Raw genomic sequence first — 72089 nt, forward strand, 5'->3', positions numbered from 1 at the left:
CGCAACGTCTGAATGGGGCAGGACGTATCCACAACGTCTGCCCCAGCGTACTGGAAGCAGGCATTGTGTCCGTCCCCCCTCCTCGATGAGTGTGTTGCACCCAGAGAACAGCGGGACAAGCCACGGTGGAGAAATTTACTCTTTTAGAAAAGCAAATTTTTGCTCGAACACCTCCGGAACTGCCGAGACGCCCAGGGGAGAGTCACTGCAGGAAGGGACCGTCCGCTGTCCACGTCGTAGATTCCAGCAGAATACCAGCGAAGATCTGGAGCTGCTCATCAGATGCGTAGGCTCTGAAGAACAAAAGGTGAATGAATGAGCACGCCGGCTTCCCTCTTATCCCCGGACATCCGGGGAGGAGCCCGGCATGCAAATTTCATTCGCCAATTTTCATTGGCCTTTTCTAAATACTCAGAAGATGATAGGTTCTCAAGACAAACCCCATTCTGTCGGTTCGACACAACGTCTAGAGACCGACAGAAAGGGAACTATAGTTACTTCAGTAAAAACATCATTCATTTTCCAAACGCCTTTAAATGATACAGCAGCAGATCAGAAGTTAACACGCACGTGTAGCTCAAGGTGTATGTGATGCTTATTTAACGTTTAGCCGTTATGCCGATCATTTTCGTGACAATGTTTCTACGATCTTTGACTCATCGTAACCCACAGATGATTACACCACACTTTAACATGTGCCTTTTCGTCTTTTATTGTTCTATTTGCCTTTTTAGAGCACTATCAATGGTGTAGCAGCGCCTACGTTTACATTAGTTTAGCGGGGAAGATCCCAGAGTTGCCAGATTTGAGTTTAAAAAAATCTGCCAAATGGTCATTCAAAGCTTGCCGGAAAACCGCGAGCTTAGAAAAACTGAAATACTTCGCAACAGTAAAAGGTCCTGGCAGATCGCAAGCCAGATAAATTGCGCACACAGGAAAACCCGCTGCATAGAAACCATTTTCTACTTTTGGACCTTTTTATAAATGTAGTGGAGTAAAAAGTATGATATTTGTCTGTCAAATGTAGTGAAGTTAAAGTACAAGTCTCAGAAAAAATAATACTCAAGTAAAGTACAGATACTCAAAAAGTGTACTTAAGTACAGTACTCAGGTAAATTTAATTGGTTACTGTCCACCTCTGGTGATAACCATACAGTTTTGGGGTTTTCTAGTGAACCTGAGAAGAATCTATCAAATGATTTCAGTGGTGTCAGTGTTGTCACTCAGTTGACATGCAAGCATCTGCACTTAACCCTCTTTAAAGGCTTTTTATTCAATTATAATCTGTGGCCGTGCCCTAACAGTGATCTGAGACTCCTGTGTTGTTGGATTTAATTTTGAGTGTGTGTGCGTGAATGCAATGCCGGGGTGCAGCCTTCACAAACAATGCTCCGTATGGAGACCCAATGGAGGGCAGGCAAGAAAACACAGATAACCAGAGTATGACATGCTCAGTGATTCACACAGAGTTACTGTGAGCACCACATCAAGTTATTTAGGCCTGGCATGAATCCATACACAGAACCTACTAATAATCCATGGTCTGATTTTCATTGAGGCTCATTAAAAAGACTCACTCACACACAGTTCTTTAAGCCCTGTGGGCGGCCGCCCTGGCACCTATCCACCTGTGCATCTGTGTGTAAGGCCAAAAGCTTCAGCCACGGAGGGGGGCAAGTTGTACGACAGCTGCCCCCCTCTGCCAGGCCAGCAACAGTCATGGCATCATTCCTTTCTCCCTTTCATTCTCTGCTCCTCCACGTGGCACATTCACTCCAAACATACTTTTCTTTTTCTTCCACACAGACGTCACAAGTTGTCACCACGGAAACAGCGGCATTGTGCTCGAGCCCTATTCAGATCAGTTTGTTCTTCGTTCTCTCTCTTTTCTTCTCTTTCTGATCACGCAGAACAAAATGCCAAGTTGTGTGTTACACACCCGACAGCTGGGCGACATCTTGGGCAGGCAGCCTATGCCCTGAATACACACTGATCTCTTACTGAAAATCCTGTAGGAATATTGAATACTCACTGTATTCATTCAGCATTTGGGTATTGGCATCCCACAATTCACTCAATTTAGGAAAACATACAATGCTTTGTATAATAATTGTATTATATTAGTTTTAGTACACATGTCATGGCTAAACTATGGCTACTACCTTGGATGATGTAAGCATTGCTGGTTTAACGCGGGTCCAGAATAACTTTGTTTCAGTTCTTTATAGGGTTGCAAACTTTCCATGGGAATTAACAGGAAAATATGGGAATTAACGGGAATATATGGGAATTAATGGGAATAAACAGGGAATTTACAAAATTGCAGGTTACACTATAACAGGGGAATTTAAATGTAGTTGAATAAAAATCTTGCAGATTAATCTTGGTTAAAACAACCAGATTTAAGGCATTTTCAGTTGAATTTCTAGTCTACCCTGCACAATTATCAATCACATCCCCACAGCACACTGCTTAAGCCAATTGCACATAGAATCCGAAATTTGCGTCAGAAATTTTCGCACATTAAAGAATAAATATGACCTCACAGTGTGTAAACCACATTTAGACACTGCCTCCGATATTTTAGTCTGTTATAAAATAATTCGGACTGGGTTCAATTTTCTGCGTTTTTCGCATCCGTAGCAAGGATTTTGAAAGGTGTTTTGACAATTCAGAGACACCGTACAAATGAGAGCCAAATACGAAAAAACGCATACGAACATTTCGTACTGTATGTGCAAAAACCTTTACTGCAGGGCTATTAAGACCGCAACCCCTACATGCGCTGTGCATTCTTTTGTATCCACAAATATTACACAAATGTATGTTTAAAACCATGTGCTGTAAGCTATTGTGCAAATTATATAATTGTAAAAACAAATACACTGACTGAGCAGATATTAAGGTGAGATAATAAAAAACAGTCTAAAAAAGATGGGTGGGAAATCCCCATCTTCCAGACTCTGACTACCACAGGAATATTGAAACCACAGTTCTACATTTGAGTTCGAAGATTACATCCATTCGAATAAGTTTTGATATTAATTGGTTAAATATATTTAACTATGGTTTTAAAGTTTAGCAAATACCAAAATGTGTTTATTAGCTAGCCAGAAAATCAGATATGTTAAATGTAAGCCAGCTCTATTTCATTGACAATTTATGAGGCTAGCTAACACAAGCTGTGATGCTCTTTCTTCTACTTTCTGCTAGTCAGTTTTCTGTCATCATACAGAAGTAGGCTTGTCATGGCTCTGCTTCATTTAGTCATGTTTTTCTTGGTCCTGTAGCAGAGCCATGACAAAGTCTTTGGTTATGTGTGGAGAGAAACATATTATTGTCCTTTTGACAATAATATGCGTTCTCTCCAGTGTCTTGTCATTGGCCCCGCCCCTCTCATCTCATGTATTGCCTTCCTTCTGTGTCTAATGTTTCCCACCTGCCCTGTGTAATTATCCCTCGTTTGTCTCTCCCTATATATACCCTCATGTTTCTTTGTCTTGTTGCTCTTGGATTGTACTACGTCTGTTCTGTGTATGAGTGCTTCGTGGTCCTGCCTGTATCATTTAATCTAGTAAATTTAGTCAGTGTATCTTTGTCTAGTGTTGTCTTAGTTTAGTTTATTTAGTGAGTGTTCCTGTTTAGTTTGTATTATTATATTCCCCTGTCATTGTGTTTTGAACCACCGAACCCAGCAGGCATGGAGTCGGACGAGGCGTACAGGAGCCGCCAGGCTCACGTCCTGTTCGGCTTCCGCCAGAGGGGGACCCCTGTGAAGGACTTCGCCATGGACTTCCTGTCTACCGCGTGCTACTCGGGGTTCACCGTGGCAGAGTTGAAGGTAATCTTCAACAGCTGCCTCGATGAACCCTTCGAGCCAGCTGAGATGCGCCGGTTGAGACACCTGGGCTTCGCGGACCAGGTCGAACTCGTGATGAATCGTGAGGAGCCCAGGGGAATGTCCATGGCGGAGCCTCTCACAGGGCTGGCGGCTATCCCCGAGGACGGTCCCTTGAGGATCGGGGTTGTGGGCGTCGCCACACCGTCCTCTCCACCGCCAGCTAGCCTCGGCGGGAAGCGGGGGAGACGTGAGTCCTGGGGCTCCACGTCTGAGGAGTCCCAGCCTGAGCCAGCCGCACCCTTTGCCTCTTACCTTCAGCCGACCTCCAGGTGGGTGGCTCGGCTGAAGAGAAAGAGGCAGTGGCGGGCAGCGCGGACTTCCCTCCCTGCCGGTGCAGCAGCCGGTGTCCAGTCCGGTAATCCAGTCGGCGTCCAGCCCGGTGTCCAGTCTTGTGTCCAGCCGTGTGTCCAGCCCTGCGTCCAGTCCGGTGCAGCCGGCGTCCAGTCCGGTGCAGCCGGCGTTCCGTCGGGTGCAGCCGGCGTCCCAGCCGGTGATCCAGCCGGCGTCCCAGCCGGTGATCCAGCCGGCCTTCCAGCCGGCGTCCAGCCCTGTCCAGCTGATGTCCAGCCCTGTCCAGCCGGCCTTCCAGCCGGCGTCCAGCCCTGTCCAGCCGGCCTTCCACGCCGGCGTCAAGCCCTGTCCAGCCGGCCTTCCACGCCGGCGTCAAGCCCTGTCCACCCGGCCTTCCACGCCGGCGTCAAGCCCTGTCCAGCCGGCCTTCCACGCCGGCGTCAAGCCCTGTCCAGCCGGCCTTCCAGTTGGCGTCAAGCCCTGTCCAGCCGGCCTTCCAGTCGGCGTCAAGCCCTGTCCAGCCGGCCTTCCAGCCGGCGTCCAGCCCTGTCCAGCCGGCCTTCCAGCCGGCGTCCAGCCCTGTCCAGCCGGCCTTCCAGCCGGCGTCCAGCCCTGTCCAGCCGGCCTTCCAGCCAGTACCCAGTCCGACAGCCAAGCCAGACCCGGGGAGACCCCCAGGGTCAAAGACTGTCCCCCCCAGGACTCCGCGCCCTCGAGCGCAGCCGGGGACTAAGACTGTTCCCCCTTCTCCCCTCCCCCATGGACTGCCTCCCATGAGCCAGTGTTTGGCCCTCCCCCCTCCCTTGTTTGTTGTTTTTATTGTCCCACCCAAATCCTGTTGTTGTCTTGTCATGTCTGCCCTTGATTTTGTTTTCTTTGTTTTGCCTTGTCCTGTCTGTCTCCCAGTCTGTCTTGTCTCGTCCTTCTACCCCTTGGTGAGCACCTGGAGGTGCTCATTAAAGGGGGGGCTTCTGTCATGGCTCTGCTTCATTTAGTCATGTTTTTCTTGGTCCTGTAGCAGAGCCATGACAAAGTCTTTGGTTATGTGTGGAGAGAAACATATTATTGTCCTTTTGACAATAATATGCGTTCTCTCCAGTGTCTTGTCATTGGCCCCGCCCCTCTCGTCTCATGTATTGCCTTCCTCCCGTGTCTAATTTTTCCCACCTGCCTTGTGCAATTATCCCTCGTTTGTCTCTCCCTATATATACCCTCATGTTTCTTTGTCTTGTTGCTCTTGGATTCTACTACGTCTGTTCTGTGTATGAGTGCTTCGTGTTCCTGCCTGTATCAATTAATCTAGTAAGTTTAGTCAGTGTATCTTTGTCTAGTGTTGTCTTAGTTTAGTTTATTTAATTTAATTTTTAATTTAATTTTAATTCAATTATTTGTGAAGTATGGTGACCCATACCCGAAATGTGACTCTGCATTTAACCCATCCAGAGAGTAGTGAACACACGTACACCCGAAGCAGTGGGCAGCTATCACTGCAGCGTCCGGGTGAGTGAGTGTTCCTGTTTAGTTTGCATTATTATATTCCCCTGTCGTTGTGTTTTACCCCCTCGTGGGTTTTTGTTTTGTCTTTTGTTTATTTAATAAATTAAGGTCTTGCCTGTTAACCCCTTACTGCCTGCCTGCATTTGCGTTCTCTTCTCCACGCACGTTCGTGACAAGGCTACTGGTCAGAGGTTTGGACACATTACTGTTCTAAATGATTTTGAAAGAAGACTCTTATTCATAAAGCCTGCTTTTATTTGATAAAAAAATACAGAACAAAACAGTAATATTGTAAAACATAATAGTTTTCCGTTTTAATACTTAATGTATTTCTGTGATGCAAAGGTGAATTTTCCATACCCATTACGCCATTCTTCCGTGACACGTGATGCTGATTTCATCAATTTTGTGCATCTTAATATTTTTTGTAATGTGTGATATTTTTGTTATTTTTATATTTGTTATTACAATTTGTAATAATTCTTTAAAACTACACAAACAATTAAACAAAACACAACCACCAGAATATTTATAACCGATAAAATGTTAAACATATGTCTTTAAGACTTAATTATATATGTATATATGTAAGGTGTTAAAAGTATGAATAATAAATAAATAAAAACTGAAACCGGAAGTGGTTCTGGACCAGTATTTACATCTTGTAAAGTGGTCTTTAGGCGATTGACACAGAGGCAAATTTGTGCTTATGATGGTTTTACTAAAAAATATTGCGGTTAAAATATACTGTATATGGTTACTGTATTAAAACTATGGTTAATTTTTATACAAGACAGAGTACATGTGCACATTTGGGACACAAATTTGATTAAGGTTTGTTGTTTCAATTTTTCTGCAGGAGATTAGTTATGATGCGTAATACTTTAAGAAATAATTAAACTAATAGATTTCCTAAAAATTATCATGATAAACTTTTAATAATCGTTTTCAGTTTTAAAATAATATAACGTCGCAGGATCGATGTGCCGAATTGGTTCTGTCGTATTTCATACTTAGCCATTTGTTTAATTTGTTTTCATAATACCTCTTTTTTGTTACTTGTTCATGATTTAAACTTAAAGTATACGTATGTATCTTATAAATGATAAATGTTACCTGATAATATTCTATTGAGGACTCTATGGACGAACAGATGCTGGCTGCTGTCTTGAACTGCTCAGTGCACGTGTATTAACCGATATTTACCCCCCTCTAGTGTTCAGACTCAAACATGACATCTCTCTCTCGACCTCTACATTTGACCATGAAGCAGAAAAACACGTATTTTCGTGTGTGGGAAGCAAGAACACATAAACCTGATTTTGTGGAGCACTTTTATAGACTTATAAGTGTACTAGTAACTGTATTACTGAATATTTTTGCAAGGAGGAAGAAAGTTTTGTATTTTATTGTTGTGCCACTGGATGGCAGTGTATTCAAACCATCTCGTATTGCCAGCAAGTTTATCTAAAATGCTTGTTTTATATGATTGAAACATACATAGCATATAACATATTTCTCATGTATTCGCATATATATATATATATATATATANGAGTTGGAATAATATTTAAAAAAAAAAATATATATATATATATATATATATATACAGAATGTGTCTGAAAACTGAGATCCACCTACATTGTAGGATTTTTTAAATAAACAAACAAACAAAATAAAGAAGCATATTTAAAAATGTTTAAATGCAAAAAGGCTTCAATAAAGGCTTAGGTTTAGGGTTGTGGTTAGAGGTGGGGATAGCCTAAAATACCACAAGGTCAGTATAAAAACTATATAAAAGTCTATGGCAAATGCCCACAATGAAACTAAAACTAATGTCTATATGTGTGTGTTGTAAGTTTGCCCAGGACTTCTGTGCCATGCTTAATGAAGCCACAAAGCCAGTATTCTGTTGCTATGGCAACACTGAGGCCAAAGTGTTTTGTGGAGCCATGGATGGAGAGGCGCACACTCCAGTACCCAAAAGACAGACAGTCTACCATTTCCAAACATGATAATGATGATGATGCAATATTGGTCGTCAATGTTACAAATCAACATCAAAAAGTAGGAAATTCTGGATCACATGGCATTGGAGGTCAGAAACACATATACGTATGTGTTACGTGTAAATATTTTTCATGTCTGTTGTTGATGTGTGTGCACATGGAACCTCTATACAGATTTTCAACAGCCCTTAGAGAACACTTGGGAGTGATGTCAGTCTTGTGATTTAACCCTTAAGCTTATGACAGGAGATGTAGAGCAGTGTATCCCTGTTCCTTTAGGCACACCTGCACTATATATTATTTAGCTGAAGTACTTGCAGGTACATTGGTTGAATCAGGTGTATCACATCCAAATGTAAATGAGGGAAATGGCGATCGACATACTTGTCTTCCATCAATTTTCAAAAGGACACAACCACACAAATGAATATATTGTCATGATGGCTTTTATTTTCGCACACAGATCAGTGTCTTGTTTTCACTATAGTACCCGTGTTTTCTCATTGCAACAGGTGCACTGACTTTAAATTTCGCAGGAATATTCCAGTCCACTTGTCTTTTCATCAGATATAATGTTCCTAATTCCTGTTCCTAAAGCTGGTCTTTTATCTTTCATCACTGAACACTATGACACTTTATTATAGTCTTATTAAAATAGAAGTATGCATTTATTATGCATGTACTGTGTATTTATGTCTTGCAGGTTTCTGTTTAAGTTCACCGTTCTTGTATACATTTGGAAGACACTTTTATCCAAAGCAACTTTCATGGTATTTAAGGTAGGGACACCATCAGTGGATGTGATGATATTTAGGTATTGACAATTTTGGTTTATATGATTCATAACCATGGTTACTGAGAATGTTTTAATACTACACATATGTTAATATTGTTAAAAAGTCCAGTGCTGGTCTCTGATTGACAGGTGGCTGTAACAGAATCAATATGACAGATGGATGGTGAGTGACTTAGACAGCTTTATTCACACACAACAATCAGGTAAGTGAACTTGGCAATGACAGTTGAATGACTGGTAAGAAAGGAAATGCTGTCCTTGTATTTTGCAGGAGATCGTGGACGCAGGGCTGAGGATTCGTGAGTGGGGAGTGATGACGTGGAAGCAGGTTCGTGGAATTTGTGGCGACAACTCACTGACAAGGAGACTTCAATGCAGGACTTAGTTATAATGGTTTCAGGTTGGTTTGGCATTAATAGTCCGTATCACAAGCGAGACCAGACAAAGACTGAGGGAAAGTGACGGTGGTGATGACAGTCAGGTGCAGGTGATCAGAACTCAGATCAGAACTGTTGGTCTGGTGGTGAAGGTGTGGTGAGAGGTGTTTGGTTACAAGCATTCTTCCAAATATCTTTCTCTGTGTTCATCAGAACAAATAAATTTATACAGATTTGGAGCAACTCAAGGGTGGGTAAATGAAGAGAGTTTTCATTTTGGGGTGAACTATTCCTTTAAAAGCCATAATGGTTACATACTCTCTCACTCTCTGAGAATGTAATAAACAAAATTATGAACAAAATTAACGATTATTTTGACTAATAACATTATTTCTTTAGCGATACATTGTTATCATTAATTCTTTTGGCCACAATAATCGTATAGCAAAAATCTGATACTGTGGCATCTCTAATTCAAGGTATTATGTGAATCAAACCCATGTCATTTAAAAGCACCATCTACCAAATGAGCTACAGTAAAGTTTTTTATGCTGCTCTATAAAATGAATCGACGCAAAACTTGTTTACTTTTTTTTACATTACACGTAAAAAATACATAGTATTACTGCATTTGAAATATATTTAGTCATTTATACCTTTCTCACTCAAATGTTTATCTCTAGAAATGGTTTCAGAGGCAACAACATAAACAAATGTTATGTGGACCAAACTTACCTTCCAGTAGACCACCGCAAAGAATCAATTAGAGTAGTAATGTTGAGTAGTTTTAATTGAACTTAAAACGATTAATATACAATAAAACATGAATATAACTTTAAATTTATATAATTTAAATATAAAATAAATTGTTACAAGTTAACTTCAGGCCAGGCGTGTGCGTCCGATGAAATCATCTATACTATACAATTTATACAAGCAAGTATTACATATTCAATAAAATCTCCATATGTCATAATTTGTGTTTGAGTGGTGATGTTGGCTGGTCTACAATTTATTCCAGTGATGTGCACAGCGTGTGTGTTGGTCTCATGTGGAGTAGAATTGCGCAATGTTCACTCAAGTGTATCTGGGTGATTTTGGTTGATTTGGGCTATTTTCCTCTTCTACACATCTTCAATCATTCCAGCCGTCCTATAAACCCACCCTCTCTCTCTCTTCTCTCTGCCATTCTGTCCAAAAATAGGACCCTAAGTGCATGACGTTAATGTAGGAAATTTTTCTTCTTTCGTCTCTTGTTCTCTTAGGCCATTTTTTCACTTTCCCCCCTCTTCCTCTCCTTATTCTTTCAGTCTTTCTCTATTTATATCACTACCTTTATCCCTGTGGTTTTCAGATCCATAATGGAGTATTATTGATCCGGATATCGTATAAAAAAAATTATCATGTGGAGGGTCGCTGTCATCGCAGCTTTGTAAGCATGTAGGGCAGTCGTGGTCTAATGGTTAGAGAGTCAGACTCGTGACCAGAAGGTTGCCGGTTCGATCCTCAGGGCCGGCGGGTAACGACTGAGGTGCCCTTGAGCAAGGCACCTTACCCCTACTTGCTCCCCGGGCGCTGCAGTGATAGCTGCCCACTGCTCCGGGTCTACGTGTGTTCACTACTCTCTGGATGGGTTAAATGCAGAGTCACATTTCGGGTATGGGTCACCATACTTGACAAATAATTGAATTATATATATTATATATATAAAATGGGGTAACCCTGACAACAGTACCCACGGTATCTCCCATCGCCCAAAAATTCAGAATGGGATTTCGAAAACAATGTAATTGTTTTATTTTGTTACACATCACTTTATTTGAATTGAAAGTATTTTTGTGAGTGTGTGTGTGTGTTTGTAATCACACTGTATTGTACTTTCCTCCAAAGCAGAAAAGCATGATTGGGTAATGAATGGATGCTTTTGGCTGAGTCACATCCTCAGCAAGACTTGTGCGTGTGGATGCGCCGTGACATCTGCTTGGCACATCACATATCCCACGTATTCCTCTTCAATGTAAGATGCACTTCACATTGATCGGGCGTATGGGGCGGTCTTTAAAGGTTAATGATATGGAATGGGTGAGAAGATTTTCATCAGATTCCCTCTCCAACTCTGCCCTCATTTAGTACGTCAGTGGACTTCACCTCATGTAGCTTGCAGAGCATGTGAGCGGAGCTGAGCGGTGAGAATTTCCGCTCCCTGCTCACATTCACATCCCCCGCTCCACCGCTCAGTCACACCAGACCGCTCCGTAGTGATGGGAAGTTTGGATCATTTTACTAACTCGGACCTTTGAGTCTCGTTCAGCAAAATGAACGAATCTTTTTTCAAGTCATATCGTTCATTTCGTTCATTTTAGCAAAATATTAATTAAAATGTTACATGTTACTTTCCTAACACATCTACTACTTATGCAAACGTTGATCACATTACAAACAATACAACGCTATAAGAAACAGAAAAGATTAATTCATTGTTTACCTGGGTCTTTAGTCTATGATTAGCTCACCACACCTCTTATCTGAAGTCCTCGGGTTTGACTCCTTCGTTCATCACGTGACAGCGTCGTAAACTAAACCAATGCAGTCAGAGCCGGAAAGAGAATTGATTAGTTCACCTCTCGAGTCTTCGGGTTTGACTCCTTCGTTCACGACGTGACAGCTTCGTAAGCTAAACCAATGCAGTCAGAGCCGGAAAGAGAATTGATTTGTTCACCTCTCGAGTCTTCGGGTTTGACTCCTTCGTTCATGACGTGACAGCGTCGTAAGCTAAACCAATTCAGTCAGAACCGGAAAGAGAATTGATTAGTTCACCTCTCGAGTCTTCGGGTTCGACTCGTTTGTACATCACATGACAGCCCCCTACGCTTTACCAATGCCATCTGAGCCGGAAAGAGAATTGATTAATTCACCTCTCGAGTCTTCGGGTTCGAGCGTTCGTTCTTTTGTCACAGGACCCATTGAATGTTGTGCAATGCGCATGCGCGACTGGACGAATCACTCCCCGAGACGACTCGTTCTTCCCGAGTCACATTAAAGATTCGTTCAAAATTAACTAATCGTTCAAGAACTACCCATCACTAACTCAAAGTCGCACCTGACCACTCCGCTCAATTCCGCTCACCTACAATTTCATCCCGCTCCGGTGAAATTGCTCCATGCTCGCTCAAATTAAAAATTCCTCTGCATGCTCACCTGCCGTTTTCAACCTAAGCCTTACACCCGTTTCATACCGCACACGTAAGCAGAGCGTAGACAGAGCCTCAGCAGCGCATAGGGAGAGCATTAGCAGCGCGTGTTCATTGTCCTTTCATACCGGCAGCGTATGCACCACACTGCCTGGGTAACTGTTACCACAGTACAACAATGCAATTTCACATTACGTTATTTACATACATAAATGAGCAAAATATCTTCCAGAACTTCATCAAAGCGCTTTTAAGTAGATTGCATAACTATGATTTGTTATATCTGCCTGTTTCATGCTCTTTTAGATCTGTGTAGTACAAGTTATAAATAAAAACCCATCGTGCTTTGAAGGATACGAAGTCACTTAAGGGTTAACTCACCATAGGAGAGAGTGACTGACTTGTGATGCGATCGCTTTTCTCTCACACATACGCAATATAAGCATATAACACGATGTCTATGTAGTTTTATCTGTTTTTTTCAGAAGGTTATGATGACAGTGGGTTTCAGACAGTACACTGACAGCTTAATGCGATCGTTTCCCACTCCTTCATTTGCAATATAAGCATAACATCTAAGATATACTTGTATTATAAATCCTTTAAATGGGCTGTTGTGGTTTTGGCCAAAAATCTCCTGGCAAAAGTCTTTTTGAAACTCATGGCGACTGTTAAAAACACATTAGACACCACTTACGTGCTTTAAAGGTAAAAGTGTTACTTTTTCCAGTCAATCCATGTGGATTTTGTCCGTAAAGAATGCACTGTCGCTTTAATTGAGCGTTAGCAGCGCAGCAAAAATAGACTCGGCGCCGAAATGATCGCTGCACTGCTGCTTACGCGCCGCTTCTGCTCCGCGAGCACGCGCTGCTTACGCGTGCGGTATGAATGCTCTCATCTGTTAACATGTGCGCCGAAAAAAATACGCGCTGCTCTCGCTGTGCTCAACCACGCAGTGTGAACTAGGGGTTACCCTGGATTTCCACTTTACGCGTGTGCGGCACGTTACGGCTCCGACGCGGCTACCTGAACTGATCGCGGTCATTCTAGTCTATGCTTCAGCTGCGATCGGTGCCTCGATCCTCTTCAGGGGAAGCTGGAATTCAAAATACGTGTTCAGCGCTTCACGTGAACCTATATGTGCATCATCATGTCAAAATACGTGCCTGCTGCAGACGCGTCGAAAAGGTTTATGATAAAAGAGACGCTCGCGTTCAGAAGACACTGCGTTAACACTTAACTCTGATTACACATGAGACTAAGCAAGTATCTAGCAAACGCGAGCGTCTCTTTTATTAAAAACCCTTTCGACGCGTCTGCAGCAAGCACGTATGTTGACATGACGCGCCACACACATGACAGGGCTAAATACATGTTTTGCTGAGCTTCGCATTACTGCTTCCTCTGAAGAGGAGTCACGGATCACCACTGCTATGCTTGTGTTTACACCAGACATCTCTCCTTCACAACGAACGATTTTTGAAGTGTAGGCTGACAGTTTTGTTAATTGTTGAAGGCACAGGTGAATTCTGGGTGGATTTGTGCATGCCCCAGACTCGTGGTGTGAGCGGCATCGGAGCGGAACCGGAGCGAGACAGAGCGATCACTCCGGCCTTTGGATGAAAACCCGCTCCGACTATATTTCGCGCGCTCCGCTCACATGCTCTGGTTGCTTGAGCACATGTTGTGTGTTTCAGTGTTTGGCAAGCCCCCCTTGCTAGACAGATAGAGTGGATTTAGTAGTGATATAAGTAGATGAAATGTACGTTGGATGTGTGAACAGAAATTAAAATGAATGTTTTACTGTATGTCACTCTTTTTCTGCATTTTACTGACGCAGTATAACCAACAAAAGTAAAGGTGCTTTAAAGGTTCTTCACAGCGATATAGAAGAACCATTTTTGGTTCCACAAAGAACCTTTCAGTCAAAGGTTCTTTACAGAACCATCTCTTTCTTACCTTTTTTAACCAAAAGAACCTTTTTTCACCACAAAGAACCTTTTGTGAAACAAAAAGGTTCTTCGGATGTTAAAGGTTCTTTATGAAACCTTTTAGACATAAAAGGTTCTTCTATGGCATCGTGAAGCACCTTTACTTTTAAGACTATGTAGCAATAAATAATAAAATAGTTGTGTCTGAAATACATAAACCTATTAGAGTTCTCTATTCCCTCAGAAAATGAGGTATTGATGCATTATGGTACTTTTTTATTCTGTTTCCAATAAAAAAGTATTTTATACTGTATTGCATTATTTGAGAATTGTAAGATTTATTTATTTATGAGCAATGTAATTTATTTTTCATTTTATTTAATGTTATTTATTTACATTTACATTTAGTCATTTAACAGACGCTTTTATCCAAAGAGGTAAACAATAGAAGCAATTGGAACGACATAAGGACATTCATTTATGTATGTATTTGATTTATTTATTTTCTTTATGAGCAATGTGATTTATTTGTATTTATTTAAAATTTTTAATAAAACATATCGTCATGACATTCACCCATTTAGAAATGACGTGATAGCTTCATTTGTCCCAGTATTTTTGTAGGCCATCCATCTTTGCTAGAAATTCATAATATTTATTAATGTTAATTTGTATTTGGCCAAATTGTCAGTAATACTGTATTTCTTATATCACCACCACACATACACACTGTTGTGTGGGCACACCTGTGTGTTGTTGGCCACCTGAGGGGCTTTGATACACGCTGGTCTTTAATCTCCACGCTGGGCTCTTGTGCCTTTGAAGTGTTAATCTGAGGCACCTTCCCTTCCTCCTCACAACACAAACACATCCGTGGTCAGGACAGCCCTTAACCAACTGCCTTGTGTGCAAACATAAAAACAGACATATAAACAGCTGGGTAGATTACTTATGAATTGTAATCAGTCATATGATGTAAAATTAGTATTGAAGATGCCTTGCCACTTATAAATCATATTGTAATTCATAAAAATTGATGTAAAATTACATTTATTTAAAGGTACAGTGCGGGATGTTTTGTATGATCTATTAACAGAAATTCAATATAACATACAAAACTGTTTCTTTAGATGTGTATAAAAACCTTACGTAATGAAAAGTTATGTTTTTATTACCTTAGAATAAACCAGTTGTATCTACATAGGGAGCGGGCCTATCTACATGGAATTTGTTATGTTGCGCAGCCATGTTTTGTACAGTAAACTCTAACTGACAAACAGCTCTACAGAGCGCGTTTCGTATATGTTGGTCTTCTTTGTGTGTTTTTTTAGACGCAGCGTGCGTCATCACTGAGTTGAAGACGCACAAAGTAGTAAGTAGTAGTACGGAGAGAAGGAGGAGTAGTCGTCTTCTAGCTGAAGCAATTGATTGTTCGGTCTTAGAAGTTTTGATGAAATGGAGGACCATGCGTATTGTGCACAAGAGCGTGAATCTCCGTCGTCAAAGAAGCGCAAACGTGATGCTGCCACGAATTAGAGACAAACGGCGGGAGAAATCCAGGATAAACATTGGTGTATCTATTACAAGATGGAAGGCACTGTTGAAAGACAAATGTTTTCAAGGCGACGCCGAAGTTTTCCTGTTTTCTGCTAGACTGGTAAGATAATTCAACATTTTCAATGTTTCCACTTTTTCAATGTTTACCAAAGAACTGTTTTGTTGAAACGGTAACGTTATAATGTTTATTATAACGGAAACGTTATAATGTCCCTGCGGTACGTACTCCGGTTGTTCCTGACTTTACAAAGGGGGAGACAAACGTCTACTAACTTACACCTAACTGCTTATGTCGCTGTCAGATCAAACGCTTTGAACAGCATTGCTATTTACGATTAGCTAACTTTAGTTACTTCACTACTCTCAGCGTGTACTAGATAGCACACAAGAAATATATCTAATTATAGAATTGTAACAGTAACTTTCGCAATAGAATACATGTTAAATGATTAATTACGTTAATATATTGCCTTACCTTTGTGTTAAGTCTTCCTTTAAGACGTAATGTTGGTGGTTAACGTGAGCAAGTTTTAACGCGTGTGGTAAAAGAAAGGGTCCATAAACTTGAGAATAAAAGCAGAGAATTCCTTTATTTAAGTTACCCGTTTACACGGTCAAAAACTGTAAGCTTCCTCCACCAACCTCACACCTGAGGCCAATGATTGTTTGGCCTTCATATACAGGTCACCCCACGCCACCTAGTGGTAAGTAGCAAAATGGCTCCTACACTTTGCAAAGAAACATCGTTGCTTGTATCACTGCTATCCGCTGTCTCAGTAGACATCTTTTTTTTACTGTTGCGGCCACCGTCATACTTCGAAATGGAGATTCGAATGCAAAACTATAATACAACGCTAGTGGCCGCTGATTTTCAAGAACTGCGCCTTTAAACTAAACTTTCAAAATGCACCTATTTTGCATATTTATGATTTTGTGATTTTTCATATATTTCATAATTGAGGATTACTGAAAAATAGTGTAAAAATCTTGTCTTGTTCTCGTGAACCCAATCTTGTGTCTCGTCTCATCTCATCTCATCTCATCTCATCTCATCTCATCTCATCTCATCTCATCCCATCTCATCTCATCTCATCTCATCTCATCTCATCTCATCATCTCATCTCATCTCATCTCATCTCATCTCATCTCATCTCATCTCATCTCATCTCATCTCATCTCATCTCATCTCATCTCATCTCGTGGGATAAGGGTTTTGTCATACCCCCTAGTACATCCAGATCCAGCCATGAAATGCTGAGTGCCACTCTATTTTGCATCTCTGTGCATTTCCAAACCCCTCCCTCTCTGCCAGAAAAAGCTATATAAGTATGTTTACTATAAAAAATGTAGAAAAAATTTGAAATAAAAAATGAAGGGAAAATCACTGAACTGTAAACAATTTAAGGCCATTGCACGTTGAGTCCGAAATTTGCATCTGAAATTTCCACACGTTAAAAAATAAATACGACCTTACGTTGTGTCAATCACATTTACACACTGCCTCCGATATTTTCGTCCGTCATAAAAATATTCGGACTGGGTTCGATTTTCTGCATTTTTTGCATCCGTAGCAAACATTTTTAGAGACGTTTTGACAATTCAGAGACACTGTACAAACGAGCACCAAATACGAAAAACGCATAAGAGAATTTTGGACTGTATGTGCAAAGACCTTTACTGCCATTCTGTGAATAATATGTAATCATGTAATCCATAAAAAAGGAACTGTAGTCTGATTACGAGTATTTTAAAATGCAGTTTAAAAAGTACTTGATTTCTGGAATCTGATTATGTAATCCAGATTACATGTAATTCGTTACTACACAGCTCTGCATATAATACAACACTTACGCTAAATAGACACATACACAACCTGTTATTATTCTAAACACTTTATAAAGGGTTATAAAACTCTTCTTGTAGTTTATGTTCAGTCCATTTTGAATGCGGGCTATCACTAATAAAGCATATCACGAAGTACCATGGTAGCACTATAGTTTTGTAAATACCCTGGATTACCATAGTAAATAAATATGCCGATCACAGTATTATCATTGTCAATATCATTGTACCATAATACTGCCACGGCACATTTTTGTCACTTTTGTATCCATTATTTGATAAATTGAGAAAGTTCATATTATGAACACAAAACATTCAAAGAGATTCAAAATGGTAATACTTACAATTTACATAAATAAATAAATAAATAATGCTTTTGATTCATATATACCATGGTACAGGCACTGCAATGTACTTCAAAGCCTCTTCTTGATGTATTATTATTGTAATACTCCGATAAATGCTTGTGAAGTGGCATTCAAAGTGTTTTGTACTGTATATATAAACAAGAATAAGCACAATTTCACTTTATTCCACAAAAGTGGATGTGTTTTTAAAAATTGTAAAGGGTAAAAGTGCCATAAAAAGATGAGAGAGAGAGACGTAGGAATGAACAATGGAGAGAGAGGGTATTTTTAGTAACATGTAAGCAAAACACAGCTACGGTTGGAAAAAAAACATAATGAAGAAATAAAGCACGTGTCTGTTTTATCCCCCCTTTTCTTACCAGCTTCTCTGCAGATGTAAGAAGAGGTGGAACCTGCAAGGTGGTTGTCACAGGCCTTTTCTTTGCCCTGGAGGACCTGTGCTGTTGCTATAGAAACTAGGTCAGGGCTGCCGCATCCAGGGAGGCTGAATGTATGAGTGTATGACAGGTGTATAAAGAGGTGGCGAGGAGAGGAGTGTCGAGGTGAAGCGGAAACAAGATTGACAAGGTTCAGAGAGGAAACGGGATGTCCCTGTGCTGTATTTGAACTGGAGTCTTATTTGCTGGTATAAACCCACAACATTTATATTTCATTTAGGCATTTGCAGACACTTTTATCCGAAGCAACTTACAAAATTGAGGAAACAACATGCTGCAGCTAAACTTAACTCCTGATGAGAAAATTAACATAACATGTAATGCTATAAAATATAAATGCAAGAAAAATAGAATTAGAATTGCATTATTATATCAATCTATAGAATTGGATTTCACAGTGTAGCGAGGAAGGCAGGACGAGAGCCGTGGGGCAGGAAGGCGGGGCCGGTGAGGTGGCTGCCGGCCTTTTACTTCCGTGTTATTGTTTGTTTATTTTGATTAAAGTTTGTTAAATGTTCGCCGGTTCCGCCTCCTTCCTTCCCTACATTGAACTTTGTTACACACAGTAATGATGTTCTAAGTTTTAAAGACCATCTTTGTACAATCATGTAAGATATCTGAAACCTAACCTGCATGTTAAAATTGACAAACATTAAGAATAAGTAAAAAAATAGAAGTTCAGAATTTATTTTGAAACCGTGGTCTGTTTTAATTTTTATCTGATCTCTGGTTTAACACACTAGTTTACTTGTGAATCTTTTCTGTAATCTTAACCTGAAAATGATTAAATTCTTGTCAAAAATAATTAAAATGCTATAAAAAATTGTATACTAAGTTTCATGCGCCGGGCAAGGGCAAACAGAGCGGATCCAAATGCAGCTTTTAAGTCCTTTAATATAAATACAAAAGGGACAAAGTAATAAACAAGGAACCGGAAGCACATCAAAATAAAACAACAACTGACAAAAGGCAGAGGCAAACACTATGGCTTAAATACACAGAAACTAACAAGACACACCTGGAACTAATTAACACTAAAAACGACAAAGGACTACGGAACACATGGCACAAAGTACAGGTGGGTGGTGGAGCCGAGGCGGAACAGGGGGAGGGACGGAGGGCCAGGCCCGTGGAGGAGAACAGGTCTAGGGCCGTGGAGAAGAGGCGGACCTGGGCTGTGGAGGTGAACAGGGCTTGGGCCGTGGAGCAGAGGCGGACCTGGAGGCAGCAGCCCAGGTGAAGTCAGCAGCTGAGTGGGTGGCGAGCAGAGCAGGACCAGAGGCAGAGCTGAAGGTGGCGGCCACTGTGGTGGAGGCAGAAGAAAGGCCGGCAACAGAACAGAGGCAGAGCAGGCAGAATAGACTTTCCAGCTGGTGGCTTTAATGGTGGTCTGGGTGGTGCCACTGGTGGCTTCGGACTCTTGCGCTTGACTAGACTCAGGAACGTACTTGTGGACTGGACTTGACTCAGGAATGGATTCTTCGACTGGACTTGACTCTGCAGTGGATTCTGGGATTTGACTTGGCTCAGGTTCGTGAACTGCAGCAACCTCTGAGGAGACTGAGGAACATATAGTAGACCACACACACCACAAAGCTGTAGCCAAGAAAGGAAACACAGCAGAAAGAGGACACACCTCAGATGCCTCCGGGAACACCGGACTTGGGACCAGCGGACCTGGGACCACTGGTGTGGCAGCCATGGTGACTCGAGGTGTTGAGCTGGAGGCCATTTTGGCAGCAGACTCTGATGAGGCGGCCATCTTGGACGAGGCAGGGAACTCCGAGGCGGCCATCTTGGACGAGGCAGGGAACTCCGAGGCGGCCATCTTGGACGTGGCAGGGAACTCCGAGGCGGCCATCTTGCGAGTGGCCTCTGGACTGGTGGCCACCTTGTTAGCAGGCTCCAAAAAAAATTGAGGGGGAGAGTCCTCCCCCACTGTGAAGGAGGACCCACTCAACGCCAGGACTAACTCTACACAGTCCACAAATTTCCCTCGAGGATCAAACCGAACGAGTTGTGTCTTAAGTGGTTCATTTAAACTGGCTCGGTAAAAGACAATGAGTGACTTATCTGGGTAGTGAGTATCTGGAACTAGATTTAAAAAGTCCTGGGTGTTAAGCTGAAAGGGGTCAAACTATCTTTTTAATTATGTTTTTGTGGTTCAGCCCAATTTATTATTTCATTTATTAAAAATCTTTTATAATTTACCTGGAATATTTTTTCATCTGTTACCTCTCAAATATCCAATGAGTGAGTTAAAAATAAAATAAAAAGTTGAATGACAAAAATCCATTGAAAACCTGCGGTAACATACAGTATATAATATCTGACCCCAGTTTGTTTTAGTCAATAGGCTCAGTTTAACAAAGCTACAGTATGCATAAACAACATTGGTTTAGTAGACCAGTGTGCACTAGCTCACGTCCCTGCCTGTTTGTCCGATTCAATGAGATATGGTTTGTGTCAGGGTGTAAATTGTTGATGGCAGATGTGCGCCACACAGGCAATGAATGAGCCAACGGTCAACAAAATATCAATGTCACTGCCTCAGGCTGTCTGCCCACATGCCAGTCTTAGAGAAACCGCCGTCTTTGTCCCTGATTCACCTCACACTGAGAGAAATATTAATAAAGAGGCAAACGGTTTAGACGACACACCTTTTCTACCTCTGCTTTCTTCTATGTTTCAGTCTTCCAGAGTCGACTGCTGCAGTATGCGTCAATCATTAAGACGAGCGGAAGGGTCTAGGCAAGAGCTTGGACCATTAACCTCAGTGACTCACTAACTTCTGCTCTTTTCTTACATACTTCAAGCGATGATTGTAATGACTGAAAGACTTGTTAGATCTGTTAACTCTGCATGTCGCCTCTGATTCTCAGTGCTTGCATCCTGGGTCATGGGTTTTGATTTGTAATAAAGTAGCAGCCCTCCAGAACACACTAACAAACAATTTTCTTCAGAAAATATAAACATTCTTCAATTTACTGTATTTTTTACGACACAATATACCCTAAAGATTACTGTCTTATATTTATTACAGTTGATCCTGAATGAATCTGCAGACTCATCTTCTGAACTCCTTTTTCTGTTGTAGGATAAACAAAATGGCAAACCATGACCCCAGCAAAGGGGTAAAGGGGCAGACGTTCGTTCTGATATGATTAAAAGGCCTCTGATATAAAAAAGGAAATAAAATGTCTCCCTCTTCTTTAAAGGTCAGGATGTGTGGGGAAGGAGAATTGAGATTAGGTAATTCTGTGATAGTGCCGTAGTGGTCTGATCAGACGGTCTGTGTACTCTTGATACCTTTCCTATTTATCCAGCCATGTCATTCCTCTCCAAATTCAAGCGATGTCCCATCCTCGTTTAATTATTACCATTGTTGATTAGCTGGTGACCAAGATTCCAGCTCTCATGACTCTAATTATTTTGTTTTCTCTACAATGGTGGGCTGTTGGCAGAGAGAGCGAGAGAGAGAGAGAGAGAGAGAGAGAGAGAGAGAGAGAGAAAGCCCTTTAAGGCAGGCCGAAATTTCGTCACAGTGTTTCTCTCAATAATATCCAATAATTGATAAACACTAAGTAGGTTTGTGTGTGAAAAATAAATATTGTTCTTCAATATGCTACTAGTCTAAGTATGAGGTTATTCAGATGTTTACTGTATGCCACAACATGTGCAGTGCATTTCCATGAACGGTGGAAGAGATTGGAAGAGAGGCTCCCACGGAGGAGATCGGAAGCATAAAAGGCCGAGCGACAGGAGGAAACGGCGATAGAGGACCGGGCCCGGACATATTAAGTTTGTTTATGTTCGTGTGGCTGGCAGTCGACCGTGAGGTGGCTTTTTTTACTGCTGATTTATTGTTTATTTATTTTGATTAAAGTCTTTTGAATGTTTGCCGGTTCCCGCCTCCTTCCTTCCCTACTTTGAACTTATTACAGTGGTGCCAAAACCCGGGAGGAAGGAGGGACATGCTGTCGAAGAGTCGTCGACACTGAGGGGGGATCGCGGTGCTGAAGAGGTCGGGCAGCGCGGACGAGAGAAGTCCCCGAGCAGCTGCCTGAGGCGGTGGTGCTGGCACGTGTGCCCGGACGGGGACAGACCTTGCGCCGTGTCCTGGGTCTGAGGTGGAGTGGCTGCCATCCGAGAGGGAGCGGAGAGGTCAGCCCCGCTTGCCGTGGGCCGGAGCCTGCTGCCGTCCGCCAGATAGGGGAGGAGCAGGAAGCGGGGGACCTACTTCCGGCTGCCCTCAGTCAGAGGAGCCACCGCCGGCCGCCAGGACACGAGGACCTCGCTGCCGTGCCCCTGGGTCTGAGGTGGGGTGGCTGCCATCCGGGAGGGAGCGGAGGAGTCAGCCCCGCTTGCCATGGGCCGGAGCCTGCTGCCGTCCGCCGTGCAGGGGAGAAGCGGGAAGCGGTGGACTTCCTTCCGGCTGCCCTCAGCCGGAGGAGCCATCGCCGGCCGCCAGGGGGCGGAGGAGGAGCGAGGGAGCGTCCAGTACCACCGCATGGCACCGCGAGGAAGAGCCTCTCGGCTGGCTGAGGACCAAGCGACAGCGTGTCGGGGAACCGGACCAAATATATATATATTTTTTCTGTTTCCTCTCTCCCCCCTGTCGCTCCTGGTGCTTCCGTCTCCGTTCTCTCGTCTCGTCTGTCCATAACCCCAGGCGCTGGGACTGGAGAGATTGGCCCCCCGGGGGGAGTAAGCACAGGCTCGTGGGTACCCCCCGGCCTGTGAGGGGCGATGGGGGTATGTGTACGAGGGAGGCGGGACGAGAGCCATGGGAGGAAGAAGAAACAGAAACAGAAAGGTTAAAGGTTCTTCTACACTCTTAAAAAAGTTGCTTTCAAAGGTTCTTCGATGCCACAGAAGAACCTTTTGGTTCCACAAAGAACCTTTAACATCTGAAGAACCTTTCTGCTTTCCAAAAGGTTCTTTGTGGTGAAAAAAGGCTCTTCGGATTATAAAAAAGTAAGAAAGAGATGGTTCTGTGAAGAACCTTTGACTGAATGGTTCTTTGTGGAAACAAAAATGGTTCTTCTATGGCATCGCTGTGAAGAACCTTTAAAGCACCTTTATTTTTAAGAGTGTATGGCATTGAAGAACCTTTTGAAGCACCTTTTTTAAGACTGCAGTGTGGAACTTAAAGATGCTGTGTGTAATTATTTGGAGGGTCTATCGACAGAAATGCAATATAATATACATAACTATGTCTTCAGAGGTGTATAAAGACCGTACATAATGAAGTGTTATGTTTTTATACCCTTAGAATGAGCTATTTCTATCTTGCATGGAATTCGCCATGTTGTTTCTAAAGTAGCCCTAAATGAACACACTGCGCGTTTCGTAAATAGGTTCTCTTCTTCGCCAAAGAAGTGAAAACGTGACGACATCTAAGTCCTGTGTCAGCCACCGTAGTGCTTCGAAAGGGAGGGGTGGAGTGAGCCGTAGGTTGCAATTCGCAATCTCACCGCTAGATGCCGCTACATTGGTCCTTTCATACAGAGACCTGCTTCACGCTTTGAAAAACCTAAGTACCTTTATTTTTGAGAGTATGACACCAGCTCCAGTTCTGTCCAACCAATTCTTTATTACAGATCAGTGGCCATGACCAGACATCACAGTGAGGGTTCACTCTACCACTAATGTTGATCATCTCCAGAATAATGTGTTTGCAACAGTGAGGTGGACGGAAGGACACAATATCACACTTGAATTTATATCTAGTTCCTCTTATCTGGGGGAGAGTCGTGATAGGACATTGTGAGCGACACGCATGACGTGTCTACTGATGATCTGACTCAGAATATGCGTGAAGGTGAATGCAGCCAACAAATAGGCTACAGCTATTTGCAATTTAAGGGCTAAGGAGATCCAATGGAGCTGTGATGCAGAGAAAGAACGAGGATACATTTAAAAGCATTCAGTGAGAGAAGAAATTAAGATCAAGCTTTAGAATTTTAGGAAGTGGAAGAAATATTACTTTTTTTCGATCATAACAAGTGTGAAAGTGTAAATAACCATGTCCTGGGTACAGTAAATAGACTACCACACGTGGATACGTATATGTAACCTCATCAGTCTTACTACAGTGTTTAAAAGTCCCATTACAAAGGTTTGTTTACAGATCAGGTTTTTTTATGATCAAAACAACATTCTTGTGACATCACGTTAATTTATTATGCTATAATGAACTATTTACGAGTTAATATTAGGGAAACATGTATTTATCTCTAAACTCCACGTGTTGCAATATCGATTGAAGAAATAAATGTCGTTCTAATTTCTCATTTCAAATTATTAAAACACCAGCTGGAGTAAATATAAACATTAACATTTCCTCTGTGGGCATGCAGCCATAGCCGGTTCAAGGTGCAACAAGCGCCACTTAATGAGGTATGCGGCAACGAGCTCGATTTGACTGACATTTCACACTGTCCAATTAAAACTGCATAATGTTGGACAGCTGTTCTAATATCCAGCGTTGGCCAATGAGAGTGCGCATTAGGCGGTCCTTATGCAAACGTGTTGGCAAGGGAGACGAAAGCGCTCCATTCATCCTCCTAATCACAGCGAAGAAACAAATAGGTGGCGTTTCTCTGTTGAAGTACAGTTTACCCGTCCAACCGCAAGTCACTCGAGCGATAGATAAAAGACCAGATAGTTTTCTCACGATACCTGGGTGAGTACTTCTTCTTCTGTATGGAAATTGTTATTTACCTATCATTTCATGTTATATCAACATCTAAAGTGCGCATTCCTACTTCAAGCTTCGTTGAATATAACGTAAACATTGAATGTTTCGTTGCAGTGACATTTAAGTAATTAAATGACATACTAGAACAAACAAATAAACTGCCTTTATTAGGCAATATGTTTTAAATATGCATTACTAAATTTAACTAAAAAAGGGAAGTTAAATAGTTATGTTGTTTTATTTTAGACTATTTATACGTTGATGTGTCGTGCATTAATATAAACGGCAATGACGTTAGTGATATTATACAGTGCGGAATACAAATGTCAAGCCAAGGTACATTTTATTGTTTAATTCTGGTTTGCTCTTTAAATTCAGTAGGTTTGAAATGTTTTAATCTGTGGTTTATATACAGATGTCCGGGTCTGTTGTATTTATTGGCACTATGACGAGGCATTAAGGTCTGTTAATAGCTCAGTGCTAGAAAAGTTGATGCATCGTGGATGTGAGTCAGTGTTGTGTCTGCGGCGCTGTATGAGCGGGACATCATGGCTGTGTCTCAAAGCCTATTTAAGATACCTTCCTAGACAGTATTTTGGGCAACATTTTAACTTTCACCGTTTGGACATAATCATAGCATTTGAAAGCGTTTTTGGTGAGTGCAGCATTTTTGGCCATTATAGAGCAGCATCGTCATTGATGGGTGGAACATGTCGGGCATCATAAGGGCTTTTGGAGTAGTGTGTACAGCATGTTTGGGCATCACAGGTGCATTCAGCTTTTTTTTGGGCATCACAGGTTTGTGTACCATTTTTAGACATCATCATAGGGACCAGTGGTGCCCAATGAGACTTCAAGCACTGATGCCCATAATGCATTGCAGCCTTTTCTATAAATGTGTTTTTGTGTAACGCTGATCTTATTTTTTATAAACAGTAATTGCGTGCCACAAACATTTGTGTGGTTTGTTCACTGATCACCATTAAAGTTTCACATAAATGACCAATAGTTGTGATGAGAAATTTGGTCGGTTGGCATCATGGAAGTGTTTGTGCTGCCATTTGGACCGAACTGTGTGCTGTTATGAAACCTTAATAAGCTGTTTCACGGCCATTAACCTCAAATAAAAGATAGATGCAAAAGTGATTATGTGTGCATCAGTCACAGATATCAGATTGCTGGAGAAATGTTGGGGGATTTTAATCATTAACTCTGCTTTTAGTTTTGTCTCTTTGTTTTGTCTCAGAAGTCGCCTTGTTGTAGTGGAGCGTAAGATGGATTTACTGTACTTGTGCCCCTTTAAAGGTGTAACCCTTTCAAAGACTCAGTTATTTAAAAAATGTAGTAAAGTCAAAACCACATATAAGGAACCAGAAAATAAACATAAACAGTGTCATAACCCGACTGCTCCAGGGACTGAGTGTGGAAGTTCATAGGTATGAACACACATATACGCCCAACCATTCCCAATTGATTTTATCCCAGCTTTGCTCCTATGTATTATACACTGGCAGGTCCAGCTGAATGATTACTCTTGCACACTTTGGTTTTTATGGATAAAGATGGCATTATCTAAAATGGCTGAGCTCCAAAAGCCACAGACAGTTGTCAGCTTTTTGGCAAAACCGATATAATGGCCTCCAGGCGTTTTGACAAAGAAAAATAAAGCTACTGTAGTGCAGGCTATTGATTTTGTTTTCCTATCTGATCTTTTCATAATGTCCATGTGTTAATCTCTTTATTTGCTGTTGTTGTTCTTTGCTGTGTTTTCTGTTCTGAATGCGAATGAGAGTACAGTGTCATAACAGAGGGATGCTGCCAGATACATTTAGCAGCTGGAGTCATCGGATGCTTCCCCGGGTGTTAGAAACGAATTGTTCAATGCGTCCGCCCAACATGTTACAGTTTATATAAAGCAGGTTATGGATTTCAAACATGATAATGCTGATATTTAGATGTAGGACTGACTGGTTAATGTTAAGTTTGGTGTTGGCATACACTGTGACACCTACTGTGTGTCACGATTCGGTCTGTGTTTTCCTTGTTAGTTAGGACTTTTTGTTTCTTTTGAGTTCCTGTTTCCTGTTTCCTGTCCTGTTTTGTAGTTATTTGCTCATTGGTTTTTGTTAATGGTTTCTCCCAGGTGTGTCTAATCATCTTGTTTAGTTCTCAGTGTATTTAAACCCCAGTGTTTCCTTTGTCTAGTGTGAGTCGTTGTATGTTTGGTATTGGTCCCAGTGTTTTACTCAGTGGTCTGCTAAGCGTTCTTTGGGTTATTTATGTTCCTTGTTTCTTTGCTCTTTTATTATTTTGTACTTTGTCTTTTTATTAAATATATATTTACTGCATGTGGATCCGCTGCCTCGCCTGCCTTTTCGTTACTGTGCATCTAATCCATAAATAAAATGTGACCATGCACCACCAAAATTGACCTACATAATCTGAAAGCTGAATAAATAAGCTTTCCATTGCTTTATGGTTTGTTATGATAGGACAAGTTTTGGTCGAGATGCAACTAGGGCTGTCACGATTATGAAATTTGATTGATGATTAATTGTCTAATAAATCATTGCGATTATGGCGATTAATTGTCTGTTTTAGGGCTTTGGCGATTATGACGATTAATTGTCTGTTTTTGAGCTTTGACATTTAATTCTCTTTCATTTTTGATTCAGCGATTGAAATGACCATATTGTTCTGAATACAAGACTATGTTTTTTTCTTGGAAATACATCGGAAAAAAATGGGTCATCATATATTTAAGGTTTAGGCTTTTACCTGTCAATAATACAACCACCAAATACTTGTAAATGAAGTAAATTGATCAGGTGTGAATTGAAGCCACCATTAAAATACTATCAGTCATAGGAAAGCTTCTAGTCTGTTTTTTTCTCACTTGCAAGACTACAGTAAAATTTTACTTGTGTGTTAATGAAATTTTGGTAGACTGGTTTTCGCACTGAGATTTGCTTAAATAATATTAAATTGTACTGCAGGTAATTTGTATGTGTTTTAGTTTTTTTTTAAGTGATTGTGTTGTGGTGGTACATTTTACAAGTATTACCATGCTTTAGTTACAAAATATACACTAAAATATGCAATATGCAGATGCACTACATCTCCCCCTAGTGTCTTCTATAGAGATGTGCGATAATTGCGATGATGAGGTCAAACAATCGCGATGAGACGATTATTTAATAATCGTGACAGCCCTAGATGCAACAATTTGAAAATATGGAATCCGAGGGGGCAAAAAAATCAAAAGATAGAGAAAATCGCCTTTAAAGTTGTCCATCAGAGGTGCTATAGCATGCCGTTGCTAAAAAGAAACAGGTTTGTTTTAATGCTCTCTACTGGCTTACCGCTGTAATGACCTTGTGGAGACTAGATGAACCTGAAAGCTGAAATTCAAAGCTTTACATAGATACCAAACTTGAGTGGGTAATTCACAAAGAGTGTGCAGCAGCGAGTGAAGTTTGTAGGCGTGCTTCGCGTTTTTGCTTCCACTCACAAAAAAAGTTTCAATATATTTACAAATAGGAAATTTACAAAATATCTTCATAGAACATGATCTTTACTTAATATCCTAATTATTTTTGGACACATGATGATGAATTTTTACCCAACACATTGTATGGGTCAAAATTCATCATCATGGGTCCAAAATCATTGTTGGCTCTTGTTGGCTATTGCTACAAATATACCCTTGCTGCTCATGACTGGTTTTGTGGTCCAGGGTCACATCTGGTACAGCACATCCTTTGGGTTCTGAAAGCTTGTCTATTTCCAGCATATTGATATGTGAAACACAAATTGATTTTACAATGTCATTTTTGTCAATTTTACAACTGTCAACAAAAAGTATGCACAGACATAACATTTGCCCCACATGAGAGATCTTTGGTCTGTTTACAATCCAGATTCAAAGTTCCATCCATTCTCTTTGTCTTTTTTGAGGAATCAAATATTCACTAGCATGACAGAGTTCTTTCAAAAACATTGTGGTGAGCTACATCGACTGTCCAGACTGGTCACCACATTTCATAGTCCTATTTATTTTACCCTCAAGTATCATCCATGAGAGGGCACAGTTCACATAGGCTAAGACCTGCCAACCCACTTAAATCAAACGCAGCACAATAAAACGACCACAGAAAGACCTGTGACATGTCGTCGATGTGAATACTAAACACTGATTTAGCAAAAGTTGTATTATTCCAGCATATGTAACAGGAGTTTAATAGTACAATTGTTTGGTTCATATTCAACATAAATGGATGACATACGCATATTAAAATGACAAAGTGTTACAGTGTTGCTTTTTCTACTATACGGAAGAAATGGAAAACTCTTGAAACATCTGTATTACCACAAGCAGAAACCACAGATAGCGTACTAATTTTATAATAAATGTATTTTACTTATTGTAGGTCCAATGTAATTCTTTGGAGGATCTATAGAAATGCAATATAATATGCATAGCTATGTGTTCAGAGGTGAATAAAGACCTTTCATAATGAAGCGTTTAGTTTTTATTACTCTAAATTGAGCTATTTCTATCTACAAACCCGATTCCAAAAAAGTTGGGACACTGTACAAATTGTGAATAAAAAAGGAATGCAATAATTTACGAATCTCATAAACTTATATTTTATTCACAATAGAATATAGATAACATATCAAATGTTGAAAGTCAGACATTTTGAAATGTCATGCCAAATATTGGCTCATTTTGGATTTCATGAGAGCTACACATTCCAAAAAAGTTGGGACAGGTAGCAATAAGAGGCCGGAAAAGTTAAATGTACATATAAGGAACAGCTGGAGGACCAATTTGCAACTTATTAGGTCAATTGGCAACATGATTGGGTATAAAAAGAGCCTCTCAGAGTGGCAGTGTCTCTCAGAAGTCAAGTTGGGCAGAGGATCACCAATTCCCCCAATGCTGCGGCGAAAAATAGTGGAGCAATATCAGAAAGGAGTTTCTCAGAGAAAAATTGCAAAGAGTTTGAAGTTATCATCATCTACAGTGCATAATATCATCCAAAGATTCAGAGAATCTGGAACAATCTCTGTGCGTAAGGGTCAAGGCCGGAAAACCATACTGGATGCCCGTGATCTTCGGGCCCTTAGACGGCACTGCATCACATACAGGAATGCTACTGTAATGGAAATCACAACATGGGCTCAGGAATACTTCCAGAAAACATTGTCGGTGAACACAATCCACCGTGCCATTCGCCGTTGCTGACTAAAACTCTATAGGTCAAAAAAGAAGCCATATCTAAACATGATCCAGAAGCGCAGGCGTTTTCTCTGGGCCAAGGCTCATTTAAAATGGACTGTGGCAAAGTGGAAAACTGTTCTGTGGTCAGACGAATCAAAATTTGAAGTTCTTTTTGGAAAACTGGGACGCCATGTCATCCGGACTAAAGAGGACAAGGACAACCCAAGTTGTTATCAGCGCTCAGTTCAGAAGCCTGCATCTCTGATGGTGTGGGGTTGCATGAGTGCGTGTGGCATGGGCAGCTTACACATCTGGAAAGGCACCATCAATGCTGAAAGGTATATCCAAGTTCTAGAACAACATATGCTCCCATCCAGACGTCGTCTCTTTCAGGGAAGACCTTGCATTTTCCAATATGACAATGCCAGACCACATACTGCATCAATTACAACATCATGGCTGCGTAGAAGAAGGATCCGGGTACTGAAATGGCCAGCCTGCAGTCCAGATCTTTCACCCATAGAAAACATTTGGCGCATCATAAAGAGGAAGATGCGACAAAGAAGACCTAAGACAGTCGAGCAACTAGAAGCCTGTATTAGACAAGAATGGGACAACATTCCTATTCCTAAACTTGAGCAACTTGTCTCCTCAGTCCCCAGACGTTTGCAGACTGTTATAAAAAGAAGAGGGGATGCCACACAGTGGTAAACATGGCCTTGTCCCAACTTTTTTGAGATGTGTTGATGCCATGAAATTTAAAATCAACTTATTTTTCCCTTAAAATGATACATTCTCTCAGTTTAAACATTTGATATGTCATCTATGTTGTATTCTGAATAAAATATTGAAATTTGAAACTTCCACATCATTGCATTCTGTTTTTATTCACAATTTGTACAGTGTCCCAACTTTTTTGGAATCGGGTTTGTATATACACCGCTGGTCCCCTTACATGGAATTCTCCATGTTGTTTCTACAGTAGCCCTAAACGGACAAACTGCTCTACAGAGTGTGATTTGTAAATACGTTATCTCCTTCAGCAAAGAAGCGAAAATGTGACGACCTCTTAACGCTGCGTCAGCCACCGTAGTGCTTCAAAACGGAGGGGGAGTGGTGGAGTGAGCTGTTGGTTGAAATTCGCAACCTCACCACTACATGCCGCTAAATTTCATACGCTGGACCTTTAACTGGTCCAGCAGGCTTGATTTTTAAATGTTCTTGTGCATGGACACTGTGTCGGCTATAGGTCATTGTGTATTAATACAAATCATGTAGTATAATCTCAGTCTTTTTGGGGTTTTAAACAGGGTTTAGTGCGAGTAAACGTAAGCTTACATTTGTAAGCAAAAAATCTTCTTTGATAAAACACAATACAACTTTTTTTTGAGGAAGTATTAGGGAGCTCCATTAAATGTGGAGTGGAACTCCAGAGGTTCCTCAAAATATAACATTATGCTTCTCTGTATTTCCAGTTCTCAGTGGCAACAGTTATTCGTTAGCAGTTACAAATAACATTACTTAGCATGAACAATATTTTGAAATGCGGAGAGCAGGTGCAGTGAACTTCTTTGGCATTGGCTCCTGAGAGTGGGGAATATGTTTCTTCAGCACTGAAGTGGGGAAACATCTCTATAGAAACAACAAAGGGTCTAAATTAGCACGATGCAGTGGGACTCGTTTAGTGCTAGTAAACAAGAGTAGTTCTTCAACCCAGAGAATCATTTATTGCTCACAGGTTGCCCTTTCATGGCTCAGGAAATGGAATTCTCTGACAGACAGGCAAGAGTATCACAGTAAGAGTATCACACTAAAAAGTATTCATCTATATAATAATGTATCTATATATATCATCATTGTGTGAATAATTTGAAGTTATTGAGAACTCGCACATTTAAAATGTCAACCAAGCATGTGTATAGTTATTGTTACAGTTATATTTATATTTAATATAGTTGTGAATGGACCTTAATAGTTTATTTTGTAACAAGGGTTTGTAACAACATGAAGGTGAGTAAATGATGAAACTTTTGATGAACTATCCCTTTAAGATCTCAGATCAAAGGCATAACTACAATCCTAAGTGATTTGTTTGTCTTTGCCCCGTACTCCACATGGGACCCACCACCCTGAACCATCTGCCACCATGCCCTGTGTTTGTGAGTGTTGTGCATTGTTGGCTCAGAGAGAGAGAGAGAGAGAGAGAGAGAGAGAGAGAGAGAGAGAGAGAGAGAGAGAGAAGGAGAAGAAGAGAGAAGAAACGAGAGAGGACGAGGAAGAGAGAAAGAGAATGGAGAGAGATAAGAAGAGAAAGAGATGAAGACGAAGAGGATGAGAAGAAGGAGAGAGAGAGAGAGAGAGAGAGAGAGAGAGAGAGAGAGATTGCCAGTGGTGAGAAAAATTAAGAAACTATAATGTTTCCCCCTGATCCGTTCATGTATACAGTAATTTAAGAATCTCCTTTATGTTGGATTTTTGGCCCACAAAAGCTCCTCGGGCTGATGGCGATGATGGTGACTGACAGTTTTGGATGTGCCCCTGTGACTCCAGATAAGCATGGTTGACCTTTTGCTCGCATATCTCCAAACAGCTGCATTATTTATGCGCACTATCGGTTGTTATACCACATGAGTCGGTGGATAATTTTATGACTCACCTGTAATTGAACTGCAGTCAGGAGAAAGTGGTATAAAAATATTCGGGAGTGACGTATTCATCTATACAACTTAAATATTGTGATTGAACACAATTATTTGTTAAGTGTATGCCGCTCCTGTTTGCTGCTGGCTAGATCAGAATCATCAGGCGGTCCAGAAGTCTGAGACCACTTGAAAATGCTTCTTAGTTTCTGAAATGAAGCCCTTTGATGACATCATGCATATGTGTTGGCACTGGCAAGATTTTGGAAAACCTGATAATCCATGTTGGCCCGGAATGATTCAAAGATTTTCCAAAGAGCACCTTGTGTCCCAAAGAGCATTTAATCAAACATGCAAACTACAACACCAAATCAGAGTACTGTTTTTGCAAAAAAGCACAAAAAAAAACAATAGTACTGAAAGAAATAAAAAAAGGAAACCAAAGAATGGCTCCATCTGTGGCATTGCTTCTAGCCAGCTGTTATTTGCTGAATTTTGTGACACAGAGATTGTGAAAGCTTCCTAGCCTGTTACCAGGACAACCAATTATTCACCAGTGGTATCATCCCAGGGTTTGGCTAAAGCACACTTGTGACATGCTACTTTTGTCCACCATAAAAGAGCCGGTTGTGAAAAGGCTAGCGTACTTAAAGGGTACTTAAAGCAGCCTCTCCATTCAGTTCAGTGTCGCTCAATTATGTGTGATTGCGTGTTGGTGCCAATGTGTGTGTACATTAAAGCCTGTTTTTAAATCACACACTGTAGATCCTGTCAGGCTATAGAAATGTTAGTTTTAGTTTTTTTACTCACATTACTTGCTCAACATACAGTATATATTTTATGTCATTGCTGACAATATATTGAAATTATTAATATGTGTCAGAATTAAAATGAGCAAAAGTAGATCATCTCTGTTCCAGAAGAAGAACAGCATACCATTATGCACTTTGTAAATGTTAAAATATGCTCAAGATTGTTCTAGTAATTCTGGAGACAGATTAAAGCGGCAATGTGTAACATTTTTTCGTTAAAAATAAACAAAAATGACTTTCAGTTCACACAAAATCCAGTGTTCAAAACTGTCTCATTTTGCCCCGATTCACAACTGTAAATTTATAATAATGATTTATAAGTTAAAGGGGTCATATGGCGGAAATACGTGTTCCCTTTCTGTCGGTCTCTCGACGTTGTGTCGAGCCGACAGATGGGGTTCGTCCTTGAGAACCAATCGCTTCCGACTTCTTAGAAAAGGCCAATGAAATTGGCGAATGAAATTTGCATGCCGGACTCCGCCCCCGGATATCCAGGTATAAAAGGGAGACGGCATGCCTCATTCATTCACCTTTTGTTCTTCGGAGCCTTCGCTCATGAATTACAGACTTCGCTACTATCAAGTTAGCAACTACAGACTGCCGGTTCTACGATGTGGTGCAGCGGACTGTCCCTTCCTGCGGCGACTTCCCCTGGGCGTCTCGCCGGTTCCCGAGGTGTTCGAGATTTCTAAACAAGCTAATTTCTCCAGCGTGGCATGTCCCGCTGTTCTCGTGGGTGCAATACCCTCATCGAGGAGGGGGACGGACACGATGTCTGCCTCAAGTGTTTGGGTCTCCAGCACACTGAGGCAGCCTTCGTTGACCTATCTTGTCCACACTGTGGGCAGATGGTCATTCATACATTGCAGCTACGGGTGGCTGTCTTCTCTCGAGAACCAGCCACCACCTCGCATGCTTCCCGGGCCATAACGAGAATGACTAAGGCCATACCGTCTGCCAAGGCGAGCGGCGAGGGTGATATGGGGGCTACGGCGAGCGTAAATCCATCAGCCAAGCGCTCACGGACCGCTCACACTCCGTCTCGCTCGCCTAACCGTTCCCTAGTAGATGGTACCACACCGTCTGCATCCTCATTCACGCAATCGGAAACGGTGTGTGAAGACGGTGAGATGTCAATTGCAGCATTGGAGGGCGATCTGCTAGCATCCGATCCTGACGATTCCTTGCAGCTCCCCTCCCTCGAGCTCAGGAAGAAGCGGATTTCGAGATGTCGGCCATGCTTTCCCTGGCCGCCGTGAGCATTGGGTTGGAGTGCTCTCCACCGCCTCTTCCCCAGCGCTCACGGCTGGACACATGGTTCCTGGGCTCTGAGCGCAACTCCAAGCCGCGCCCAGCCCCGGTTCCGTTCTTCCCGGAGCTGCATGAGGAACTGACGAAGACGTGGAATGCCCCTTTTTCAGCTCGTACACATCAGACCAGTTCCGTCGCCCTTTCTTCCCTCGATGGTGGGGCAGCTAGAGGCTACATCGTTGTACCCCACGTGGAACGTGCAGTCGTGGTGCACCTGTGCCCGTAGACGGTGGCCACCTGGAGAGGTCCAAACAGAGGTTGGCGCACTGGATTGTGGACGCTGTCACGACGGTCTACCAATCCCAAGACAGCCCGTGCCCACTAGCAGTGAGAGCTCACTCCACCCGGGGTATAGCCTCCTCCTGGGCACTGGCACACGGCGCCTCTCTAACAGACATATGCAGAGCTGCGGGTTGGGCTACACCCAACACCTTCGCGTAGAACCGGTATCAGCCCGTGTCCTGCATGGCAACATGTAGGACCGGCAACCGGTAGGGTGTACGGCTATGGCAGTACCTTCCCCACTTTTTTCTCTAAGTGGGTCAGCGTACAAATTCAGCCTCCCTTCTTTCCCCACTGGGTGAAGAACAGGCACTCCATCCATCACTAAGCAAGCACCTCCTGCGGGCGGGCTGGGCAGAGCAGCCCTGCCCCTTGGGCCGGGTACCACCTGGTTTATCCACAACATAGCTCTAACCGGACCCAGTGCTACCGGACGTTGTAACCCCCCAGCAGGGCGGTTCCGTCTGATGTATCCTCATGATTGGTTCCCACCTTGGTAACCCATGACCTTCCCTAGGTGGACCTCCACTTTGCGGTTAACTCCTTCAGTCCGCACATTCCCCTAAACGGTGAGACCATGTTGGTCCTCCCTGCGGTAGGAAGTGGTCTCTGTAGCGCATCCCCCATTTGAGGAAGTAGCGCTTACCCAGTGGCCTTACGGTACCGGGCGGCTTCTCACTGTTAGAGAAACAAGGCCGCTGCCTGTGAGGGCCGAAGGCAGGGGCCTTCCCACCTTTCAAGAAAAGCTCTGGGACCCCCTACCTACCCACTGGTAGGTTACAATTTCGCGGCAGCGCTCACGGCTGACACGCCCAGGCCAGTCACCGTCACTTCGCTAGAGATTGTGACAGGGCACGGTGTTGTGGCGTTTTCCATAGGAACCCCATCTGTCGGCTCGACACAACGTCGAGAGACCGACAGAAAGGGAACGTCTTTGTTACGGATGTAACCTCAGTTCCCTGATGGAGGGAACGAGACGTTGTGTCTTTCTTGCCACAACACGTGCTGCCCACTGCAGCAGTTGTGAGAGGTCTCAGGCTCCTCAGAACTAAGGTGAATGAATGAGGCACGCCGTCTCCCTTTCATACCCGGATTTCCGGGGGCGGAGTCCGGCATGCAAATTTCATTCGCCAATTTCATTGGCCTTTTCTGAGAAGTCGGAAGCGATTAGTTCTCAAGGACGAACCCCATCTGTCGGCTCGACACAACGTCTCGTTCCCTTCATCAGGGAACTGAGGTTACATCCATAACCAAGACGTTTTTCTGTGTCTTTGGTGTGTTATAAGTTGCCCATGCATGTAATAGACACGTAAAATTGCTAAAATTAAAGTGTCGGAACAAAAGATGCATTCTATCTAAAAGTGAATGCTCACCCAGACCTGCCTGAAACGCCTCGTGTAACCACACCCCGACGAATGTACGTCACTTCATAACGTGATTAGACTTAAGACCGCCCAAATCTAAACGCAAGTGAGGTGGGCTTGTTAATCTCATTGTATTGTCACCGCCGCAGCCATGTCTCGGAGACGCTGTGTGTTTCGTTGCAAAAAGAAACACTCTTTGTTTGCCATGCCAAAAGATGAGACAACTAAAAATGAATGGTTATATTTTACTTACAACACTGTTCCAGAAAAGTACAATCCGAATGTTCAAGTTTGTGCAGCGCATTTCAAAGAGGATTGCTTCATGAACCTGGAAGAGATCAAGGCCAGCAGTGCACGAAAGCTTTGGTTAAAAAGTGGGGCAATTCCAACCATTATAACTTCGCTGGTGCTTCAGATTCGCGGCATGTAAGTATATTTTTATTGTAAAAGACTTTGTTACGGACTAAAGCGAGTTGAGTTTGTCGTGTGTTTGTGATCTGCAAATGCAGACACGCGCGCGCAACGTGAAAAAAGACAACATAAGTCCTAATAATCAGTAATAATGTTCCCACTAGAGGCAACAAATGTCGCGTTTATAATGTCTTTTTATATTTAGCATTTATTTTGGGTTTATTGTCTTTGTTGAGTCGTGACGAGACGTGACGTAACACTGGTTGATCAAGAAGGGCCAAAGCACTCGCGTTATTTATACCATTCCCTGCTGTAATGCGAGCTTGTTTCTATCTCACACAAACTCTGTATGATGTATATGGTTGTTTGTTTATAGTCTTTATAACGTTGTATATAAAAGGTAAAACAGTTAGCTGTAGTTTTTAACTATTTAACATCATTTTTTTAAATAAAACCTTTCCAATCCTTTACATCCTGCTCAAGTTGCGCTGGCAAAGTTGATGTAGCGGCTTGATCATCTTCATTTTCCGTATCAGATTTGGGCTCGAGTTGATATAAGGAAGTACCGATGACATTTTATCACTTGTCAGTACAATTGCGTGGGAACATGATGTTCCGAATATGGTAAGAGAATATGGTAAGTTACATTTCCGTGAAACGCTTGCAGTATTCGACCAATCACTACGCACTGGTTAACTGGCCAATCATAGCACACCTTGCTTTTCAGAGCCATGAGCTTTGTCAAAAATCAGCGCGTTTCAGAGAGGCGGGGCAAAGAGGAGATACAAACATGCACGGTATGTGGAAAATACAGCGTTTTTGAACCTTAAATTGTGTATACACATTACATTACATCTAAAACAAATGATAATATTAGTTTTAGCCCTGTCATATGACCCCTTTAATCTGTCGGCTACAATTTCAAGAGAATTGTCAATTTGACATCATTAGATTTCAACCCACGTAAATATAGGTATGTAAAGTAACCTGCAATTTTGTGTTTCAAACAGAGATGATGATGTAGAGGCCCTAAAGCCGCTTCACTAACCCCACCCCTAAACCTAACATCACTGGCAGGAAAGCAAATTGCACTAAAATGTACAAATGTGATCATACGAGATCATATGAATTAGCAACCTTGTAAAATAGTTACAAACTGCCATGAGATTGTGTTGGAAATAGAAACAGTGGTACTTAACATTAACAATAATAAAGAAAAGGTTTTGTAAAACCATGCTGAAAGAATTGTTACAGAAGATAGGTAAGCAGCCCTTTATCCTTGTGTTGTGATTGACAAGATGAACCTGCTCCTCCTGAACTTTCTCTTACAACTCCATTTGTTTCAATGGCATCTACTACATCGCATTTGATGTATCATGTCTGACTATACAGATAAAACACATTTTCCGTCTCTATTAGGTTCATGGCCTCTGTTTCAATGAGCTGTCAAAGGCAGTGATGGAAGATGATGTGTGTGAAACAGGTGAAAACCCTGAGCACTCAGATAAGCACCTCATACAGAGACCACGGAGGCCGACAGACAGGGAGGTTAGTAGCCGTTAGTGTAATTATCTTGCTGGAAAATCAGCATAGACTAGCTGGAATTTGCATTCTAGACTGGTTTGTGTTGGGTTATGTTGGTTTGGTGCATTTACTTGGTAAACTATTACATTCTTTTCACTTGGAATCTTTAGCTGACAAGGTTGGCCAAACAACATTGTGTAAAGCTGGTTGACCAAGGTAGACTTAGTGGTTAAGCTTGTTAACTCTTTTCCCGCTAGAATTTTTACAAGATCTTGTCAGCCATCAACAGCATCGAAAAGCTGGAAAAATTTGTTGATGTGGGGAAAGGGTTGACACCAGTGGGACACCAGCATGCATAAACAACATATAGTTGCTGTCCCTCCGAAACCTCAGATGTCCAAATTCACTGTTTTTCAGGAAATGGAAAAAACCCTGTACGTTAAAGTAAATACTGTGTTGTCAAAGTTGACACAGACGGCCATTATTGGTTAAATATTTGCAAAACCCAGTGATAAACATAAAGGGTGACTAATTATAATAATTTCTGGCAAAGGACAGCAGCGCTGTTTAGGTCAGAAAGCACACAGCATTACTTGCTGGTCAAACAGCACACCAGCATTCGAAACACAACATATGCTGTTCAAGCAGTATTCCATGCAAAACATAACACATGCTGGTGAACCAGCTGTATTCTACGCTGGGGTCCAGCACAAAAGCATCCCGGACTGAAGCACCCGCATATAAAACTATTAAACAGCAGTGTTGTCTTCTCAGGAGAGCTGTCATTTCGATTCTGATCTGACAGACTATGCTGTGTTTCTTTCAGAATCTCTTATCCTTCTGGCCATTTCGATCTTCAAAGAGCATGCACCAGGTCACTGAGGTGAATAAAGTCAGTGAGACACTCAAATTGAGTCATCTCTCCTTTTCCCATTCAATATCTGACAGTTGCCTGCACAATGTCCAAGACTTGCAAAAAAAAACATTTTCCCACCTGGTATCCATTTAAGCGCTAGACCGCCGCATAGGTGTGAGCGTGTCTGTGCGTGTGCAGTGTGGTGGAATTAAGTCCGGCACATCACAACTCCTGGGGTTCTCATCTCATTTGGTGGCTCTTAAGAGAAACACTCACAGACTGACGTGGCCGGAATATCAAAGACCACAAGCCACCATCAGTGGTGACAACAAAGGCAATCTCTGTCCATCGATCTATCTGAGTGACAATAGAGAACTGATGAAAGAGTGAAAGTGATGGCAAGAGGCCATGAAGCAAGACTACAAAAGACGTTCGCTCATGTTTATTGCTGTCTGGTAGGTAACCGCTGTCTGGTAGGTAACCGATGTCTGTGAAAATCACTGAAGGATCGTAATGCATTAGTATTAGCATGTATGGCGTTTCAGCTTTCGGCTGGGTGATTTTATAGTTTTTAAAGAAGAAAATGTGTACTGTAGTAGTTGCTTTTGTAAACAAGTCATTTAATAAATATGCACAGTGGACAAATCAGTGATAAGGTAGCCCCATTTAATTAGGTTCACATGAGTCCCATTGGATGTGTTTCTTAGAGGTTGTTTACATAAAATGCATGTATGCTTTCAAAAACAGCTCAGCTAGACAGAGCGTAATGAAATTGGGCTATTTTTAACGTGTCACACTATCTTAATGCAATCTCATGGTAGGATGATAAAAACAGTGTCAAACACAAGGGTCTAAAACGGCCGTCTAAATGTGTATGACTTGAAACAAAATTTAAAGTCCCCATGAAATCGTCTTAGTTACGTTTGTAACCTCGCTTCCCTGATGGAGGGAACGAGACGTTGTGTCGAACCGACAGATGGGGTTCGTCCCTGAGAACCAATCGCTTCCGACTACTTAGAAAAGGCCAATGAAATTTGTTAATTTAATTTTTTTTTCTTTTTTTGCCCCCGGAAATCCGGGTATAAAAGGGAGACGGCGTGCTTCATTCATTCACCTTTGTTCTGAGGAGCCTGAGACCTCTCACGACTGCTGCAGAGGACAGCATGTGTTGTGGCAAGGAGGACACAACGTCTCGTTCCCTCCATCAGGGAACCGAGGTTACAAACGTAACCGAGACGTTCCCTTTCTGTCGGTCTCTTGACGTTGTGTCGAACCGACAGATGGGGTTCCAATGGAAAACACCATAACACTGTGCCCTGTCACAATCTCAACGAAGCGACGGTGACTGGCCTGGGCGTGTCAGCCGTGAGCGCTACCACGAAATTGTAACCTACCAGTGGGTAGGTAGGGGGTCCCAGAGCTTTCTTGAAAGGTGGGAAGGCCCCTACCTTCGGCCTCACAGGCGGCGGCCTTGTTTCTCTAACAGCAAGAAGCCGCCCGGAACCGTAAGGCCACTGGGTAAGCGCTACTTCCTCAAGTGGGGGATGCGCTACAGAGACCACTTCCTACCGCAGGGTGGAGTCTAGTGGAGATACCAACATGGTCTCACCGATGGGGGAGAACTCATGGGAAGAAAGTGCGGCTGAAGAGTAAACCGCGAGGTGGAGATAATGGGTTACCAAGGTGGGAACCAGCATGAGGATACATCAGACGGAACCGCCCTACTGGGGGGTTGCAACGTCTGGTAGCACTAGGTCCGGTTAGAGCTATGTTGCGAATAACTCCGGGGATACCCGGCCTAAGGGGCAGGGCTTCTCTGCCCAGGGCTGCTCTGCCCAGCCCGCCTGCAGGAGGTGCTTGCTAGTGATGGATGGAGTGCCTGTTCTTCACCCAGTAGGAGAAGAAGGGAGGCTAGTAGTACGCTGACCCCCTAAGAGAAAGGGGGAAGGTACTGTCATAGGTTTACACCCTACCGGCCGCCAGTCTTGCCTGACTGCAAAACTCGAGCCGATACCGGTTTTACGCGGAGGCTGTAGGACCTCGCGAAGGTGATGGGTGTAGCCCAACCCGCAGCTCTGCAGATGTCTGCCAGAGAGGTGCCTCGCCAATCTCTGTTTGAGACAGCCCTCCCTGCTGATCTCCAAAACAGACAAAGAGCTGCTCAGAGCTCTGTGGCTCTGCGTGCGGTCTAAGTAAAGGCGCAGCGCGCGTACTGGACACAACTCGGACAGGGTTGGGTCTTCCTCCCCAGTGGGGAGCACCTGTAAGTTCACCACCTGGTCCCGAAAAGGAGCGGTGGGAACCTTGGGCACGTAGCCGGGCCGAGGTCTCAGGATAACGTGACAATCCCTGGGTCCAAACTCTAGGCAGTCAGGGGACACGGAGAATGCCTGTAGGTCCCCTACCCTCTTGATGAAGGCGAGCGCCATAAGGAGAACCGTCTTCATCCTGAGATGAGGAAGAGCGGCATCCCCTAGGGGCTCGAAGGTGGGCCTGGTGAGACCTGTCAGGGCTATATCCAGGTCCCAAGAGGGTATGGAGCGCGGACGAGGCGGATTCCGCCTCCTAGCGCCCCTAGGAACCTAATGACCAGGTCGTGCTGCCCTAGAGACTTCCCAGCAACTGAGTTGTGATGAGCGGCAATGGCGGCTACATACACTTCCAGTGTGTAGGGGGAGAGGTTAGTCTCGAGTCTCTCTTGTAGGAAGGACAGCACGGACCCGATCGCACAACTCCGTGGGTCTTCTCCTCGAGAAGCACACCAGGTCGAGAAGAGGCGCCACTTGTAGGCGTACAGTCGCCTAGTGGCAGGTGCCCTAGCCTGAGAGATGGTAGCTACCACCGCTGGGGGCAGACCACTCAGGATCTCCTCGTCCCGTCCAGAGGGCAGACATGGAGGTTCCAGAGGTCTGGCCTGGGATGCCATAACGTGCCCTTCCCCTGGGAAAGCAGGTCCTTCGTCAGGGGAATCGGCCAGGGGGGAGCTGTCGTCAAGAGCATTAGCTCCGAGAACCAAGTCCGGTTGGGCCAGTGTGGCGCAACGAGTAACACTTGCTGCTCCTCTTCCCTGACCTTGCACAGGGTCTGTGCAATGAGGCTCACTGGGGGGAAGGCGTACTTCCGCTTGTCCCGTGGTCAGCTGTGTGCTAGGGCATCCGTGCCGAGGGGTCCCTCGGTCAGAGAGTAACAAAGCGGGCAATGTGTGGTTTTGAGGGAGGCGATCAGGGCTACCTGGGCCTGCCCGAACTGCACCCAAATGAGCTGGACTGCGCGGGGGTGGAGTCGCCACTCTCCGCGAGGCGTCGACTGACGAGAGAGCGCATCGGCTGTCTGGTTCAGGTCGCCTGGGATATACGTGGCACGCAGGGAGCAGGTCACCTGCTGACTCCACCGGAGGAGGCGTCGGGCAAGTCGTGATAACTGCAGTGAGCGAACGCCACCCTGACGATTGATATACGCTACTGCAGTCCGACCGGACCAGCACGTGCTTGCCGTGCACGAGAGGTTGCAGCCACTTCAGTGCGAGTAGCATGGTCCACAACTCTAGGCAATTGATATGCCAGCGCAGGCGGGGGCCCGTCCAAAGCCCCGACACTGCATGCCCGTTGCACACTGCACCCCAACCCTGCAGGGAGGCGTCCGTCATCACCCCGACATGCCTTGTAACCTGCCCTAGGGGAACCCCTGCCCGGAGGAAGGTCATGGAAGACCAAGGGGTTAGGGTGCGTCGGCAGAGAGGCGTAATCACCATCCGCCTGCTGCCGGTGTGCCACGCTCTCCAGGGAACTCGACTCTGAAGCCAGTGTTGGAGCGGTCTCATGTGCATCAACCCGAGGGGTATCACCGCCGCCAAGGATGCCATGTGTCCCATGAGCCTCTGAAATAGTTTCAGGGGAACCGCTGACTGCTTGAAATGATCCAGGCAGTTCAACACTGACTGGGCGCGTGCTGTGGACAGTCGCGCTGTCATGGTGACAGAGTTGAGTTCCATACCAAGATAGAGGATGCTCTGCACAGGGGAGAGCTTGCTCTTCTCTCAGTTGACCTGTAGCCCCAATCGATCCAGGTGCCAAAGCACCCGGTCCCTGTGTGCACACAACAGATCTCGCGAGTGTGCCATGATAAGCCAGTCGTCGAGATAGTTGAGTACCCGCACACCCTTCTCCCTGAGGGGAGAGAGGGCGGCTTCCACGATCTTCGTAAAGACTCGTGGAGACATAGACAGACCAAAGGGGAGGACTCTGTACTGATATGCCTGACCCTCGAAAGCGAACCATAGGAACGGGCGATGACGAGGGAGAATCGAGACATGAAAGTAAGCGTCCTTTAGGTCGATTGCCATGAACCAGGATGCGCTTCTGCGTGAGTATCCTGAACGGCAGCTTGTGCAGGTGTCTGTTCAGGGTACGCAGATCTAGGATTGGGCGCACCCCCCTGCCTTTTTTGGGGACGATGAAGTAGGGGCTGTAAAACCCCTTGGACATCTCGGCTAGGGGGACGGACTCGATCGCACCCTTCGCCAGAAGGGAGGCGACCTCGCCCGTAGTACGGGAGCATGGGGTGGTGGTCTCCTCTTCGATGTCTCCCGGGGGGCCGCCGAGTGGGGGCACCGGAACCAGAGTGTCAAAGAGGACCAGGGCTGCTGGGAAGCAGAGGGTGCACGGGATCTCGATGGCAAGGGGGCGGCCGTGTCACGGCGGGGGAGGATATGCTTGATATCCTCTGTCTGCTCCTTTTACTGTCGAGAACTGTGGCTCGGCAGTATCACCAAACAGCCCCCCCCTTGCGAGATGGGTGCGTCGAGAAAGCGGACTTTCTCGCAACCCATCTGTGCAGGTTTTGGCCAGAGGTGTCTCTCCTGGACCACATGTGTGGACATCGCCCGACCCAGGGCCCGTGCGGTCACGTTGGTCGCCCGTAGAGCGAGGTCAGTGACGGCGCGGACTTCCTGCATACGCTGGGTCGGTCTTACCCTCGTGGAGCTCTCTGAACGCCTTAGCCTGCAGGATGGCCATAGCGTGGAGAGAGGGAACAGCTTGGCCCGCACATGCTTTGGACGGGAGTCTAGGTGGGGCCCCCCCAGGTAGCCGCCGCCTACGGGCACTGGTGCACCGCGGCGGCACACTCCACCTTGGGGACATCGACGTATCCTCTAGCTGTCTCAACCTCAAGGGAAGAGAGGGTGACAGAACTTTGTTTGACGTGAAACGTGCCGGAAAGGGGGCGTGTCCAGGTCTTACTAAGTTCCTCATGCACTTCCGGTAAACACGGCACTGGGGGCGGGCACGGCTTTGAGCCGTGGAGCCGCTGGGAGTGGCAGTGCGTGAACTGCAACCCAACACTCACAGCGGCCGGGGAAAGCATGGCTGACATTTCGACGCCCGCTTCTTCCTGGGCTCGACCCCCCAAGGGAGCGAGCCCAAGGAATCGTCGGAGTCGGATGGCAGTAGGTCACCCCCGATGCTGCAAGACTTCATCTTCACGCATGAGGAGTAAGACGGTGGGACCGTCTCCTGGGGGACGATCAGACGAGCGAGACGAGGTGCGAACGGTCTGTAATCCTAATATCACCCTCGCTGCTAGCCATAGCGGACGGCAGGGCGGGAGCAAACGAGGTGGTGGCTGATTCCCGTGGGAACACAGCCACCCGTGACGCAACATCTGAATCGTCACTGCCCGCAGTGCAGGCAGGACACATCCACAACGTCTGCCCCAGCGTACTGGAAGCAGGCATCGTGTCCGTCCCCCTCCTCGATGAGTGTGTTGCACCCATGAGAACAGCGGGACGAGCCACGCTGGAGAAATTTGCTCTTTTAGAAAAGGAAATTTGCTTGAACACCTCCGGAACTGCCGAGACGCCCAGGGGAGAGTCACTGCAGGAAAGGACCGTCCGCTGCACCACGTCGTAGATTCCAGCAGAATATTGATCAATGAAGATTGCTGTGTCGCTCATCAGATGCACAGGCTCTGAAGAACAAACGGTGAATGAATGAGCACGCCGGCTTCCCTCTTATACCCGGACATCCGGGGAGGAGTCCGGCATGCAAATTTCATTCGCCAATTTTCATTGGCCTTTTCAAAATACTCAGCAGATGATAGGATCTCAAGACGAACCCCAATCTGTCGGTTCGACACAACGTCGAGAGACCGACAGAAAGGGAAGACCACTTTTTATGGTACAGATTTATTTGGATAAAATCAAGTTTGACTTAATTTTGTTTTTTCTTGTTGAATATTTAGTTTCAGTATGTAATACATCACGTCAGGGACATAAAATGCGAAACCATTTAAATAATAATTTTCATAGTTTTGCATGATGGTTTTTACAAGCTTTTATCTGAGGCAGGTTATTGTTTGAAGAGAGCATATTGTTTGATACTTTTAGTAATAAAAGATCAAAAGAAACTGTAAAAAAGCAGCTGGAGAATTGACCTCTTTGGAAACCTAATGGTAACTGGATAGCTCTGTTTGTCTGAGCTTCAATAATATCTACCCATCAGTCTCCAGGGCAGTTGCATGCGATTCAAGCAACTAAAACATGATGAATTCATCTGCAAATCCTCACTGACAACGTCACTTCTGCTCAAGGAAAGGGAAATTGCGAAAGTGTCAGAAACATCCTCACAATATCTGGTACATTTCTTTCTTCATTAGTGCTAGGCTAATCCCCTAGCAGTCGTCATAATCCTATAGGAGCCACAAACCAAGCATTTGTTGATAAGCTGTAAGGTTCTCTCTCATGGCAAATGAAGCAGGAACTGACTCACTGTAAACTCAAGAGAGATTATATTCCAGAGATGTTCACTAGAGTCCGAGTCTCACACTCAAAAATCCTATTTACAAAGTTGTTTTATAAAGAGAAAACATATGATGTTTGGAAATCCAGGGACACTACTAAGATTCTAGCAGAACGTGTCTGCCTTTTAAAGGTCTACATATGAAGAAAGATACAAAAATACATGCAAAACATGACAACTTTTTTAAAACATGAAAACATAATTTTCACTAAACATAACCTTCTTGTCCCTTATGCCATAATTCGTGCTGCCCGCTGCAGCAGTCGAGAGAGGTCTCAGGCTCCTCAGGACAAAGGTTAATGAATGCAGCACGCCGTCTGTCTCCCTTTTATACCCAGGGGCGGAGTCCGGCATGCAAATTTCATTCGCCAATTTAATTGGCCTTTTCTAAAATAGTCGGAAGCGATAGTTTCTCAAGGAAGTACCCCATCTGTCGGTTCGACACAACGTCTCGTTCCCTCCATCAGGGAACTGAGGTTACATCCGTAACCAAGACGTTTTACAGATGTTTTTCACCTTTCGTAGAGACAGTGAGGGGGACGGATTGGGTCACTATGAATCTGAGGGGGTCATGTCCCCCCGTCCCTAGTGCCATCTGCGCGCCTGTTGAGAACAGACAGTTTCAGCGAAAACAACATAAACATAAATTATGTGGCCCAAACATAACTTCTGGTAGACCTCAGTAAAGAATCAATAACTGTTGAGCAGTTTTAATTTAATACAATTAATATGAAATAAAGTATGTACATGAAATTAATATGAATATAACTTCGGGCCAGCGAGTGTGTCCGAAGAAACCATCTATAGAGAGGTACAAAACCAGCATGCCAAAGCCAATGAGGTATGGAGTTCCTCTGTTCCAATAAAAATTAGATACGAATCCTTGCTTTCATGATTTTATGACATTTGTGGCAAAATACCCAGTGTTTTTGACTTTCTCCAAGGAAACCACCCGACTTCCTCACAGGTTTCAAAACAATATAAGTGTAGATTAACCTTCATAAGTCTCCTCACCAATGTTGCTTTCCTTTTCATTTCCTTTGCACTTTCATAAAGAGCTCTGGAGTAATGATTTACAGATTGCATTTCTTCTTGCGCACAGTCACTCTTTACAAATGAGTTAACAAAGGTCAGCCTGTGGGCACTTGTACTTGTACGTGTGTGTGATTCAAGCCTTTCTAATTGAAAACAATAGTGGATTGTCTTCTCTAACAGTTTCAAAGAATCTGCTGTGCAGAACCTTGAGGCCAATGTTGTCAGCCTTACAGTTCATTAACCATTTAGACCTTTAATTAAACCTCCCTGTCTAAAGTTAACTAATCTGAAAGATGCCCAGATTAGCAGACCACAGAATTCCAAAAAAGGTCAGCGTTACAGAGAGAGAAATAGAGAGGTGAGATGAATGCTCACCTCTTACTAGTCATTAAGATCCCACTAAAATGACCTTACGTCAGGGGGAGAAAAATAGTGCCGTGGGCGACCGGGTCTCAGATGAATTCCTCCACAGACTTGCTGCTGCTGTATTCCATCATCATATGCCCCTCGTCAACTATTTAGACCTGCTAAATATTTCATGAACTTTATTAATCCGCGGAGCGGAGATAATGAGTCATTAACACACTGTCTCATTTGTCATTTGAGCACCTAAAAATATATCCATTTTTAAAACCCCCGGCCAATTCTAATTTGGTTTAATATATCTCTGGTTCTGTCATGGTTAAGGCCACAGTGTCATGTGTAAAACCTCATGACACTGAAAGCTAGTAGACAGAAATGGACACATCACATCAAATACGTCTGTTCTCTACACACTTTCTATTTGGTACTATTTGATCTACATTCATTTTTGCAGCTAGTATCACAGTTACGTTCTCTCAATATCAGAAGTCAAACAAGCCAGAACAACACACACAGCGAGTGAGCACAAATGCGCTCCCGAGAGAAGTGAAGACTGGATTCTTATAGGCAACAGGTGTCGTCATGAACCAATCAGGGCAAAGGAATGATCAGTCATCAGGAGCCAATCAGGTTTCTTCCTGGACAGAGACACAAACAAACTTCTCCCACAGGCAAATAAACATAGAATGTCGTAACGATACTCTTAAAAAATGGCCTACATTTAAGGTCCAGTGTAGGAAATTTAGCAGCATCTACTCTCAACTCAACTCAACTTTATTTATATAGCGCTTTTACAATTTTCATTGTTACAAAGCAGCTGTACATGAGACACATTGACTACAAGCAAAACAATCAAAGTTGTACCTGCAAAAACAAGAAAAGGTTGAAAACACAGAAGACAGACACACCCACACACAAAACACTCCACACACACAACACGCACACGCACCAACACACACAGACACAGAGACACACACACACACGGATGCGCACGCACGCACACACACACACAACACACACACACACACACACACACACGTACGTACACAGACAAGTACGCACACACACACACACACGCTCAGTGAGAGCACACATTTAGGATAAAGGAGAGAGAAGCACAGGTCAAATATAACAGATAATAAATTCCTATATGCAATATTAATTAAGTAAAACTTTAAAATTCTAGTGGTGAGGTTACAAATTGCAACCAACAGCTTACTCCTCCCCTCCCCTTCAAAGCACTATGGTGGCTGACACAGGACAAAGATGTCACGTTTTCTCTTCTTTGCCGAAAGAGCTAATGTATTTACGAAATGTGCTCTCTAGAGCAGTTTGTCTGTTTAGGGCTACTGTAGAAACAACATGCTGAATTCCATGTAAGGTAGATAGAATGTATGTAGAAAGAAATGGCTCATTCTAAGATAATAAAATAAAAATAACGCTTCATTATGGAAGGTCTTTATACACCTCTGAAGAAATTGTTGTGTGTGTTATATTGCATTACTGTCAATAGGCCCTCCCAAAAATTACACACTGGACCTTAAAGTAATGTAATAAATTCCATTGAGCTCAGGGATGCTTTGTGTCTGAATGAAAGCCAATGCTGCATCGATTATCAAACATCTAAAGGAAACCCTTTCCAGAAGACTAACAGCTAAGGTTTTGATTAATGCCAATGGTTTTGAAATGAAGTGCCTACAAGCACATATTGGTGTGGCATTCGGGTGACCAATGAGTGCTGCCATATAGCCTGTGGGTCACCAACACACTACAATAACCTGTCGATATTTTACAATTATAATGTCTAGCCTGGATGGATATCTTTATAAGTCTTTACCTGCCTTTGTCCACAGAGAGGCGTAGAAAGATGGGGAAACATAACAGCAAGCTTGCTCCTGAGGTGCTAGATGACTTGACCAAGAGTACAGAGTTCAACGAAGCGGAGCTGAAGCAGTGGTATAAGGGATTCCTGAAGGACTGTCCGTCTGGCATCCTCAATCTGGAGGAGTTCCAGCAACTCTACGTCAAGGTGAGGGTTTTATGGTACTCAAGTACTTTATTCAGTAGGATCCTAAGGAGGCTACTGTAGTAAAAAGCAAAAGACTTCTTTTCAATAAGAGCATATAATGCAGTACGCCAATTCAAGCTCCATCATAAATTATTGCAGAGAGAGTTCAACCAAACAAAAAGTTCCATCATCATTTATTCACACTCATGTAAGTTCCTGTATTTGACTCCTTTCTGAGAAACACAAATGAAGATGTTTTGAGAACTGCGTCCATGCAATGCGTCTCTAACACAGAGCTAGATGGCTGTGGATACATTTGCAGTTTAATAGAATATGTAGCGTCAATACAGATGAGGTCAAACACAGACAAACAGGTATATCCAAGGCAAGGCAGAAATTGTAAACAGGAACAGGCAGATGGTTAAGACAGGCAGCAAACAATCGTAAATCCAAATGGTTAACAAGGTTAAACACTGATAAACAATCCAGATATAACCGCTCAGCAATGTAGGCAGACAAAAACAAGACTTCGCAACCAGGTATGGGTGAGTCCAGATTATATAGTCTGTGGAATGAGGAACAGGTGCTACCGTAATCAGTTTAAGGAAATGCATTATGGGATATGAAGTCCATTAAAACTCCGGAGATGAAGATCTCTGGTGATGCGAAGGAGGATCAGATACAGTATATTCGTGACAACGTCAATGTGGGCCAATGTTGGTTGGTTACCAACATTCTTCAAAATATCTTCTGTGTTCTGCAGAAGAAAATCATACAGGTCTGAAATGATTTGAATGTAAGAAAATGATAAATGAGTTTATATTTTTGGATGAATGATCTCTTTAATTCTTCACACCACTTCAAATTTAAACTCAGCACATTGCATGTGATTGCCAATGGCAGAACCAATGGTGTTTGATGTTATTTAAATCAAACCTGGCGTGTTGCACATTGACATGCCAAGCTTGATTTTACACATACACATACAATAACGTTTGAATAAATTAACACTATTTGGAAAAGGAAAGTAATAATTTTCTGACATAAATTTATCATGTATCTTCAGCCTCATTTCCTTTTCTTAAAAACTTTGCATTGGGTTAGTCACTCAATTAATTCTCAATTAATTATCTTTTTTTTCGTTCCCACCCTTCTGAATTATGTTGCATTAATAAGGAGTTATCACAAACTAAGACGTTTTAGTTGTGCTATCTTACAATCAGTATATAGTAAATGTAAGTTTAAGTTTCTGCAATATAACAGATTAAAAATTGTTTTTTGGCGAAAAGTGACAATGAGGTCTTAAAGTGTATGGAAAGAGTCTTAAAAAAGGTCTTAAAAAGTATAAAATTTAGCTCCATGATTCCGTCTCGGTTACGACTGTAACCTCCGTTCCCTGATGGAGGGAACGAGACGTTGTGTTGAGAGACAGACTGGGGTTTGATCTTGAGAACCCATCATCTCCAAGAGGAATTTTAAAATGCCAATGGGGTTGGCAAATGGCACGCGCACGCCAGTCCCCGCCCTGTACATACGAGTATAAAAGGGAAATGGCGGCGGTCATTCACTCACCCTTTGGGCTGAGGAACCTGAGAGACATCTCCCGGTTGCTGCAGCGGGACGGCGAAGCATTGTGGCATGAAGACACAACGTCTCGTTCCCTCCATCAGGGAACGGAAGTTACAGTCATAACCCGAGACGTTCCCCTTCAGTCGGTCTCTCGACGTTGTGTTGAGAGAGAGACTGGGGACCTATCTTTACATGCCACGGCGCTGAGCAATATTATGACCTCCAGCGGAGCGACACTGACTGGACTAGCGAGTCATAAGTGAGCGCTACTGCAAGACGTAACATTCCAGTGGGATCAGCACTAGTAGCATACTGAGAGGCTTGTACCGACGGCCATCACGGGCGGTGGCGTTCGTCTCTATTAGCGAGACGTCGTCTGGCGCCGTAAGAACACTGGGGAAACACTGCTCTCCTCGTTGAAGAGTGTGTTACGGAGGCCACATCCTACCACAAGGGGAGGTTACATGTGTAGACACCAACATGGTCTCACCAGTGTGGAGAACAACATGTGAGAAATTGTGTCAGCCCGAATGGGGGGACAGAACCCAGGTGGGGTAACCACCGGAGGAGAGTTCACAGGTTCACCAACAGGGGAACCAAGAGTGAGGAATTCAACATACGGGACGACCCTGCAGGGGAGTCACTACATATGGGGCAACAGTCCTAGTATAGGGGTCCACCTGAGCAGGGTGGGGACTGAGGATGCCATGTGCCCCAGGAGTCTCTGAAAATGTTTCAGCGGGACCGCTGGAGACCGCCTGAGAAGTTACAGACAGTTCAGCACCGACTGCGCACACTCGTTGGTGAGACACGCTGACATTTGTAGTGTCCTCCGCGCTGCGGAGAGCTTGCTCTTCTCTCGGTTGACCCGAAGGCCCAGATGGTTTAGTTGCTGGAGCACGAGGTCCCTGTGCCTACACAACACATCTCGCGAGTGTGCCAAGATAAGCCAGTCATCAAGATAGTTGAGTATCCGCATGCCTTGCTCCCTGAGGGGAGCTATGGCAGCCTCCACGAGTTTGGTAAAAACCAGAGGAGACAGGGCCAGACCGAAGGGCAGGACCTTGTACTGATACGCTCTTCCCTCAAAGCCCCCCACCTTTTTTGGGCACTATGAAGTATGGGCTGTAAAACCCGGAAGACATCTCGGTTATAGGGACGGGTTCGATCGCACCTTTCGCCAGAAGGGCGGCAACCTAGGCCCGAAGCACGGGAGCGTTCTCCCCTCAAACCAAGGTGTGGAGAATGCCCCGAAACTTGGGCGGGCGCCTGGCGAACTAGATCGCATAACCGAGATGGACCGTCCTCTCTAGCCAGCGTGACGGGCTGGTGCACTCTAGCCAAGCGCCCAAGAACCGTGACAGCGGTACCAGAGGGACGATCTGCTTCACCGTGCTGTGGGATGCTGGTTTAGTGGCTGACAGAGCGGTCGCCTCATACAGGGCGGAACCCCGGGGAGGTCGATGGCTCTGTTGACTTACCTGCTTGATGTTGCTGACTGACGCAACATCCAGTGGAGGTTGCGGTCGGCAACATAATTTGTCCCAGACACAGTCGAGTCAAGGGTGCTGAGGAGAGAAAAAACCCAGGGAGAGAAACTCATTTTGTGAGAAAGTGTGCTCCGGGCCCTGACAAGGCTTTGGTGGGGACGCTGCAGGCAACGTCCCTCTCCGACCCGTGGGCGATGTAATGGCCGGGGTCGGGCCCGATGTTGGTCTCCCTGGGTTCTTCTCGTCAGGGCCGCACAAAGGTTCTCTTAGCGGCCTGCTGATGGGGGGAAGGTGCCTTCCTCCGCAAGGGCCTACATCTCGGGAGTGCGTCGTCTGGGAGGGTGCTGGTACTGGAGGGGCGGGGCTGCTGGGAAGCAGGCTGCGCTGGGGACCGTGACGACCGATAGGTGGCCATATCGCGGCGCGGCAGAATCTGTTTAATGGCCTCAGCCTGCTTCTGCACCATGGAGAACTGTTGTGACACATCTTCCACGGTGTCACTGAACAGCCCGGCTTTCAAGATGGGCGCATCCAAAAGGCGGGCCTTCTGGGTGTCGCCCATCTGCACAATATTGAGCCACAGATGCCTCTCATGGACCACAAGTGTGGACATCGTCCGACCCAAGGCATGTGCCATGGCATTTGTCGCCCGGAGTGCAAGGTCAGTGGCTGTGCATAACTCGCTCATGCGAGTTGGGTCGGCCTTCCCATCATCCAGGTCCTTCAGGGCTTTAGACTGAAAGACCTGAAGGACCGCCATAGCGTGGAGGGCGGAAGCGGCCTGTCCCGCAGCATTGTAAGCCTTCGACACGAGTGTCGAAGTGAGCTTACAAGCTTTGGAAGTCTCGGCCGACCCCTCCAGGTGGCAGCTGTCTGCGGGCACAGGTGCACCGCGACTGCATGCTCCACCTGGGGGACGTCGACATAGCCTTTGGCCGCCCCACCATCCAGGGAAGTAACAGCACCTGAGCCCAGTAGCCGGGAACACGCCGAGAACGGCGCATTCCAAGACTTAGTGAGCTCCTCATGCACTTCCAGGAAGAATTGCACCGGGGCGGAGCGTGGTCAAAAGAGAAACCATGCATCCATGGCTGCCTGGGCAAGCATGGCTGTCATCTCAGCATCGACCTCATCTTGAGCTCAACTGCCCGGGGACGGGAGCTCAGAGATGTCTTCCGCATCTGATGCCAGGAGGTAGCTGTCCGATGCTATGACAGAGAGTTCGTCCTCATTCCTCTGTTGAGTCTGCCCGCTATGGGATGATCTACCGCCACCCATCGGGGACGAGCCAGGTGAGCGTGCTGGGGTACGAAGCCGAAGCTGGCGGAGCGACATCCATCGGAACCCGCAAATCACCCCCGCTGCTCTGAGTCGTAAATCTCAGCAGTGAAGAGTCTCAAAGAGATAATTGCTTGACAATCATATGCCACGCAGGTTCCGAATAACAAAGGATGAGTGAATGACCGCCGCCTTTTCCCTTTTATACCCATATGTACGGGGTGGGGACTGGCGTGTGCGTGCCATTCGCCAACCCCATTGCCGTTTTAAAATTCCTCTCGGAGATGATAGGTTCTCAAGATCAAAGCCCAGTCTGTCTCTCAACACAACGTCGAGAGACTGACCGAAGGGGAACTGTATATACCCTGTAACAGTCATAAGACATGAGGGTAAATCATGAGGATGGGCCTTTGCCAATTGCTTTATGTTTATGTTTTTCAGTTCTTTCCCTATGGTGATGCTTCCAAATTCGCCCAACATGCATTCCGGACATTCGATAAGAATGGTGATGGCACCATCGACTTTAGAGAGTTCATCTGCGCCCTGTCTATCACGTCCAGAGGAAGTTTCGAGCAGAAACTCAACTGGGCCTTTAACATGTACGACCTAGATGGAGATGGCAAGATCACACGAATGGAGATGCTAGAGATCATTGAGGTGAGAGATTCCGAAAGATTCACAAATAACGGTTTGGTGTAATGGTATGCAAGTTTTGGATCTTTCTAACTTGCTCTTTGTTTCTCACTTTGTCCATCCTTCGGACATCTCAAGGCGATTTACAAGATGGTTGGCACGGTGATCATGATGCGTATGAACGAGGACGGACTGACCCCACAGCAGCGCGTGGACAAAATCTTCAGCAAGATGGACAAGGACCACAACGATGAGATCACGCTGGAAGAGTTCAAAGAGGCAGCCAAGAGCGACCCGTCCATTGTTCTTTTACTGCAGTGTGATATGCAGAAGTAATGAGGAGAGAATGAGAGCAAGGGGAGTGGGGTGGTGGGTGTGGGGAGGGGAGGTTAACCTTGTACAGATTTCTAGAGAGATGTATGCAATAGATGATGAGAGAAAATGTACATATGGTTGGAATTAGGGATGCACCGAAATTTCGGCTGCCGAAAATTTTTGGGTGAAAGAAAAAAACTGGCCGAAATATCCAGTGCCCGCGCTTCCCTTCAGTGCTCGCGTTCACTCTCTTACTAGCTGTTATCAAAGGACAATCATGTAAGCGCGCCATAACAAAGTCTAAAACTAATACATATAACAATAAAAGCTCAAAACCAGCGAACAGAAAATTACATGCAAGCTCACGAGCATTGACTCGTGCTCGTTTTAAAGCCTAACTTTAAACGCAACAGACTCTTCACAGACGTGAATGACCAGCAGAACGAACTGTCAGTAACTGATGATGTAGCTCACGTGGACCGTCATCCGGCAGGTGCTGACATCACTGAAGCTCATGTTATGCCTGTTTACATGAAAAGATTCACTGTCCCTCTGTGTTCTGCCTGTTATTTTCATTAAAATGATTGTGCACCATATATAAACTTCTTACATGAGTTTGAGTTTAAGTTTGACTATAACTTGTAATTTTTTACCAACCATATAAACATTGTAGTTCTAGAATTATTAGGCCTATATGCATAACAAGGAAAATTATATTTGTTGTATTGTTTTAAAATATGTTCTCCTTAATTTTTGTGGTCTTAGTGTGTGTTATTAATAGAATTCAATAAAAACTATTTCAAAGTTTTTAAAACGAATTTTCGGTATCAGTTTTCGGCCCAGAATTCTCATTTCGGTGCATCCCTAGTTGGAATGCATAGATTTGGCTTTATTGATGTGATAGAGATGGCCAAATAACTTCATGGAGTTGGAATGAAATAGTAATGCAAGACAGATATTTTATCCTGCATCATCTGATACACTTGTTCGCTCTGGCTGCTACAAAGTCTCTTGAGAAAATCACAAACCGTCAGAAAGTTTCAATGATGGAATGATGAAATACAGAATTTATATGCCAGTCCTAATTTAGCCCAGGGTAACCCAAAGCCCACCCTTAAAATTTTGTGCTAAACCTTGTGAAATGTACAGCACACACATTCTTAGAATGCTGATATGAAAAAGTGATAAGATTAAGTAATATTGTCACATCAGTGGTGACTGAATGCATATTCCGTTACAGTCAACGAACGTTTAGCATGCCCATCTACTCAAATGGGATACAACTGAAATCATACCAGAAAGGAAAGGGTGTCGTTTATTAGATAGAAAACAGACGATATGTGTACATGACAACATTTTGTACATATGCCTTTACAACACATGCTTACTATGTAAATGTTGTTTCTCTATCTTAGAAATGCTTTCATAATCTGACACAGCTGCAATGATTTGTATGCTTACACAACTATAATGGATGTATAGGGGTTTGTCTGTCTGCGTGTGGAGGTGTAAAGGAGGTAAATGAATGTGTAAATTTTCTTCACTGTAATTTGGTGTGAAAGAGTGTGACTGTTTGATAGCATGTGAGACAACACAAATGCCTCAATCTTTGTATTACTTATTTTCCCTGTACCTTTCTCACACCAGTCATAGAAGTATTAAGCTGTTGTGTTTGTTGTCAACTATTGTGGCTGATGAGCTGTTGTTTGTCACGAGAGCTTAGTTTTCTGCCCACTAACGTTTCACAATCTTAGCAGGTGTCACTCGAGGATATTTAATTTTTATGGATATTGTCAATGTTCGACGACCATGTACTTTTCTTGTTTTTGTAATATACATTACGTGGACACATGTAAACCAGACACAGAATGTTTAGTACTTGTCAACGTCACTATGCCGCAATACCTTCTGATATGAAAATACTGTTGCACTGAGTAGTTGAGTAGGCAATACAGCTTCAGTTTTAGACTTCCTCGCTGTGGTGAAAAATACTAATCGACCATTTATTTCACTTTGCCAGGTTAACCTTTCAAGACTTAAGTTTGTATTTTTGCTCAATGTACCAGAATATCACACTGAGGAGAAACTCACAAAACATTGTGCTACAAATCGTCTTTCGCACATTTTGGTGCATATCTTGTGATGTCACACCTATGGTAACAGAAGCTACAAGCTACAAGTGGAACATATAAGGTTATTGTGTCATAACTGCCTTTATGCTACCTTGTGAAATATGAGTTAGATGTTGTTCGTACGTTCACACACCTGTTGAAATCTGTTTGTTGTTCATGTATGTCACATGTGCTACAATCAAATTCTATTGGAGCTCCTTTGAAGTCACTGAATTGAAATACTAATACATTGTATGGGCATTACTTAAAGCAACACTTTGTAGTTTTTTTTACCTTAAAATAATGTCTCTAAAATTATTTCAGTGGTAAAACAACTCTTAACTGGATGAATATAGAGCGAAATTTGTGCCTAAACTAAACAAACAAATCCAGCGTTTTGCAAACAAACGCAACATTTTTGCAAAAGAAACTCAACTCTGAAACAAACAGAAAGCGTTTTACAAATACTTAATGCAATTTGAGAGAAAATGCAAAGGTGTAACATAAATGTACTGTGTTTAAAGGAGACATCAGATGAAAACCCCACTTTTTCTGTGTTTAAGTGCTATAATTGGGGCCCTGGTGCATCTAGCAACCCAGAAAACGTAATACATTATACATGTGCGTTAATATGTTTAGCTGCGGCAAGCTGTTTGTTTTGCTAATGAACAGGGGTAAACACTGGGGTTAGTTTCATTTTAAACGTCTCAAATCATTCGTGTTTAGGCTGAAAAATCTGTCACAGCAAACTAACTCTCACGTTGTGTGTGTAACATTATACTGTAACTTGTCAATGACAACCGCAAAAATTCATGTAATTCGGCTGAGATCTGCAGTGGATTCCGTGGATTTTAGGTAAGCATACACGCACAACGTAAGCGCATTCGGATGTGCTGTTTGCTGTGACTGATTTTTTTGTCTCCGGACGAATTATTTGAGACATTTAAGACGAAACTAACCACAGAGGAATTCAAGAAATATCATTTAGCTAAACCATTGCCATGGCAGTTACTACAGGTGTGTTGTGTTGACACGCTGGACAGAAGGGGGGTGGAGTTCGCTGTAACTCATTACCAGTTAAAGAGACATGCACCAAAACGGGTTGCTGTGAGCATAGCTGTTTTTGACGAGGCAAGAAGGGTTTTGTTTACTCAGCAATTGAGTGTTTTTAAGCAAAATATGTTCCAGACATTTCATGAAGACCCTAATAAATCATACCAACTTGTTGAAAGTTCTCGTCTGAGGAGACCTTTAAGACACACCTTTTTATGAGATTCTCGCAACTTGATTTTCTCATAAATGTGACCGTGCAGATTTTCTCACAAATGGGATAATGCAGATTTTCTCACAAATGGGATGAGGCAGATTTTCTCACAAAAGCATATGCAACTTACTCTTACAAAACACCAGGTGGTGCTATTGGGTATTTTACACTAGTTTCTAGGAAGAAGCCTTGAACATTACCTTGCGTGCCACCCTTGCCAGTGCCAGAAACTGAATTACGACAAATTTCATTCATCAAGTTTCATTCAGTAAGTCTCATGAAATATTTTGAAACTGTTAATCATATTCAGTTGCTGTTCTTAATAACAAACAATAAATTATGCATTTATGTAAATTATGTAACAAACCTGGATGCATTTGCAATGTTGTCACCCCTTACACCACGTCTCGTTCTCTCGTTCTTGTTTCCCAACTGTTTACATTCACAAAACATGCTACTTTTACAAGAATAGTTTCTAACATGGAAATTGTGACATAATTTTGTGTTTATATGTCAATTTTTGAGTAAGACGACATGAAAGAGATTCCAGTTTAGTATTTTGCGCTCTATCTGAGATGCGACTCTGGTTCTTAGTTTGCATTGATACATATGTTTGACTTTTACCCATAGCGACTCACAGATAAAAAGTATTTAACATTATGTCTAACATTTTGTATGCTTTTGCAGGATCGTTGATGAGCTTTATACAGTACTGTAGTATAATGCTTAACGTTTAAACACCCTGTTGTAAATGTTGTTTTCTTCACACTGTATAACACATTTAGTTATTGTTGCTGTTTTTTACCTTAGCCAGGAAAATTCTTGCATTCTGCAGTCAAAACATATTTATTTTAGTTGCAAGAGTGAGCGCTTTACTCAGCTGTTCTGTCGCACCCGGCTTTTGGTGATAGATAAACGAATGGCAGAGGGAGGGGGGGTGAAACGGAGTGGCTGGATGCACTGCTTGAACAATATAACATTAATGCGCATCAAAGTTTAAATATAAATGAATAATTTTGCCAGTTGCAGCAGTGCAACCATTAAGAAAAACTGGTCGAAATGAAAAATAGTTGCAAAATGGAACCATTTGGTCACACTCTAGACTCTAGAGCACTGGCATTAAAGTAGAGAGTTTTCTAGGCTATAAAAGATGAAAAAGCACATAAATCGTTGTGGGAGTTGTATCAGTTAGTCGTCTACATTGTTCGGTTGCCGTTAGTCTATTTAGGTTTAAAAATAATGCTGCTATTTTAAGGCTATTTCAAGCTAATTGGGCAATTTTTGAAATAAAATAAACCAGCACAAAAAACAGTAATGTAAATGTAAGTTAAACAATACAACCATATGCTGTTTTGGGAGAAGTTGCATAACTGCATTTGTGAGAAAATCTGCAAGGTAACATTTTTGAGAAAATCTGCATGATCCCATTTCTGAGAAAATCTGCATGGTCACATTTGTGAGAAAGCTGAGAGAATCTCATAAAAAGGTGAGTCTTAAACAGTACATTTATACGTTACACCTTTGCATTTTCTCTCAAATTGCGTTATGTATTTGTAAAGTGCTTTTTGTTTGTTTCAGAGTTGAGTTTCTTTTGCTAAGAAGGTTACGCTTGTTTGCAAAATGCTGGATTTGTTTGTTTAGTTTTGGCACAAATGTCGCTCCATAGAACGAATTCTACCAACCACACTCTGTAAGTTCTGTGTTCGGGTCATACACAAAGCCTTTCCCATCCCCTGCCTGTGGAAGAGTGCAAAATTGTTTCCAAACGGCGTTTCTGCATTCGCCGGTTTCATCAGTTTAGTCAACAAGTTCACGTGTATTGCACTGCCCACAGTAAACATTATTTACGATACTAGTAACAGACAATTGCAATTATCAACCACATGGGGGAGCCGTGAGCTAAAGTTCAATAGTGTGGCTTTAACATATGCATTTTACTGATTGATTTGATAAGATTACATTCCTCAGCAATGGCTATAGGTAATGATCTCATGAAGTGCAAAAGTGGCCCTTTGGCTTTTATGTACAAACAATTTAGTACCACATTGCACAAAAAACAATGTTATGATCTGGTCATGTTTATCTGTGCCAAAGACTATGAATCGTAAAATTGGATAATTTAGAAGTATGTGTAAAAAGATCTGAATTTGAAATATTTACAAGAATATTAACATTGACTGATTGAAAATTGTTATTCAAAAGCTAAAAATTAAACTCATGATTATGTAACATTTTACAGCAAATTCCATCCCACAGTACTTAAAAGGGAGTAATTGTAGTTGTGCAATACACAACTTTTGCGTGCTCTGTATTTCTACGTATATGTCTGGTTTCGGTTCACTTTTTCAATATTGTAAAGCTCCTTGAACAAAGACGTGTAATTATTTTTGTTAAATTATTAAATAATTAAATATGTGGATGTCTACTGAATGGTCTCACGCTGTGTGCTGATTGTCAGTCTTACCGATTAGACACAAGCTTTCAGACAAACTCATCAATCCTCTCTCTCTCTCTCTCTCTCTCACACACACACACACACACACACATATGTTGGGTTTCCATGTTTTATGGGGACATTCCATAGACGCAATGGTTTTTATACTGTACAAACTGCATATCGTATTCCCTACCCCTAACCCAACCCCTAAACCTAATAATCACAAAAAACTTCCTGCTCCTTTAGATTTTCAAAAAAGTTAATTCTGTATGATTATAAGCTTGTTTCCTCATGGGGACAAAAAAATGTCCCCACAAGGACAAGGGTTTTGGATATTGCCATCTTTGTGGGGACATTTTGTCCCCATACCGTAGGGTTTACCCTCCCCCCCCACACACACAATTCTATTCAGACCCGTGCAGTATGAGTCACTCCAGGGAGATGATGTCATGATAAATGCTGTTGTCATGGTAGCAGAGCTCTAGCTAGCACATGATATAGCATGATGAGGGAATTCCTTAATCGTAAACACTTCATCAGGTGCACACTTTCACATGCAGTGTTGGGGGAGCTACTTTGAAATAGTAGTTAGATAAGCTACAAGCTACTCATTAATAAAAGTAGTTAAGTTACAGCTTAGCTACCCATCTGAAAAAGTAGTTAGCTACACTAAAAGTTACTATAAAAGAATAGCTAGCTTATTTTAAACTCCTTTTTTATTTTTTACAATCTCACATTAAAAAAAATACAGGAGTATAATATTTATTATAGCAAACTGTATAGTAAATTTCCTAGATACAGTACCATTTTTTTACTTCAGTAAATATTAAAGTAAACTACAGAATTTATAAAGTGTCAGGAAAGTGAGGAGAAAGAACCCAGATGCAGGCAGCGGCGATGAACGGGTTAACAAGGGCTTTTAATATAAATAATAAACAGGACACAAAACAAAAACCCACGATGGGGCAAACCAAACAACACTAGATACTAAAACTGACAGGACAAAAAACTAAGACAGGGTAAAAGAACACACTATACAAACGCTAACTAACAAACTTACAAAGACTCAACTTAACTTGGGATTTAAACAGCAACAGGAAACTGGCCACAACAGGACCAAGCACATACACATCGCAGTACAATCCACGAGTACAGGACAAAGAAACAAGAGGGTATATATTGGTAAGACAAACGAGGGATAACGACACAGGGCAGGTGTGGGTAATAAAACACTCAGGGAAAGGTAACAAGGAAACGAGAGGGGCGGGGCCAATGACGAGACACTGGAGAGAACTATACTATTGTCAAAAGGACAATAATATGTTTCTCTCCACACATAACCAAAAGCTTTGTCATGGCTCTGCTACAGGACCAAGAAAAACATGACTAAATGAAGCAGAGCCATGACAATAAAGTGTATGAATTTACTATAGCTAGAAAATACAGAATACTGTAGTACATGTTAATGTGATAGTTACCATAATATTCTACAGCTGTCATACACTACAATTTACTATAGTAAATACTTACGTATAATATATTTTTATGTGATGTGATAGACATTATGTGTTATTGACTAATGGTTTAAATACACAGAGAAGTATAAAACAATGTAATACAATACCATTATCATTGTATTGTTTATTTGTTTCAAGATTCACATTTAATACTTAATAGGATGGGTGTTTCAAACTTTAAAGATTTACCCACTCATGTACGTCCTTTTCTATATCTTCTCAGTGAAGCATAAAGCTGCAATTCATACCCAGCAAACACAGAACGTTCCACTAACGTTAGTTTTTGGTTCCCTTTTGGTTATTTTTTGAGAACCAAAAAATAACGTTCTAAGAACGTTCTTTTCCGGTTTTATTTTTTGCAACCAGAAAATAACGTTCCCAGAACGTTGCAGGCTGTTTTTTTTAAATAACCAGAAAATAACGTTCTGGGAACCAAAAACTAACGTTAGGGGAGCGTTCTGGGAACCAAAAACTAACGTTAGGGGAACGTTCTGGGAACCAAAAATTGTTTGCTGGGTAGTTACTGCAGTAGATGGCGATAATGAACCACTTCAGTTTGTGATACAGTAAGAATAAGACGTTACACCGCGCTGCTATGAAGGCAGAGCGGAATGTAGCTTTTGGTCAGGCTACACCGCTACTTTCTTAAAAGGCAATTAACTACTGGAAAAGCTACACTGTTTTAAAAGTAGTTGAGCTACCACCAAGATACTGAAAAATGTGGTTAAGTTACCCAGCTAACAATTTTATGTTATAATAACGTTTTTATAACGGTCTCATTAAGTTATAGAAACGTTATTTTTAAATGTTCTAGGAACGTTCAAAACGTCCAGTTTTTTAAACGTTCTATTAACGTTTTTTTATTGGTTACAAGAACGTTATCCAAAACGTTATTAGAACATTAAATTCTCTTGATATATAAACGTTCTCCTAATGTTTTTCTTAGATAATGATAATCGTTCTGCAAAACGTTTTTATAACGTTGACCCAACGTTTTTGTAGGGTAATGCAAACACTAGCAAAATGTTATTGTAACATTTTATTTCTTCATATTCAAATGTTTTCTATACATTCTTTCTATGCTTTAGGACTGTTCTTAACCTTATGTTCTTGTTTATTCGTGTTCTCTCAATGTTATTCAATGCTTATAAAAGTTTTAATGGAATTCATAGTAAATGTTCAGTAACTGTGTAACATTCACAAAATACAATCTAGAAATAGTAAAATGGAAAGCTAATAATGAAATTTACATTAAGTGATCACTAATGTAAATGTAAGGAAAGAAACATTTAAGGTCCAAGCTAGTTTTAAATTATAAAAATATTGCTTTCAGTTTAATTTTTAGTGTTGATTAAATTTGTTTATTTTGTAAATGCAAGTAAATGCCATTTTAAACAATATATTTAGTGTAAACAATAACAAACAAAACATAAGAAACAACTAATAAGTAAGAGATTAAAAGAAAATTTGTAAAAATAAAAATAGATCAAAGAATATAAAAAATGTACATTAAAGAACAGGAACGTAGATAGACAGAAAGAGAATATTAACTATAAATTAAAAAATGTTAAAATAATGAGGCTGGTGACATCACTCCACGTCTTGCTGGGGCACCGGGCCACTGGACATTTCAGAAGACGTGGAGGGAGACTGCAGGGAGAAAAGACAGTGTTAAAATTAAATAGTGGTGAGATTTAGAATCTTTTAGACTGTAAATCGTATTATATTGTATTGTCATTGTATTGAATGTCTGTACTAGAAGCTTCCAACACCAAAGAAAATTCCTTGTGTGTGCAAGCACACTTGGCAATAAAGCTCTTCTGATTCTGATTCTGATTCTGATTTAGTATAAAAAATACTGAGATGCTATACTATATGCATCCCTTCACATGTTATTGTTTAGTGGCTTTTCCAAATCAGTCCTTTTTGAATAGTTTAAACCTAAGATTGAGTACTGCAAAAACATGAACAGACAATTAAAGATTTGTGTGTTAGTAGAAGCCGGCATACATGCTACAAACAATGCAAATGTGTCCATTTCCCATAAAGTTCCAAAATGATAAATAGTAAATGTTGATAAACATTTACAAATGATGAATAGTTTTTAACTAGATTAGGTACCACAAAAGCATGAGCAAATAATTTAAAATGATTTGTAAAGAGTTGTATGTATTAGAAATCTTCATAAATGCCACAAAAGGTGTCACCTTTACAGTCAATAACTCATGTCAACATGAATAGTGAGTGCTAAAAAAAACATTTTTACTAAATTTGCAAATGTAAAGAAAAATGCGCTGTGTATGTGTATATTTGTATATTAAAGCAATAAGCCCCAAGAAGCAGTGGGTTACAGTGCATTTTATAACAGCTAAGGGCGTTGTGGCACGACGCGAAGCGGAGTGCCTAAAACCCCGTAGCTGTTATAAAATGCAGTGTAACCCACTGCTTCGCGGGGCTTATTGCTTTTATAAAACAGCTATTCAATATGCTTAGCAAGGTTTCATAAAATAAAGTAAATAAAATTATATTTAGGCTATGTGGTGCGGTCAGCTGTTATATATTGAGGTATTTTATAACGGCTTAGAACTCCGCTCAGCCAATCAGAATCAAGGACCAGAACTGACCGTTTTATAAAGAACATTATATACAAATTGAATGTACTGTATAGCATTTGTAAGCTTTTTAATGTAATGTTCTGTTTAACGTTTATGAATTAATTTATTGTTACTGTACTGGGGACATCTGTGTGCATGTGTCAACAGACAAAATAGAATATTATATTGTATAATAAAGTAATAACTTGTTTAATGTGCTATACTGACTTGATATGTTGATAGTATAACAGTTAGTGTTTTTACTCGCCTTTTTATATTAACCGCATTCTCCATATAATCTTGTTTGTTTGCATTGAATCAACTATACATCGACAGAAAACAGAAAGACACCAGCCCGAAACCCCTCAAGGATGACATGTGCAATGCAGGATGTTTTACAATGTTATCTTTTATACCCGCCCCATGTTCGATACGTTGTCTAGGGTTACCAACTGTTTCATATTAGCCAGGAGATCCTGTATATTGAGTCTACCTGATTGTCCCATACGTGACTTCCCATGTCCAATTTATTGACTGCTCAGCTGCATGCATCTGTCACACACGCTCCCTCAGACATCCATGTCACATACACTTGCAGCCAAGCGTGTGTCCCCCCCACACACAGAGGCATGCACAAAGCAGTGTTGGTGTTTACCAACTTGATAGAAAATGCTCATATCAACATAAGTTTTAACCACAGTTTTTTACTCATAAAGTAAAATAAGATTTGAGCAGATCTTTTACAAAATTCAACATTGGGATGTACTGATCATAGAAGCATGAGAAACATATAAAGAGTTTGGTTCCAAAATGAGAACTTGATTGTGCATTCCAATTAACATCAATCAAACTGTAGTTGGTTTAATGTTATTTAAGCCATAATAAGTAAAAAAAACGACAGCTCACTGACACAATAAAAACATGATAACATATAAAAAACATGATTTTTTTAAACAATTTTAACATGATTATTTAAAAAAAAAACATAAAAAAGGAGTTATCTCATATGCATGCATACATACTGTTAATGTTAATGATTATTCCTAGTCAAATTAAGCACAAAACTGATGAACACTGTTTATTTAACACTCATCAGACAAAATGTTAATATAAATGTAATCAACAGCGCATATAATGTGTTGGTTTTTTTGTGAATATTGCTGCAAAAAATACAGCTGCTTCCACTGTCTTTACTCCCATTCAAACAGATAGTGTCACGAATTTGAGGAGAAGAACCCAATTGCAGGCAGCGTTGGACAACAGACTTTAATAATAAAATATAAAACACAAAACAAAAGCCCACGAGGGGGTAAAACAATAATGACAAAGGATAAACAGGGACAAAGACTAACTAAATACTAGACTAACAAACAATAGACATGAACTAAACTCAACACTTACTACAATGAAACAGGGGAATCCACAACAGGAACAAAAACATGAGAAGACGGTAAGCACAACATGAAAGCACGTAGCAAACACACCAAACACAATGACCGAACACAGGACAAAGAAACATGAGGGTATATATAGGTAAGACAAACACGGGATAATGACACGGGGCAGGTGTGGGTAATTAAACACTCAGGGGAAGATGACAAGGAAACGAGAGGAATGGGGCCAATGACAAGACACTGGAGAGAACGTATATTATTGTCAAACGGACAACAATATGTTTCTCTCCACACATAACCTAAGGACTCTGCCCCAATCCCACCACACGACTAGAATTTCATAAACAAGACGGTGGGACCGTGACAGAGCCCCCCCCTTAATGAACACCCCCAGGTGTTCACCAAGGGGTTGACAAACAAGACATGACAGACTGGGAGACAGACAGGACAAGGCAAAATAAAGAAAACAAAATCAAGGGCAAACATGACAAGACAACAACAGGACTTGGGTGGGACATCAAAAATAACAAACATGGGAGGGGGGGAGGGGCCAAACCAGAGCCCATAGGGGGCAGTCCATGGGGATGGGGAGAAGTCCCAGTCCCCGGCTGCACCTGAGGGTGCGTAGTCCAAGGGGACTTAGGAGGAGTCCTGGGGGGAACAGTCCTTGACCCTGGGGGTCTCCCCGGGGCCGGATTGGCTGCCGGACTAGAGGCCGGCTGGAAATGGCTTGACGCCAGCTGGAAGGCCGGCTGGAAGGCCGGCTGGACATGGCTTGACGCCGGCTGGACCTCCGGACTGGACGCCGGCTGGACCACCGGACTGGACGCCGGCTGGACCACCGGACTGGACGCCGGCTGGACCACCGGACTGGACGCCGGCTGGACCACCGGACTGGACGCCGGCTGGAACACCGGACTGGACGCCGGCTGGAACACCGGACTGGACGCCGGCTGGAACACCGGACTGGACGCCGGCTGGACCACCAGACTGGACGCCGGCTGGATCACCGGACTGGACGCCGGCTGCACCGGACTGGACTCAGGGCTGGACACAAGACTGGACACAGGGCTGGACACAAGACTGGACAAAAGACTGGACACATGACTGGACAAAAGACTGGACACAAGACTGGACACAAGACTGGACACAAGACTGGACACAAGACTGGACACAAGACTGGACGCCGGCTGGACCACCGGACTGGATGCCGGCTGCACCGGACTGGTGGCCGGCTGCACTGGACAGCACGTTCCCCCGTAACGCTCCTTCCTCCTTTTCCGCACCACCGGGTCTGCAGCCATCCTTGGCTGACCCGTGGGGACCGGAGGTAATTCAGCGTTGGGGGAACCCCCAGACGTCATCCCCGAGTCCTTGCTTCCCCACTCGCCACCGTCGCCACCAGGCGAACCGGGAACCGTGGAGCTCCAGCCAGAGGGTACTGAGTCCCCCCGGGCAGCGGTAGCCAGGACGAAACCCCCCGGGACGCTCGACCGTGGAGCGGAAGTTCCAAATGGAACACCACTCCTGGGATCATCTCGGTTGGCCACGTACCTGACCATATCCGCAAACCCGAGAGGAGCCAGCAGCCTCTTCTCCGATGGTGTGAGGCGCCGGGTGAGGCAGCAGTTGAAGATTGTCTTCAACTCCGCATCACTGAACCCGGTCGCCTCTGCCACCGCCGAGAATGCTCTGGCGAACTCCTGGTCCCCATAACTCCCCTGGCGGAACCCCAGTAGCAAGTGGGCTAGGCCGGATCGGGGAGACGACGCCTTGCCGTCCTTGAGAGCCGCCTGCTGGGTTCGTTTTGGTTCGGTCATTCTGTCACGAATTTGAGGAGAAGAACCCTATTGCAGGCAGCGTTGGACTGGTATATATAGGTAAGACAAACACGGGATAATGACACGGGGCAGGTGTGGGTAATTAAACACTCAGGGGAAGATGACAAGGAAACGAGAGGAATGGGGCCAATGACAAGACACTGGAGAGAACGTATATTATTGTCAAACGGACAACAATATGTTTCTCTCCACACATAACCTAAGGACTCTGCCCCGATCCCACCACACGACTAGAATTTCATAAACAAGACGGTGGGACCGTGACAGATAGACAGTTGAGAGCTGCATGAACCACGTGACCACGCGGTGGCGAGGTCAAAGCGTATGGCAACCTACTCTTTCAACAGCTCTAAAAATACGCTTTTAAACACAATTTGAGCAAAGAGACAACATTTAATGTGACATCAAATCTGCAATAATGTGTAACGCGTTTTTTCTCAGAATTTTCAAATTCAAACAGATATCATTTCAAGCATCCCCGAAATAACTGACTGCAGGAGACATTGAAAATGGCTGCTGCGAGTCCGTTAAAAGAGATGTTCGTTATATGAAATAAAATATATAAGAACGGATTTATCATTATTACACGAACCTCTAAAACTTTCCTGTCAGTTTTACTTAAATGTGTTCTAAATTTCAATGCTGATAAGTCAGTCCAAATAATTACTTAAATATATTTTGCCTATACACATTCGTGTAAGTTGATCCTATTGTAACGGCTCATCTGTGAAGCGCGGCAGCAGTTTTTCTTATCTTAATTAAAACAGTTATTAGCGCCTGCTCCAAAACGAACTAATCAGAATTTTGATAATAACAGTTTTTTATTCATACAATCAAAACTATCACTCACCTGAAAGGCTTGCTGTCTCAAATGAGTGGGAGTCGTCGTCTCGTCGATCCCGCGTTGTTTAATTGATGTGCGCGACTGAGCATGTGCTCCAAAAATCACACCCATCCCTATCAAGCTAAATGTACGAATTGGACTAGAGGCATGAAATATATATAATAGTATTTCAGTGCATTGCAATGTGTTTCAGAAGTTGAATTTGCAAAAAAAAGCTTTATGACCAATTTAAAATGATAAATAAACATTTTAATGAAGTAACATTTTGATAACGTTCCGTTAACATTGTATGAATAACGTTCCAATGCAAACGTTTTTAGAACATTTTTCAATTATTTATAACGTTGAAATAACGTTCTACTAAAGTTACTGCAAGAACGTTTTAGAAAAACATTCAGAGAATTTTCAGATAATGTTAGCCAATGTTCTCAGAACGTTCCCTGTTAGCTGGGTAGTAGCGTCGCTACTTGTAGTTAGCTACTCCCCAAGACTGTTCACATGCAATTTCCCTTCAAACTAATACGCTCAATGCTTAATCTAGCTTTGCATCATAGATCTCACCCTGCCTGCTACATCTTACTCCTCTGTTAAAAAGCATATTTACATGCTGGTTACTGAGTTTAACCAGGAATTCCTTCTTGATCACCTTCACTTCATGAATAGCATGGCAATACTGCCGCACATCCTAGTCCTAGTTAACATAGCCAGCATGCACATGGAAGTTAATTTTGATCTAAGCTGTTGTTTTCATGATTTAGTCACATTTTGATGTTTAAAGTAGTAGAGTTATCAGAGGTTAAAGACAACAGAAAAATTATTAAGTGAAAGTATATATACACATACTGTACATCCATACACAGACTATATGGACAAAGGTATTGGGATGCTTCCTTCGAATGAACAGGTTTGACTAATTAAGTAATTTCTGTAACTACAAATCTTAATGCTACAGCATATAATGATGTTCTAGGAAACTGTGTTTCTAATTTTGTAGCAACATTTTGGGAAGGGCCTTTTTCTATTCCAACATGACAATGCCTCTATGTATAAGCCAAGGTTCGGAAAGAAATTATTGATTCAGTCAGGAAAACTTGACTTGCTTGCATAAAGCCAAGCCCTGAACCCAGCTGAACACATCTGTTGTGATTTCAAATGCAGAATTTGATAAAAAAAAAACACTTGCTTGATATCAGTTACTTATTCACCACCCTTTGTAAGGGAAACAAATATCAGCCCAAATTGGGATGATTTAATTGATTATGATCAATTAGACTTCTGGATCAAATTCATGATTTGGGGAAATCACTTAGCATTACGAGCAGGTAGCAAGAATCTGCATGTTTAGGGACTCCACATTATGAGCATGAACTACAAACAACATCACGTGTGACACAAAACAGGACTTTATTACCTAGACTAGACACATACTAATCTAACATACACACACATGCAGTTTAGCATTGGTAGAAGGTTGAAGTTGAAGCAGAGAGAAGAAACGAGCATGGATTTATTGCAGTATTTGATATTCAGAAGATCAATAGCCTGAACAAAACATTAGATTCTTACTTGTGAAGCACCTTTGTTAAAAGGATTAATGATGCTCTATGCATCCATTGATAAGACTAAGTATGATACTTGCGTGTCTTGCCCATCAAAAGAAAGAAAGTGTCCTGATGCAGTTTGTTGAGGCTCCAGTTGATCTTGGCTGGAAGTGATCAGAGTAAACCAGTTTGATGCAAAGGATCTGTATATGGAAAGACAAGGCCGCAGGCTGGCACCAACTTAGGGGACCGGGTGATGAGAAAAGAGAGAAAAGCACAGCAAAACGGAAGAGACGGTGGTCTCTTTTAAGCTGTAAGGATGTCCCAACACCCACCACCTCCCCAGCTCCTCCTTTAACTAGTGTTTTACTTAAATCAATGGCACTCTGTTGTCATTGTTGCACGCTCTGTTCTAGGGGGTTTGAGCTGCTCTCTCAGCTAAACTGGGAGAATCACCCCAGATGCTGCTGCTGCTTCCCTGTCTCACTTTTCATTGAGCTCATGAAAAGGACGGGGAATTTAGAACAGAGCCATACCACCGAAATGTCAATTTAACAAATCTGCCAATAAAAGATTACTTGTCTCTAAATTTTGACTTGGGTTTTTCTTGACTTGAAAGGCCCTGACTGAACTGCATTTAAAGTCATGCCAAATGTGTTGTTTTATTTTGTTATTATTATTGTAAAGAACTTACACTTGGAGTCATATTAGAATCCATTTAGCAGAAGTTTAATCTAAAACAGTGAGCAAAAATGTAATCAAAAACTGGCAATATATTGTAACACATATATCCAGTCCAACCAGCAACAAGGCAGAATCAGTAAGGCAATACTTGGCAATGTGTGGTTGCAAGCACATGGCTTTTAAACACTACAAACCAGCAGGTGGACTAAATAGATCCTGCCTTAATATTAACCCCTTAAAATATTATGCTGTCATGTGTAAAATGAAGTGAGTGTGCCGTCAAAATATTAGTATGTCTATGCCATTATGGATAAATGCCTCATGATATTTACAGTGTTTCTTGTGTGCATACAATTCAATAAATTATATAGCGCTTTTCACAATGTGCATTGTTCCAAAGCAGCTTTACAGGAGAAAATAAGAAAAACAGAAAAACACAGAAAAGGTAAAACACAGCACAGTGCATGGTGTTTATAGAACAAGCATTATTTTAATTATTGTAAATGATATCTAATAAATGCAGTCTCCCAGTGAGCAAGCCAACACTGCCATGTGACGTGGAACCCAAACTCCAATGACAAATAAATGGAGAAAAAAAAACCTTGGGAGAAACCAGTCTCAGCCGGGAGAGCCAGGTCTCCTCTGATGTGTCACAGCTGCACTCAGTGACTTTGATTACTTAGTTACTTAGTAAATGTTTATGAAGAATAGGGAGAGCTTATTAGTTGTGATTTAAGAAATTTCATTTGTTGAAACTGTTTGGGTCTAATTTGGTCTTATTTTGTGATCGATATCAGACAACAGATGAATGTTATAAGCAGGGGAAATAGTAATAGCATTCAGTAACTAAGTGCAGCTATAACTTCAAACTGCTGTCAGGTGATGTAAGTTTAGCATTAAATACTAAGTATTGTGAATTCAGGATTAATGTGACAAGTAGTCCGTCTTTGCTTTTGGCTGGGGATGGAATTGCCTGAGCTGGGATGGTCAGATTGTCACTTTGCTCTTGGGTGGTGATGGAATTGCCTGAGATAGAGCTGGGATGATC

At 42.7% G+C, this 72089-nt stretch overlaps 1 protein-coding gene across 2 annotated transcripts; it reads left to right on the top strand.

Annotated features, from left to right (window-relative positions):
* Positions 1 to 24750: 24750 nt before the first annotated feature.
* Positions 24751 to 60619, top strand: hpcal4 (hippocalcin like 4). 2 transcript variants are annotated; one of them, XM_057354353.1, is made up of 4 exons: positions 24751 to 24885; positions 49375 to 49550; positions 54308 to 54523; positions 54638 to 60619. In XM_057354353.1, exons 2-4 carry the CDS (start codon positions 49389 to 49391, stop codon positions 54833 to 54835), a joined length of 576 nt encoding a protein of 191 aa, XP_057210336.1. In that variant the 5' UTR covers positions 24751 to 24885; positions 49375 to 49388; the 3' UTR covers positions 54836 to 60619. The 2 variants fall into 2 exon arrangements, with proteins under 2 accessions (XP_057210336.1, XP_057210335.1); XM_057354352.1 differs by lacking the exon at positions 24751 to 24885 and adding an exon at positions 25435 to 25555.
* Positions 60620 to 72089: the final 11470 nt, after the last annotated feature.

The sequence above is a fragment of the Triplophysa rosa genome, linkage group LG16 (genome assembly GCF_024868665.1).
Source record: "Triplophysa rosa linkage group LG16, Trosa_1v2, whole genome shotgun sequence".
In the NCBI taxonomy this organism is placed as follows: Eukaryota; Metazoa; Chordata; class Actinopteri; order Cypriniformes; family Nemacheilidae; genus Triplophysa; species Triplophysa rosa.

Excerpts from the sequence above, each read along its gene's own strand:
- hpcal4 (XM_057354352.1), top strand. The coding sequence starts at position 25,435 with ATGAGCGGGACATCATGGCTGTGTCTCAAAGCCTATTTAAGATACCTT. Across the intron at positions 25,556-49,374 it reads AGCATTTGAAAGCGTTTTTG|AGAGGCGTAGAAAGATGGGG; the intron begins GTGAGTGCAGCA and ends CTTTGTCCACAG. Across the intron at positions 54,524-54,637 it reads AGATGCTAGAGATCATTGAG|GCGATTTACAAGATGGTTGG; the intron begins GTGAGAGATTCC and ends GGACATCTCAAG.